At 31.4% G+C, this 56966-nt stretch overlaps 6 protein-coding genes across 15 annotated transcripts; 1 reads left to right on the top strand and 5 right to left on the bottom strand.

Moving 5' to 3' along the window:
• Nucleotides 1-1042: 1042 nt before the first annotated feature.
• On the top strand, nucleotides 1043-20121 carry LOC111297027 (uncharacterized). Of its 10 annotated transcripts, none has more exons than XM_089741001.1 (12): nucleotides 1043-1555; nucleotides 1692-1977; nucleotides 2425-2615; nucleotides 3271-3707; nucleotides 4783-6047; nucleotides 6359-7480; nucleotides 7998-8087; nucleotides 10953-11013; nucleotides 11107-11222; nucleotides 16590-16680; nucleotides 18265-18312; nucleotides 19854-20121. In XM_089741001.1, exons 5-12 carry the CDS (start codon nucleotides 5815-5817, stop codon nucleotides 19929-19931), a joined length of 1839 nt encoding a protein of 612 aa, XP_089597127.1. In that variant the 5' UTR covers nucleotides 1043-1555; nucleotides 1692-1977; nucleotides 2425-2615; nucleotides 3271-3707; nucleotides 4783-5814; the 3' UTR covers nucleotides 19932-20121. The 10 variants fall into 10 exon arrangements, with proteins under 10 accessions (XP_089597127.1, XP_089597126.1, XP_089597129.1 ...); XM_089741000.1 differs by having other exon boundaries at nucleotides 1043-1592; XM_089741003.1 differs by lacking the exon at nucleotides 1692-1977.
• Nucleotides 20122-21109: 988 nt separating this feature from the next.
• On the bottom strand, nucleotides 21110-22859 carry LOC111297735 (uncharacterized). The gene is made up of 3 exons (XM_089741807.1): nucleotides 22623-22859; nucleotides 22308-22564; nucleotides 21110-22196 (listed from the first exon to the last, which is right to left on the bottom strand). The coding sequence occupies exons 1-3, from the start codon at nucleotides 22857-22859 to the stop codon at nucleotides 21110-21112; spliced, it is 1581 nt and encodes a 526-aa protein (XP_089597933.1).
• A 4995-nt stretch (nucleotides 22860-27854) lies between these two features.
• LOC111297734 (uncharacterized) lies at nucleotides 27855-29630 on the bottom strand. The gene has a single exon (XM_022892367.2). It carries the CDS (start codon nucleotides 29628-29630, stop codon nucleotides 27855-27857), a length of 1776 nt encoding a protein of 591 aa, XP_022748102.2.
• A 3802-nt stretch (nucleotides 29631-33432) lies between these two features.
• LOC111297733 (protein AUXIN SIGNALING F-BOX 2-like) lies at nucleotides 33433-35184 on the bottom strand. The gene has a single exon (XM_022892366.2). The coding sequence runs from the start codon at nucleotides 35182-35184 to the stop codon at nucleotides 33433-33435; it is 1752 nt and encodes a 583-aa protein (XP_022748101.2).
• Nucleotides 35185-39887: 4703 nt separating this feature from the next.
• On the bottom strand, nucleotides 39888-40643 carry LOC149515863 (uncharacterized). Its single transcript, XM_089741806.1, has 2 exons — nucleotides 40432-40643; nucleotides 39888-40323 (listed from the first exon to the last, which is right to left on the bottom strand). The coding sequence occupies exons 1-2, from the start codon at nucleotides 40641-40643 to the stop codon at nucleotides 39888-39890; spliced, it is 648 nt and encodes a 215-aa protein (XP_089597932.1).
• A 1312-nt stretch (nucleotides 40644-41955) lies between these two features.
• Nucleotides 41956-45467, bottom strand: LOC111296672 (protein NRT1/ PTR FAMILY 5.1-like). The gene is made up of 4 exons (XM_022891093.2): nucleotides 45241-45467; nucleotides 44834-45051; nucleotides 43643-44199; nucleotides 41956-42995 (listed from the first exon to the last, which is right to left on the bottom strand). The coding sequence occupies exons 1-4, from the start codon at nucleotides 45341-45343 to the stop codon at nucleotides 42122-42124; spliced, it is 1752 nt and encodes a 583-aa protein (XP_022746828.1). The 5' UTR covers nucleotides 45344-45467; the 3' UTR covers nucleotides 41956-42121.
• Between the last annotated feature and the right edge of the window lie 11499 nt (nucleotides 45468-56966).

The following is a 56966-nucleotide window of genomic DNA, read 5'->3' as shown; positions in this document are numbered from 1 at the left end:
CTGTAACATAAAGAAATTTTGTTTTTGTGAGAAAATATTTCAGAAGTGAAAGGGATTGACATGTCATTAAAGTTAAAATAACAATGAATCTTGTCTGGCAGCAGATGGAGATTCACCACAACATAAACTTCCTCAATATGATTGTCAACAGGTGAAAGAAAATACTTTTTCATGAGAAAGTTGTTTGAAAATTCTGCCATTTTTTATCTTTCAAAGACTATGCTCTGTTATAGGTTCCTCATTTTGCTTACTCTCGTAATCCGCACAAGGAGTACAGAACCTGATTCAAAGTTGGATTTGATCTTTGTTTCTTTCTTTTGTGCTTTTAATTAATCAGCCTTATTTTTAATGCTTTTTTGGATGACATCTGACAGATGGGAGTTTTGGTTCAGACAAGAATAATTCAGAACCTGAAAGGAAGCCAAAGCCAATCCGTCCTCCTCGAAAATATCTTCCACCTAGACCAACTCCCTCTACTCCACTACAAAATGTACAGGTATTAGGACATCCCAAATTACAGCCTCTAATTGCATCATTCTTTTGTTGATGGACATGGAGGTCTGATACCATATTTAGAAGCAAATGTTTTCAAATGGTTTCTTTTGGCTCTGAAACTAGCATTTTGAACAATTCCTATGATGACGAGGCTTTTGATTCCTATGGAATAAGAAGTTGTAGTTACTACCCCAATAGCTTTATCTTAGCAACAAGGCCAAGAAAGGGAAAATTCAACTTAATTTAACCACTTTAATGTCGCACAAAAAATTCAGTTTGGCTGAGTTGATTTTTAGTATAACCTTTGTTATGTCATTTATTGAATTGCCTTTGCAAGGATTTCGTAGAGACAGAGAGAACAAAAGGAAAGCAAATTTGACTCTGAAAGGCTGGCTTCTGCAAGGAAAAGGCTTCAAGAAAGTTACGAAGAAGCTGAAAATGGTTTGCTTTCTTCTTTTCTTCCACAATTTATTTAATCTTGAATAACTCACTTCAGCTTCATACTAAATGTTAACTATATCTGGTTTTTGAGTGCTTTTTGAAGCCAGAAAAGCAAGAATGATACAAATGATGGACATTCATGAGCTACCAAAACCCAAGAATGCCTTCTTTTGAAAGAATAAGGGAGGTGGTTCTCCAAGGCACTGGTGATTGGGTGAATGAATTTGGCTTAAAGACATCCCATCTTAGGTCTTCATTTCTATTTTTCTGTTGTGATTATTATATTGGATAGGATACTCTTCATATCTTTTTTATGTTATCTTTCCATGTTCATTCGGGGAGATGTACTGGATTATTTATCAATCATTTGAAATTCTTGAGGGCCATGGACATCGATTACCATTCTATTTAGGGATGTGCAATGATTCTTTTTTTGACATGTTTTACCTTTCCCCCTAACCGAAATGTGTGATGTTGCTTCTTTGTAATATATGTGAGTTATCTTAAAAGATAACTCCTTTTTTTGGAAGTATGTTAGGATCTTTCTTCTTTTTATTTAATGCAGGCTGGCTCTACCTTGAAGAGAAGAATTGACATACTGGGCAAACTCATTATTTAGGTTAATGCATACCATCTACCTTACAGAACATCGTGGGGTGCACAGAGAAGCCTTTTTTTATCATTACAAAAATAAATCTCTGCCATTATGTTTATGTTTTGAATCATTTTGCCTGATTCCTAGCTGGGATCCTCAGGTGGCATGGGAAAATTTTTGGACTTGGTCATGAAAAGAATTATGAGAATGGCATTAGACAGAGGACAGAAAACTATCTAGCTTCCGTATTCAGATTTGGGATTTTTCAATCTAGTTGCTACCAGAAGACAGCTGAGATTATGGTTATTGAGAGTCTGACTGATGTTTTGTTTCATTTTACTGTTCATTTTTGCTGGTTATATGATAAGGCTCTTTAACTTTATTGCTATTTGAAAGAGAGGCCAAGGGGACTCTGTGCAGTTAATGAGATCTATAAAAGCAGTGAGGTTGGTCAATCATATCTAACCTCTATTTGCTGTGGCTCATGCATTGTGGTTGATGACTTCTAACTTTGGTTTTATTCCGGTAGTTGCTTGATTTCAAAAGATGCTTGAATCAAGTTTCTTATTACCTCTTTTAACTGGAGGTTCTTTTTCACTTGTCCTAGTACTTTTGTTCCCTTATGTGCAATTATATTCTTTTTAAAGGTTGCATGTTTTTGCTCTAAGCCATTTCATTTTGTGATACTTTTCTTACTTGAAGCTGAATGCTTAGCAAAACATGACTCTCTTCCCCTCCCACAAACTCCATACATATTCCTCCCCAGAAGCAAAAAGAAAAGAAAAAAAAAAAAAACTAGAACAAAGACCAAACATTACTCTCTCTTTTTCCTTCCCTCTCTTTCTCTAAGATGATGTTTAGTTAACCGTTTTTCTTGTCAATTTTGGTCGCAGGTGGTGGCAATTAAACAGTCATCTGTCTCTTATGTTTGAAGAGAGCAAGATAAGGCTCTTTTTAAGTGGTTTGCATCTCTATTGAATTGCACTTCAGCTTTTGTGCTATGACCACTACTGATGGAAGAAAGTAGCTTTCAGCTTGTTGCACCAGTTGGTTGATGTAACTGATTGAATTCTGCTGTTAATGGGTACACTCACTATAACCTCAAAAGACTTTTTTTTTTAAAATGAATTCTAGATTTGTTTTCATACAACATATTTCTTAAACTGAAGTTGCTTGAGCAAAATTTGTTGGGAAACCTGTAGGTGACACCCATGATTTATAGCTGTTGTAAAATTAAAATGCGTAAAAATGTTGAAAATTTTGAACCTGATTCTGTTGCTACATGAATTCTGGATCTTGTTTTATGTCTCCCTTCTGGTTTTGATGAGTGCAACTTGCACTGAACTGGTGCTTTTGCATAACAAACAAAGTTTTATGTCTTATGACTTTCCTAAGAATTCGAAGTTACTTATATAATATCAAGTACTTATGTTCTTAAACTTTTACCAGAAATATTGCTCAATATTTTTTCCTTTAGTTTTGGTTTTTTCTTTCTTTCTTTCCTATAAAATTACCTTTTGCAGGTCAACTCATTGTTGAGTAAAGTTTTATACTATATTTAAAATTTTCTCCCCTGATTGCTTATTATCCCCGCTTGTAAACCTCCTGGCTAAGTTGGTCCATGGCTGGAGTTTTTCTTACATCCAATCGTGGTATCAATCTTCTTTTCTTGTTGACAAATATATAAGTGTGTGCAAATCTCTTTATTAGTAGCCTGAGTCTCCCATAAAATTTTGCAGGTTTGCTTTATTGACCTCAACACATCTCATTACACATTACCTTTGAATTTTAGAATTCAATAAGGGTTAGCTTTTAAGGATGAGCTTGAAGAGTAAACGTTCAACAATGTAGCTGCAAGGTTTAGTTTCACATCATTTGTTGAGAGCTATAATGTCAATGCTACATGCTTAAGGTCTACAACTAACAACTTGTAATCTTGGTCATTGGAACCACTTGAGTTGAACTATATCTATATGTTTTTAAACCTTATGCATTTTAGCTAAGATTCCTGATATTATGAACTGAATTTTACTTTAGTTCTTGCTTGTTTCGTCTTGTTAAGTCATGATCAGTTTAAATGACAAATAGACGCCCAGGATCCCTCCAACCATTGAACCTTACTGAATTAGTAGTGATCCATCTGAGTTGCTGGATTAGGAGACTTCTGAGATTGCAGGTATTTTAAATATGGCACAAGTTTCTTCCTTGCAGTTTTTCTACGTTTGATTGTGTTCTATCGAACCTTGTTTGTTGCTTTTGATAAAACGGATAAGTTAGCTCAACTGCTTTGAAAGACCTGATGGAACTAGAAAGGTTCAAATTTCCGTTACTTACGTTCTTCAACATGCGGTGACCGTTAATTTTGTATTTGTTGTTAACACATTTGCCCGTAAATTTACTAGATGAATGATAAATCATTGCTTTATTGACATAATATGATGCAGGAATTCAAGACATAGCCCTGCTTCAAATGATTTTTTATTTCACATTTATTTTACCAAAAGAGAAAAAGATAACATGTTTTTAGCTTTCCTAGCCTTAAAATTGCTACTATACTTGTTCCTTGAGTTTTTCTGGGCTTGAAATTGCTAAATCCTTTCTTGTTTCACAATGGAGGGCTGATGATGGATTAAAGCCTGGATACCATAAACAAAGCCACACACAGCTTCCTTTCATTGAAACAGATTCCATAAAATTTCTTGTTTCTTGAAAGCTTATAAAGACCAATGACCATCTTCTTTCTGTTCTGCCTTTAGTTAAGTTGGCTGCAAAAGCAAGACATCTGGCAGATGAATAAAAAATCAGCCATCTGTATGTTGTGTTCAGAAGCTTACAATAATTATGTACAATTTGTGATTAATCACATCGATGATCAATAGGAATAGTTACAGAGGATTAATTGCAAGGTAGTGCTAAGCTGAAGTTGGTGCCTTCTTTTCCTTGGATTGTGATAAAGTGGGAAGAGCATTGTTTGTCATCTTTAAGACGTTATCCCTATATTGAAACAATCACATTTTTTTCAAATCAACCTGCAATGCATGTAGAAAAAAAAAAAGTTTAGAGTTTGATAACCCTGAAATGAATTGTGATATTCTTTCATTGAAATTCCTATGTAATTTGTTTCTAAAGCTGAATGTATACTCATCCCAGGTTTATATTGAATACAACCTTTTGGGTACAAACTTCATTTTTGAAGGTTTTTTTGTCATTATATTATACCTGAATCTATGCTGAACCTATGCTGGTTACAGGATGTAAAGAATGTGACAAGACCGTGAGTGTTTCGAAGTGAATGGAAGACCTGTAAGACAAATTTAAATCCTGGTTTCATGGAGACTGTAAACAGCATTCTAAAGAATGGTGAAAGTAAAATGTCAACAAAGTCTGAAACCAGGGTGCAAAAGGGCTCTACCAAAGTCCAAGCAGTGATGTAGAACTGCTGTCCTGTTTCAGCAAAAATGCACCATGCTGCTTTTTCCAGGGCTATTACCTCTTCAAGTGGCTGCATCAAAGGCCTTGTCGGCAGCCAAAATGGATGTTCTTCTTGCAAAGCTGAAGTTGAAGTCATCAAACTGCTTCACCTACTGCCTTATATCCTCCAAAACCTTTTTTTTTTTTTAGCTTTAGCTTTTTTGCTACTCTTTTCATAGCCAAAGCCTCAGCCATTAGACTAGAATCTGCCCTTACCATCTTTGCCAGACCTATTGGCTCATAGTTATAGTTCCTCATCACCACACCAATGCCAGCCTCATTGGAGTTTGGAGAGAAAATGCACCATCAATTCACTTTAAAATAAGCCATTACATTTGCTTATTGATGGCATATTGCCCGACCTTTGTGCCCTGGCTTCCTAAGAAAGTAACAGGAATTTGAACTTCAAAGTGAATGTGAGACACTAAGACATTAGATTCAAAATTTGTCTTTTCCATGCACAATATTATTCCTTTTATGTATCTTTACTTTTAAACTTAACCATTTAATACATTAAAAAAAAATCGCAATTAAAAATAAAAAAATATTATAGATGCTTAAATTTATTTCATACAATCTTTTAAAAGTAGTTGCATGAAATAATTGGATTAAATTGAATTAAACTCTAGATTATTATTATATTCTTTGGATCAAGTAACATATCAAGGATATTTAATCTGATCAACCTACAAAAAATTTGGCCAGCAATAAAGGAAAACCTTCAAAAATTTATACATGCAAAGAAAAAAAAAGTGCAAAATTCAAAATTAGAGGCCCAAAACCACTTCTTGTACTGAGTACAAAAGCCACCCATGAGCCCACTCTCCGCTGCCCACCGGTTCACCCAGGCACCCAGAACAACAAAGCCCCTTGCCCCTCTGGCCTCTGCCTTCTTCAGATTCTGCCTCAACTTCCATTTGCAACATTTGTGCCAGGTTTCAGCCCTTGAATTTTCTTCAGCCTTTTGTTTCATGGTAAAAGTGCAAAACCCAACATCCCTTTTTGTAATTCTTTGGAAGAAAAAGATGGTCAAGGCTGGAGAAGGGTATGTAAATTTTCAAAGATATATATTTTCTGCGAATTGTTTGTCTTTTCTTTATTTTGTTTAATAAATAGTTCGTTCAAAAATATTGTTGGAATTGAATAGAACAAATATTTGATGACCAGGAAGGTTGATGCACTGAAACCCAAATTGGAATTGGAGCAAACAAGGTTTATGTTTATCAGTGGAAGTAATTTAGTTGTGCTAGGGAAAGACCCGGATTTTTTTTGTTGAATTATATCAGGTGAAATGGTGATAGAGACTTCAATTTCTGGTTCAATTGAAGACGACCTATTTTATGTATATGAACACAGGAAACAAGATTCTTTATGTGATAGGATGCCTGGTAATGTAAATTGGCAGATGTCTCCAAAAGGTGACGGCCCTTCTCAGAGTGGGTGTAAAGAGGCTGAGTATTCATGCCTTCCCTTACCAAGAACTGGTTCTCAACAGTCATCTGTGAGTGTTATGTCTGAAAGTCCTGTGCCTACTTTTGTTTACAGTAGGAGGAAGAAACAGCGAGGCAGCAGTAGCAGTGCTAGCGCTTCTTTCGCCAACTTTTGTGCTGAGGCCCCTGTGAATTCAAAGAGAAGCGTGGATTGTCTTTCTATTGTAAGTTCTGGTCCTCTTTCAGTGGCTGTCATGGAGCCAAATGTAGCTTCTCAAGTTGAAAATGAAAACATTGCTGTTGGAGATCCTCTGACACCTCTTGCATGCAGTAGAGAGCCTCACATTTTAAAGTATGAATTTACTAATGGATGTTCTGGTGTGGATGGCCTCAGTTCTGATGATGTGCATAAAACTGTTATGCAGAAAACTATAGATGTTGACAGCATAAATGATAGTTGCTCATCATCGAAGTCAAATATGGAACTTGCATTAACTTCTATGAAAGGTGAGATGGATGAAAATGGTGAGTGCTCCTCCTCTAGTGTAATAGCTGCTGAAGTTGTGAGTGAAGATCTATGTGAGAAAGATATGTGCTTCCCCATTCTTCGGAACCAGGGTAATTTTGAGGACGTTGGGCCTTCTAGGGCTCCTGTTAATGAGGAAATTGGGACAAGTGGTGGTAGTAGTTGTTCTAGGTCATGCAAAATTTGTGGTCGTTCAGAAACTGCACAAAAGATGCTAATTTGTGATAATTGTGAAGAAGCATACCATGTTCGTTGTTGCAATCCCAGGATAAAGAAAATACCGGTTGATGAGTGGTATTGTATTTTGTGTATGAAAAAGAAGAGAATTATGCTCATGGAGACAACTACAAGAAATTCTTCAAGTATCACTGGTGGAATGGGCAGATGTAGAGTTGTATCATCTAAAGGGGAATTCAGTCCAATAGAATTAATGTTGAGAGATGCTGAGCCTTATAGAACAAGTGTTCGAATTGGCAAGGGTATTCAAGCAGAAGTTCCTGACTGGTCTGGTCCGATTGATAAGTATGTTCCATGAACTGTCTATTTTTAAATTAATTGTGTATATTGAATGCATAAGTTTAGAGGCTTTCTAATTGTGTGCACAGCAAAACATAGATATGAAAGATGCTCCTTTGTTTTTGAGGTTTCATTTATGTTGTATTGTTCCCAAGTTATTTTAACTAGGCTTCCCTTTGTGACAGATGAAAATCTGTCTGAAACAAGGCAGTTAAAATTGTTGTTTGATGCTTTTATATATAAGAAGCTTAAAGGAGAGCAGGCTAATAGGTTTTATTTATTATAAACAGTTATCTTTTTGTAAGAAAGACCCTAGGGATAGGTTCTGTCTTGACCTAGACAAAGGACATGACGTAGAGAGAGGCTACATAAATTCTACAGGAAAAGATATGAAGGAATTTGACTTTGATATCAGGCTAATTGCAATGACCTTGAAGAAACCCAGTGCTAAGTGTTAGCCTTTCTTTATATTACACTGATAGCCTTTCTTTGATGGCTTGTCGTGCTGTCTGTCTAATTACAGATTGGTTGCAAAGATTTTTGTGCAACAATGGCAAAAGGATTACCACTTTTTATCATACAAAAGATTACCAGTATTTTTCTGTGATCATGTGTAAGCCTTTTTCTTTACTTAAGAAAATCTGTCAGAATTTAGATTCCAATTTATGAAATTTAGCTAGGAACTGATACAGTGTTCCCAATAATATAGGGTAGACTAATCTTCTTGTTTCCCTTCAACAGCTGAGATGTTTTATAAGTTCTTACCAAGGCTGAGCACATTGGCATGCTTGGCCTTTTTGAAGGGCTTTTAGTGAGTTAAATGTATATTCTGAATTGAGGAAGTCTGCTTTAGCTATCACTTTGTTTTGGAACCTTGAAGAACTTCATATTTAGTGGGTGAAATAGAATTGATAGTTTTCAGCTTCTAAAAGGGAAAATGTTGTCTTTTTGAGTATGATGTTCTGTTGATTTTTCCCTTTTTGAAGAAAATATTTCCTGTTACTGCCAATTATTAAATTGAAAACTTTCTAAGATGGAATGGGAGCCAGGATAAAGATCTTTTGATGGACAGGAAATGTCTGGAAGTTTAGTCCAAAGGAGACTTCTTAATGATGGGATATTGCATCAAACTAAGCTTGCAAGTTGCTATTCCAAAGTGGATGCATGCTTTGGAGTAAGATAAAGTCAGTTCTTTGGAACAGAGGTGTGTGAAAGAAGCGACGTTGAGGATTTAAAAACAATGGGACTGCCCTCGATGAAGCATCATTATAAACTAGATTAGTAAGTTATACCCCTTGATGTTTCAATAAATTATCCTGAAAGGGAAACTGAAGAAGAAAAGAGATGTGGTTTTTGTGCGAATGGGTTGGAATTTGTTCAGTATTTTTACATGTGAAACCATTTTGTTTTGGGGTTGGTTCTGGCTCTATATTTGGTGGGCTTTCCAACCCTTTGCAATTGTTTATAGGTTGGATGCTTTAATATAGTTAGAGTCCTAGCTAGGAAGCACGGATGGAGACATGTAGTGTGGGTATGACATGGACATGGCAACAAGGTAATTTTAAAAATATAGGGACAAGGGTACGGTAGGACATAGCAATAAAAAATATTTTTATATTCTTTTATATTCATAAAATTTTTATATATTTTTTGTATCCATTAATTTAATTTTTGAATCCATAAAAAATTTTGTTTTTTCCCTCTTTTTTTCTTCCTTCTTTTGTTTCGTTTTCTTTCCTTTCTTTTTTACCTTCCCAGTTCCTACTTCTTCTTCTTCTTCTTTCCTTTTTCCCCTTTTATCCTTCCCCAAAACGCACTGTTTTTGGTGCTTTATAAACAACAATATTTTTTGTTTCATTTTTTCCTTCCGCCCTCTCTCTACCCTCTCTCATCCTCTCATTTCTCTCTACACTCCTCTCGGCAACAACCCACAAACTCAGATTTTGGCAGCTTTTGCTGACCACCTTTCACCAGTGACCATTTTTCACCAAAAAATACCAAAATCTCCTATCATTCTCATCTTTCTTTCTATCCAGTTAAAATTTCAAAAAATAAAAAAATAAAAAAGTCTTGATCTACAAAAAAACCAGTCTCCACCTTTTTTACTGTTTTCTGCTGCCTAAAACACCTAGAACCACCTCCTCTTTCCTTCCTCTAACGTGTCCTGGGGTGTGTGTCACCCTGTCACGACCATTTCCGAACTTTTTTTTATTTTTTTGCCATGTCCCGTATGTATTCCAGCATGTCGGTGACATGTTAATGTCTAACACTAGTACGAGGCTGATACATGGGGGGTTCCACCATGTTCGTGCTCCATAAAGTCCTAGTTGTTTGTGCCCCAGGTGTTGTAGCCCACAGGATAGCCATATTTTCATCTATATTGTGTTACATCCAGCACTAGTTTGGTGTGAGGCATGTTCTTGTCGTATATTATGGTTATGCTGCTAATTGGTTTAAGTTGAATGCTTTAACTGAATTAAATCTTTCATCTGATGCGGGCCCAAATCTATTCCAGAGCTACAACCCAAGTTCTTAAGCAATTTACTGATTATAGAGTTTAGTTAAAAAGTTAGTTAAGTGTGGTTAGTTAAGAATATCGGTATATAATTAGTGGAGTCAGCATTTTGATAAATAGAAATGGGTGTATAGGGGATAGATGAGCATTGTACAAAGGCAAGGAATTTCATAACAGAAAATTACATTCTCTCTTGGTAACAACAAATCTATCTTCTCTCTCTGTTCTCTTCCTCTTCTTCTTTCTTCTTTCTGCTATTTTCTTTGATCGGTTATTATTTAAATTTTTGAGCTGCATCATCATCATTGTTTAAATAACCTTGCAGTAGTCTCATATTTTCCCAATTGAGAAATCCGGTTCCCTTTATGTGCCAAATCATGAGCACTTCTAGTTGGCAAGAATTAATTTTTGGAACAAAATCTTGGGTGAAACAACAATTATTATTGCTGGGTCTTGTCATGTTCTTGGCCTTGTTTATGATTAATCTTTATATCTTGGTCTTGTATGTTGCCTCAAAATTAGTTTGTCTGATTAATCTCCGATTTGTTGTATGAAAAATTCCAGGTTCGGTAATTTAAAGCACTGAATGAAGGTTTGGGAGGGGGTGATCTTGTGAATGCTAGATTACTTAAATGTGAAATTTCCCTTTTTTTGCTTTCTCATTTCTATGATGCACATTTTGATTCATCAATTTGTTGCCTATACGAAGTAAAATCTAGGTACAGATTACTCAAGTGATTGGTTAGTAATGGTGTTTGGTTTATTGTTCAATTTTGTTTCTCTATGCTTTTAACTTTCTTTTGTATTTGGTTACAATTTTCTTTCTCCTCAGACAAAAATTGCATTGAATTTACTTTGTTTCACATTAGAAAAGGTAAGAGATGGAAAAAATTACGTACTATTGTATGCTTTTTTGATCACAAGTCTTGTTGTTGATAAATAGTTTCTTGTTATATGATGCAGTGATGTTGATACAATTGATGAACCACTAGAATTGGATCCTTCAGAATTTACTGATTTCCATGTAAGGCTTCAATTTTTTGTGTTGGTTAGCATTTTCATTTTGTAGATAAGTGAACATTTGGTTTGGAGAGAATTGACACATCTTTCTTTATAGGAACTGAATTGCAACAAGTCATCTAAATTAAGCTCAATAGGGAACTGGCTTCAATGTAGAGGGTTCGTAGATGGTGTAGGAGGCAGTAATGGAACCATCTGTGGAAAGTGGCGCAGGTATAGTCTTCTTGCTTTGATATTTTGCTTTCTTGCTTACTATTTATGTTAGCAGAAGTTGGTATTTGCTAAAACTCTTGACATTTTTGTCTGGGGAATAGTAATCGATTTACTTCTGATTGACTTATAGATGAATTATTGTTAAAAATTGAAATGATATCAGTTCATTATGTCTAAAAGCCTAAATGCTGAACCTAGGGAATCATATCCTCAAGTAAACATGTTATATTATGATAAATATCGATATAGTCGATCCTCTAGTAGCAAATGGAAAAAAAATTGTCAACTTGCCAAGAATAAACTCAAATAGAATTCAAACCAGTATACATGTCACGTATTACCCAACATTTTCATTATTTTATGCTTAATGGTTAGTCTATAATATTGTTTCTAATGTTAAAAATTGAAAATGGAGGAGATGTGAAACCAGAGATAAAAGCAATTTTCTTTGAGTATTTTTTTTATTACAAGGTAATCCTCAAATATATAGAGGAACCAGTATGTACAGAGAAGCCCATAAAATCAGGACACAATCGTCCAAGCATAGAAACAAATAAAAATAACTAATGACTCGAAAAAAAATAAACCCCAACAAATCTGGAAATAGAGTGTCTACTACTTGTTGCTTTGTAGGAACATAGGCCATACAAATCACTCTCATATCAATCTTCTCTTTGATAAAATGCCTATCAACTTCCACATCCTTCGTTCGATCACTTTGCAATGGATTATGAGTAATACTTATAGCTGCCTTATTATCATAAAACAATTTCATACGATATTCAGTTGACATTTTCAACTCTTCCAAAAGTCTCTTTTACCAGAGAAGTTCACAAGTTCCTTGTGCAAGGGCTCTAAATTCTGCTTCTGCATTGTTTCGAGCAACAACATGCTGTTTCTTGCTCTTCCTTGTGACAAGATTACCCCAAACGTTCATAAAATACCCAAAGTGGATCTTCTGTCTTCAATTGATCCTTCCCAGTCTGCATCTGTAAATGCTTCCATGTTCATTCTTCTCAATTAACAACCCGTACTTGGTGTGGTCTTCAAATACCTTAAGATCCAATACACAGCTTCAAGCTACTCTTCAAATGGAGAGTGCATATACTGACTCACTACACTAATTGCAAAGGCTATATCAGTCTTGTATGAAACAAGTAGATCAGCCTTCCAACTAGTCATTGATATCTTCCCCATCTAATGGAATTCCTCCTTTTCTAAACTTCACGTTAGGATCTATAGGTGTATTAGTTGGTTTACAGCCAAGCATACTAGTTTCTTTCAAGAGATCAACAGTATATTTTTTTTTGGGAAATAACAATACCATTCTTGCTCTTTGTAACTTCTATCCCCAGAAAGTATTTTAATTGTCCATGATCCTTAATTTCGAATTCTTCGCCAATAATTTTCTTTAGTCGCTCTATTTCTTCAGTGTCATCACCTATCAACATAAACGATCCAAATAGCCATTTTTCCATGTTGTGAGTGTTTGAAAAGAAAGAGTATGATCAGTTTGTCCTTGGCTAAGTCCATGTCTCCTACTGATCAAACCAAGCCTTTGGCGACTATTTTGAACCATAAAGAGATATCTTCAGTTTACATGCCTCCTTGTTTGTTTCCCCCTTCAAACCCAGGAGGCAAGTCCATTATACTTCTTCATCCAGCTCCCCATTAAGAAAGGCATTCTGTCATCCATTTGGTGTAATGGCCAATCAAAATTAGCAGCTAGTGAAAGTAGTACCCTTAGCATTTAATTTAGCAACTAGAGCAAAGGTTTCAGTGTAATCTACTCCAAAAGTTTGAGTAAATCCCTTCATAACTAGGCAGGCCTTGTCTGTCTCTATTCCACCATTTGAATTATACTGAATAGTAAATGCCCACTTGCATCCAACTGACGTTTTTCCTCTAGGTAACCCCACAATGTTCCAAGTCTTGTTCTTTTTTAATGTTTTCATCTCTTCAAGTACTGCAGCTTTCCATTCTGGGATTTCTAGTGCTTTTTGAATATTTTGTGGGACTTTAGTTTCCTCAATCTTTTTTATCAGGACACAAGACAAAGCTGTATTATGGATAGTTGGAAAGCGAGTGTTGAGTGCATGATCTTACGCCTTTCTTGAGTGCTATGAGTTATGTCTAGATCATCAGGGGGAATATTTATTGGTGATGGTGTTGTAGGCTCAGTATTTTCTGATTTAGAATTTATTTGCACATCATATTCTTGACGATGCAGCTGGGGCACAAAAGTTTGTACTTCATGAGGTAGTGGTTTACATCATGAATAAACACGGAGCTCTGTATTTTGTTGAGGCCTAATCATAGATGAATCTATCTTTGTTTCCAACTTAGTTTTTGTTAGTGACATGGTAGGAATAGTTGATGTTACAGGAAGTGGAATGGGAAAATCTCAAAGCCTATCTTCACCTAGTATCTCCCCTTGAAGAGTCGGTTTTGGGTAAAATGGTTGATTTTCAAAGAATGTGATATCTAATAAGACAAATATTTGTTTTGTGGAAGGACAATAGCTCTTATACCCTTTTTGAGTTGGAAAGTGCCCAATAAATGTACATTTTATAGCTCTAGACTATATTTTCCCGTGATATGGACTTTTGCTGTGAGCAAAAGATGTGCAACCAAAGACTTACGGGGTAAAGAAGTAAACAACTTAGTTTGTGGATCTAATTCAAGTAACATGTTCAATGGTGTTTCGAAGTTGAGAACTCTATTAGGAAGTCTATTTATCAAGTATGAAGCTATTAAAATAGCATCTTCCCAAAAAACTTAGGAACATTATTGGTAAACATGATAGCACGAGCAACTTCAAATGATTTTTTCTTTCTGCAACCCCATTTTGTTGGGAGGTGTTACACAGGAACTTTGCTGAAAACCACAATTTCTTTTAGATAATCACCAAGGCTTGAATTGAAATATTCCCTCTCATTCTCTGTGCAGAAAATTTGTTTTTTAGCTTGAAATTGTGTTTGAACCGTTTTGTGAAATTGCTGAAAAGTTGTCTTAGCATCATGTTTGTCTTTTAACAAGTAAATCCAACAAGCTCGTGTTATTACTATAGTAGTTATGAACCACCTAGTTCTAGTTGTGTTATTTTCCAATGAACGTTCCTAAATATCGCTGTGAACTAAGACAAAGGTTTAGAAATCTAAATGGATGACTTGGATAAAGAACATGAGCGTTTGGCAAGTTGACAAGTTCATAAGAAAAGGAATGGACATCTTTATTCTTAAAAAGAGAAGGAAACAGAGTTTTTAGATATGAAAAACTTGGATGTCCTAACCTATTGTGCCATTATATAAAATTTCACTAGGAATAGGATTCAACACTTAAAGCCAAAGCTTGTTTATTCACTTGTTGAGGATCCTCAAGATAGTACAAGCCTTCATGCTTCTTAGCATTGCCAATCATCTTCGCAAAAAGTAAATACTGAAACTTAAAATATGAAGGATAGAACTTAGCCACACAGTTCAAGTCTTTTGTCAATTTACTAATAGACACTAGATTACATGCTAAGTTAAGAATTTGCAAGACTGAAAATAGTGTAATATTAGAAAGTTTAATGTTTCCTTTTCCAGCAACAGAGGGTAGTGATCCTTCAGTAATACAAATCTTAAGGTTTTCAGGTCATGGATTATATGTTGAAAATAATTCATGGTATCTAATCTTATGGTTTGATGCCCCAGAATCTATAATCCAAGAGTTCTTAGAATCAGACTTTGCACCCTAAACAGAGGTAGTTACCTTTTGTGTAATTGTGCACTTTAGAGTAGGTGCAGTCATTTGGGTACTATTGAGGAGTGTTTGGAGTTGCTGAAGTTTCTTCTTGCTAAAAAACCAAACCTTGAGCGTTATTTTCTTCCAAAGCAACTTGAAAACCCCAGCCTTGTTCTCCTTGCTTGTGTGGTTTCCAATATGCTGGTTTCCCATGAATTTTCCAGCAAGTTTATTTTGTATGATATGGGCTTTGACAATGATCACACCAAGCCCTATCATTCCCACGGTTACCAGGCTGATCTCCAAGTCCAGAAAAATCTTTTTTCTTGGAAACAAGGGTTGAGTTTTGAGAGGGGTCTACAATAGGGGGTTCTTTGGTTCCGAGCATGACTCTCCTTCTACATTCTTCTCTCCTTACTTCAGCAAAAGCCTCTCAAATGCTTGGAACAAGTTTGGGTTCAAGTATTCTGCCTCTAACCTCATCAAGCTCCTTATTAAGACCGTGGAGAAAATCAAAACCCTTTCTTTTTCATGCATCTTCTTGTACTTTTTGCTGTCTTCTACACAATGTAAGTCTGTACCAGAAAGCAAATCCATCTCTTGCCAAAGATTGTTCTTGTTTTTGTAGTAATCAATCATTGAGTTATCCCTCTATTTTATGTTTTTCAAGGCTGACTTAATTTCAAAAAATTGTGATGAGTTTTCAAGATCTGAGTATATCTCCTTCACCGTTTCCCAGATTTCTTTAGCACTTTTGTAGAATAGATAGCTCCTTCCAATCTTAGGCTTCATTGGAATTAACTAACCATGCCAGTACCATGGAGTTTTCAGAAATCCATATTGAATGACTTGGTTCTACTTCCTATGGTTCCTTTGTTGCACCAGTCAGATAGCTGCTTTTGCTTTTCCCTTGAATCACTAGCACCACGGATTGGGAACACTCCCGGAAGTTTGTTCCATTGAGTTTGTGCTGTGTTATTTGCAGGGAATGTGAGTCATTTATAACTGGAACCATTGGAGAAGAGTTTTGAATCGGTTTAGAAGTCACCTTTGATCCACTCTCTCGAGAGGCACCAGTTATGGTTGTTTTGGCCATTAGAAAAGAAAATTATCAGAAGCAAACCTTGCTCTGATGCCATGGAACTAGAGAAAAAACAATGTTCTTTGAGTATTTTTAATTTAAAGATAATCTTTACATATATGGAGGAACTAGTATGAACGGAGAAGCCCACAAAATCAGAACCGAATCATCCAAATATAGAAACAAATAAAATTAACTACTGACTAGAAAAAATAAATCCCAACAAATCAGGAAATAGGTATTGATTTGATAGACATGCTATCAGCAAGGTGGAAATTCAGCATAGCACATTTCTTACCAGCTGTGAATTGGTCAATGCTATACACCTAAGATATTGTAGATAATGATAATTGAGGATAAAGATGATTACATCATTCTCAAGAGCTGGAGGAATTCATTTCAGATTAAGTACTAAGCATCACTTAGATGAGCTTTTGAGCTTTAATACTCCGTTGCTAGTAACTTAAAATGTGCATAAGTTTAAGTTTCTTTCTTTATGTAGTTTTGGTTTTTGTGTTGCTAACGCAAGATTCTTATTTTTTAACTTCTTGTTTTTTTAGGGCTCCTCTTTTTGAAGTCCAAACTGATGACTGGGAGTGCTTCTGCTCTGTCCAGTGGGATCCATCCCATGCTGATTGTTCTGTACCTCAGGTGATAACACTTTTAGCAACTTTATTCTACCCTATTGCATTGTAACCTTCAGGTTATGTTACCTGACTTGGTTTTCAGAATTAATCAACTTAGAATTTGTTATTTTGTATTAATGGGGAATGTCTTCATGCATGAATAATCATTTTAGAGTTTTAATTGGTTCTTTCCAATCTGAAAAACTAGTCTGGGATTCATGTCAATATGTTTCATTTGAAAGCTCAAACTTAAAGGTGGGTCATGTTTGATGTGTTGTCAATTTGTAGCTAACTTAATGCAAATATCTATTTATTACATAGACGTCAATTAAAGACTCAAACTTAACAAAGCAATGCCATCTTTAGTAGCAGAAAGAATCTTGTTTATACTACATTGATCTGTCAGAAACAGAACCTGCAGTGTCATCTTATAAGTGGTAGTTTTACCCGAAGAACAAATTGTCCCCAATGGAAGATTTTATAGCACATTGTCTGCAACCACTTCTGTCCTACCCTCTTCTTACAGGACGTGCTTTCTATTGTATCTGATCATGTATTATAGAAATACCAGTTTTATTTTAGGTTAAATTTCATCTAGGTTCTTAGGTTTTAAGCATAATTCAACTCAAGTTCTTTAGTTTGAAAAATGGACATTTCGCTCTAAATTTTGCAATTAATAGGACAATAAGGTCCTTTTGTCAATTATCTTTTAATTATTCTGTTAAAAGTCTCATTAAAAAATCTTGTTACCCTTAAAAAATCAATATTCCCAAATATTCACATAAAGTAATGATTTATATAAATATATTAAATATATATTTTTTAAAATAAAAAATATATTAATAATATATAAAAAGATTTTTAGGTGCAATATATAAAAACAAAATTCACAATTATAAATAAGCTAATATGCAAATATTTATAATAAAATGAATATATTGAAAATGTAACAATTTTCGACAAGGAACAAATTTAAAAGAAAATGAACATGTAACATATAATAAGAAAAAATGTTTGGTTGAAGAAAAAAAAGAAAAGGTTTGATTAAAATTTTTACATGCGTAATAAATTCATTTTGTTGTTATATATATATATATTTACATATTAGCATATTTATATTGTAAGTTTTGTTTTTATATGTTGCATTTAAAAAATCTTTTTATATTATTAATATATTTTATGTATCTTGAGACAAAACAAAACAAATTTATTGTTATAAAATATTACATTATGTGAGTATTTCAGGATATTGATTTTTCAAGAGTAAAATGGTATTTTAATGAGATTTTTAATGGAATAATTAACCAATAACTGACGGAAGGACCTCATTGTCCTATTAATTGAAAGTTTGGGGCAAAGTGTCCATTTTTTAAACTAATGGACTTAAGTTGAAATATACTTGAAATTTAAGACTTAGATGGAATTTACCCTTTTTTTATTTAAGCCATTATAGAAGATATCTACAATTTTAGTCTGTAATGATAAGGCTAGAAACCCAAGAGAAAAAAATGAATTTCTTGTAATATAAAATTCAATTTTAGTCTGTCATAATTGTTACTAGTTTGACGGCATTCTTTAATCGAACTTGTTTCTGTGTTTATTCCGTCAGGAGCTGGAAACAGATCAAGTTTTGAAGCAACTCAAGTATATTGAGATGGTATGTACCAATGCACTCATTTAGTTATCTTCACTAATTACTGGTTGCAATTTGCCATAGTCTATCTTTGCATATCAAATAATGCGTGGAAGGAGGGTTAAAGAAGCCTTGATTTGTGTTTGCAACTTGGGCTTGGCTCCAGTACTAAGAGTGGTTGAGGTAGAAATCCTCGTTTTGAGGTGTAGTGCTCTTCCATTTAAAAATAACTTAATTCTACATTTAACGCTATACATTCTCAAGGTGGCAAATTTGGTGTAACCAAGAGGAGTTATTTAGTATACCATTCGGCATTTATACATCCCAAAATATTAGGTGCATGGAATTTCAAATTATTGGATGCTCCAAGAGAGAATCGCGAGCCTCCAAATCTAGGTTAGGTGGTTCAAAGGGGCCATAATTCTTTCTCTTTTGACTCTCATAGTTTTCTTTTTGCCAAAAGGATAAGTATAAAATTGAAAGATTTGGTTTAAGATCTATTCAAGTTTAGACTAAAAAATTATATTTGGACTGGTTAAGTAGAATTGATGCCATCATCTGTTAAGTTTCGAGTTTGCTGGTCTTAACTATTATATTCAAGTGGGACCTTTTCATTTATTACTAACTGTTTGTAGGTTGGGTTCTTACAATGATACCAGAGAGCTTAGGTTTTTGTTGCCTAGTTTGTCACGTTGTTCTTTTCATTGTTTGTTGCACTGTATTGTTACCTATGTGGAGGCTCATCTAGTTGACTTGTTATCATTGGGCCTTGAGAGGTATCCAGTTTTGTAATCCCATGTTAGTTAAGTATGAAGTTTGCCGTTGTATTTAAGTTGGGCTTTTTCATTTATTGTTAATTGATTTTAGGTTGAATCATTGACATTTTAAGAAATATGAACCAAAACTAAATAATTTCTGGGATTTCTCAATGGAAAAACAGTGAAAAATCACTCAGGTATCCCTGATTATTTAAAATAATAAATTTTCTGATTTTAGCGTATGGTAAAGATTATGCAGTTTGAACTTGGTCACTCCATAATATGCTCCATTAAACTTGTGAATATTATGCAAGAAAATATTAAATTGTAGAAAGATGCCATTAGACTGATAAATTGAAGAAAATGTATGATGAGATTGTTGAAAAAACGAAAGAAGGTGCTTGGCAGAATATCGATCCTAAGAATTTAATAGTGTTTTAACGTGAAAAGAACTGCAAATCATAAAAATTGTATGAAATTTAACTTTGTTCTTTTTCTCAAAGAAGGAAAAATAAAATATACTCCTGCAACATGTTGAATTGCATTTATTTATAGTGTTTTCAGATAAACAAGGCTTCTAGTGACTGGATGGGTGAAACAGAAATTCAGGGTGGGTTATAAAATGATTTTATTGTACCAAAATTTCTTAGGCAGCTGTTATATAATTGTTTTGTTATTAATTAAATATCTATGAGGTCTGGACTTGCCTTTGGCGTTGAATCAGTGCATTCTTATTCTTGTTTAGAACATTCTATGGATTCAGGATAGTACTCTGAACCCTATGTTCTTGAATCACATCCTGTGCAGTTGAGACCTCGACTATCAGCTAAACGGCGAAAATCAGATCAGAGCTGTAAGGAAGAAATGAGAAATGCACAGAGCTAGGCTGCTTGGCAGGCGATAATTTTTCCGTAGTATATGTACAGCTTACCCTAACAAGATCTTGTACCCTCAAAGTCATTTCAAACCCAAACATCTCAATTTTGCAACTAGATGTCTTCCTTAGTAGTTAACTCGCTTTTGGAGAGAATTATCAAGTATGAGAAGTATTTAGTCATTGGCTTTCATGGTTCAATTCTGTTTCTCTATTGTTTTGGTATTATGTTTTGGCTTGCCACCAAATTCCTGCATTCATTTTTTCTTTTGATCATCAGTTTCTCTGAAACATCCAGCATGAATTGACATTCCGATCATACATCTAATACAATGATATACATCACATGCGCATAATTATACACACCAGTGGAGCTTACCGTCTGAAAGTATTTGGCAAGTTGCTTTCTTTGAGTCCATCCTGCCAAATATTCTTTCTTTTGCTTATGGTAACAATAGTGATGGTTTCAGTGACCCAAACCTTAATTAGTCTCATGGCTTCGGTGTTGGGGTGCCTGAGGATGTTTTATCGAAAGCTGCAATAGCTTGTTGCAGTGAATATGAAGGGCAGCAACCATTTAGTTGGCAACTTTGATTCAATGTGGTTTAGTTTTGTACTAGTAGGTACTAAATCATTAGAACAATCAAAAACCAAAAAAAGAAGGAAAAAAAAATGGTCTCACCAATATCTCCAAGGCACATTGAATGCCTGAAAATGTTCTGTAGCATAAACCATTCATCACCCTTATCTTAAATTGCAATCTTCAAGTATTACAAGTTAAAAAAAAAATCAATGATATAAATCAAATAGACAGACGAATGAAGGAATGGACCAATATATAATTAGATCAAAAATTCAAATTCAATTAAAATGAATCCGATTAGATCAAACTTTAAACTTGTGATCATACATAACTTCACTATCAATAAAGAATTGCTGAAAATGTTTTCAAATCTTTCATTATTCTTTGAACTGTCCTACGCTATCCAAGCCTTTAACTGACAAATTAATTCAATTATAACAAGATACTAATCTAACGAAGTAGTAAAAGGTTTCAGTACAGTTTTGAGCATGATGAAGAGAGGCATATGCAACGCATGCAGTTTCTTCTCTTATCTCTATGCTGCTCTTTTTTATTTAAAAAAATAATAAAAAAAGCACTATTTTTTATTTCTCTTTACCGATACCATTAGCGAAGCAAACAACCACGGTGTGAGAATTGGTCCATCTGTTCCTCAGTGAAAGTATTTTGTCCAAGATATATTTTCTTGAGGGAAGCCAAGTTGCCTGTAGCTAACATCCATTCCAACAAATCACCAGATTTTACACCATCACAGCCACGCATATATAAGTACTTCAAAGTTGTGATGTTATTGACGATTTGCTTTATGCCCTCCGTTGTCACACAGTCGCAATGACTCGCTTCCAAAGACACCAATCGAGGACATCTCTTTGCTATTGCTGCAAGCCCTTTATCATCTATCCCTGTCCAACTTAGACTTAAATCCTCCAAATTCACTTCTGGAAGCTCTGAATTATCTGCCTCAATGATCTTTTTATTCAAGTATTCCCTTAATATCAGTTTTCGAATAAGCTTGCAACTTTTCAAAATGGCTTCAATGCCAGAACTAGTGAATCGGTAACAGTAGCTCAAATCAAGAACCTTTAAGTTGGGGAAAATAAGTCCCAATTGTTTGACCAATTTATTACTAATTCTGCATTGTTTCAGACAAAGATTTTGTACACTATGGTTTTTGAACAATGGAAAATTACTGCCGCCGTCATTAATCTGTCCAACCAGGGCTATTTGCTTCATTCTGATTTCTACTAGTGAAGGACACCTAATTGATAGTAGGAACAATGTTGAGCTTGTTACCTGGCATCGTTTGATTTCTATGTGGGTGAGTTTGTTTACATCTCTGCTTAAAACAAGTTCCATATCCACATCTGCAATATCAGCTTCAACAAGGCCTAACTTAGTGAGCTGGTAGTTAGATAAAACCATAAGCAATCCCGTAACCGTAAATTTCTTGCAAAAATGGAGCACAAATTTGGTTAACCGAAGCTCTGCCTTTGCAACTGCGATAAGAAGCATGTCAGAAACATCCATCCTGGAAAACTCAAGAGAAGTTAAGGCTTTGGCATGGCTAATTGAATTTTCAATAGTGATTGTAGACTCTGAAGAATCCATCTTGATATTTCCAATCGAAAGAGCTTCCAAGTTTGGCCTATTCCGAAGGAGAAAAGCAATGCCCTTTTCTGTCACCCCATTGTTTCTGTAACATCACAAAGTAAAATCTTGTAGAAAAACACAATTTGATGCCAAAGCAACAACAGATCGATCTGAAATATAATGTTCTCCGTAGATGCAAATTTTCTTTAAGAGCCTAAGTTTAGATGCCAGAATTTCAACCCCAAAATCAGTAGGAAACCATGGGGAACAACTGTCATTAGCCAAACAATTATTCGGCAGGAAGTTAAAATTTCTAAGATCGAGTTCTTCTAAATTCGGAAACGAATTTGCTATTACCACAAGATCATTGTCCTGCAAATTACTGTTTCGCATCAAACAGTTGAAAACCTTTAAATTTTTCATCTTCGAATTGGAACCCAACTCTTTGAGACTTTCAGCCTTGAGTCCATCCTGATGGCAAATATCAAGAACTTGAAGACTAATGACTCTGAGCAATCTCAAGAATGACCTCGTCTAAGTCACCTGTAAACGGTTTCAGATCGATATTTTTGAGTTGTTTGAATCTATTGAGTTGTTTAGAAAGCATATCGACTCCAGGGTGAATAACTTGTAAACTGTGTTTGTAAATATTTGAGATTATCAAGAAATCCTTGCAGACTAAAGATACAGCTTCCAAACCATCATGGTCAAGATGACTGAATATAGATTGCCAGCAGTCAATTGGCAAAATTGCACCAGGGTCCATTGGTATGGGCTTCAACTCTGACCAATCTCCTTGTGACTAAGGCTACTAGAGTTATCAAAATTCAAGGATTGGGTTTAGAGATGAAGCACTATTTATACATGCCTCTTTATATGACACATTGTATAAAACCCTAAAAATTTTATGTTAGTGGATATAATAAATTCTCTATTATAAATATATTTTTTAAGAGTAAATAGTACATGTGATCCTAAATTTTAGATCTTATATTATTTTGGTCCCTATACTTTTAAGTGTCTCTTATTAGTTCCCAAACTTTCAATATGTTATATTGAAATAATCTTTTCAAAAATTTTATTTGGTCTAACTTCAAATATTAGTTGACCTGACTTGTCCACATACATGGAAGTCATGTGGATGGAGACATAATTTGAAATTCTGTATTTAATTTTAATTTTAAAAAACTATATTATATATAAAAATTAAAAAAAATCAAAAATTAGAAAAATTTAAACATTATTTATTTTACACTGTAACATATTATCTATTTTTTAAATTTAAGTTTTATTTATTTTAAATTATAAAATTATATATGAAATATAAAAATATATTATATCTAAAAATTAAAAAACAAAAACTGAGTAAAACTGGAAAATTTAAAATTTATTTATTTTAAACTACAAAATGTCATAAAATATATTAAAAATATTATATTTAAAAATAAAAAACCTTATTAAAATATAAAAATTACAAACTTCTTTATTTTAAACTACAAAACTAGATATAATACACAAATACTATGCCTAAGAATTTGAAAATAGAAAGTTCTCTTAAAAATAGAAAGTCTTAAAATTTTATTTATTTGTTTTAAACTATAATATTTGATAAAACATATTAATATATATTATATTTAAAAATAAAAAACTTCTTAAAAATATAAATTTATATAAATTTTAATATTTGTAAATAAGTTACAAATTTATATTATGTTTATAGACAACCTATTTTATATGAGATTTCTAATTAAATGTTCAAAATATTTTAATTAGTTTTTTAGGATAGAATGGGCCTTTGAAATATTTATTGGGCTTTTAAAATTGATTTGAAATAATTGGGCTTTGAATGGACCTATTCAATTGGTGTTTGGGTTTTAAGCCCAATAAACAGTGCAAATAGTTTTTTTCCCTTCTTTTTCGTTTTATTGCTTTAAAAATATAATAACAAATAAATAAAGGAAAGAAAATCAAGAAAAATTTTGAGATCTTGTTCATGGAATTTAATCCTAGAAACCAAGTTTAAAGAAAATGGGAAACGAAATCACAAAATCACAAGTTTAAAGAAAGATTTAAGATTTTATTCGTTGATTGAAATCAAATCAAACTTTAAAAGAAAAAATCCAACCTTGAACAAGATCAGATCTGTTTGCGACAAATTCGATCTCTGTCATTCAATGAATATCCCTAAAATTACTAGTAAAAAATGCTATATAAACCATTCCAACACAGAGTAAAAATAGAGAAATCACATAGTAATTGAGAGAGCAATTTTTCTAACAGTAAGGTTTTTGAAGAATTTTTGAGGAATTTGGGGAAATTGTGAGAGTTTAAATCAGTCAATAAAAAATCTAAAAGGCATAGAAGGTTTGGTTTGGTGTTTTTAGAGGATTTTCTAAAATTTTTAGATTTTTTTTTGGAAATTTCCATATTAAGGTTAATTTTTTTAGCAAAATTTTGACGAAAAATTCACTTTCCATCTTGATTTTTTAGAATCTGATGAAATTTAAACTAATTGAAACCATTGTTTTTCATCAATTCTACATAAAGAAATAAGGAGAAAATAGGTTAGAAAGAGAAGGCAGAGGAATTCTAAGAAGAAAAAAAAAAGAGTTATGACCTTTTTTATACTTGTGCAAAATAGTGCTGTTTTGAATCCTAAAATTTATTTGGGATCCACGCGTTTTGCTGTTTACTTGACTTGACCTACGCACAACCCGATTCATAATTGGTTTCTAATAACCAATTCTTGAGTTGAGCCGAACCAAGCCTCCAACCATTCTATTAAGTTTTTGTTCTTGCAGTTAAGTTGTTTTGTAGTCGAGCTAAGTCGCCATAAATTTTTTTGTTAAAATTTTTTTATTTTCTTTATTTAATTTGTTTGATTTAAATTTTGTTTATTTTAATTATTTTTTTTAGAAAAACAAAGAGATTTTCAACATAAATTTATAAATCTTACTAAATTATCGGAGGATTTTTATGGATTTAATTTTTTTTTTATGAATTTTATCAAACTATCAAAAAATTTCATAATATAATTTTTTTTAATAAAATAAAAATTTTTAATCCTACTAAACTATTGGAGAATTTAAATCTTAAATTAAGTCATACCAAATTATTAGAGGACTTAATAAATTTTTTAGTAAAAATAAAATAAAATTTTCAATCTTACTAAACTATTAAAGAATTTAAAATTTAAATTAAATCTTACTAAATTATTGAAAGATTTAGTGAATTTTCTTAAAGTAAATTTTATAACTAATTTTCAAATAAAATTTCATCAAATTATTGGAGAATGTGCCTCGAAGTAGAACCTTACTAAACTATTAAAAAATTTTATTAATTTTTTTATAAATAAAATATATAAATGAATATAACAACGAAAACTGTATAAAGTGAGTCATTAGTCTCCATAAATATTTTTAAGGTGATAAAATTATATTAAATTATTACCAAATTATTGGAGTAATTTTAAGATTAATTTTTAATAATTAAATTATTTAATAAATTAAAAAGATGTTTTAAGACTTAGATAACTTGAAATCTAACTGATATTATCATTTAGGTAAGTATTGTGATTGTGTTATAATTTTTTTCATATGTAACCGTACTCTCAGATCTGATATAATTTTGTAGACTAAAAATATCATTTAAAAATATCCGAGTCAAATTTGAGATTTTTCTTTAATATGATATGAATTCAGTTAAGTAACGAATCTTACATAAACAAAAAAAATGGTGCCAAATCCCTCAATCTATGTCTAATGATAAATTTATAGATATATCTATTATGACAATATTTAAAAAATAAAAACAAAAAAAATATTTTTAACTATCTCAACTATCATATCGATCACTTTTTTTGATGTCACATCAAATATTTAATGACAACATTAATAAATAAATTACAAGAAAGATCAACTCATTATATACTTAACAATTAAAGAACAACTAGTTATATTTTGAAATTTAAGAGAAAATAATATGTATATTAAAATTTAAAGACTAATACTATTTACTGTATTTTAATAACACATTATGTGTAGAATCTTATTTGAAATAAAATTTTAATTCAATTCATATTAGAAGTTAGATAACTTTAATGTGAATGTACTCTATTTGATGATCCAACAAATATATTCCAACATGATTCAATCCTTAGTAATAAAATTGTTTTTGGGTTTAGTTGAGTTGGTTCGATTCAGGACGGAGTACATACATGGATCTATAGCTTACATAATTATTCAGATTCGGTTCTTTTCAAATATTAAAGTCTCAGATTTTATCTAAACTCATCTAATTAATGGATGGTACAAATCAAGCCAGGTTAGCTTAAATTATATATATTTTTTAAATAAAAAGGGATGTGATTCAAATTTTAAGAATTTATTTGAATGAACAATGATATTGATTTTGATGAGATTGAAAATAATAAAAACAATAAAATCAAGTATTATAACGATGAATTTAAAATCAATAATGGAATATGCATTTGAATGAAAAAGCAATGATTATGATGATGTAAAATATAATGAAAAAAAAATACTGACATTAAATTAAAATTTGTACGTAATAAAATTTATAATATGTATTTTATATTTGAAAAATTAATAAATAATTAAAAATTACTAAAATTTATAGTATTTATTTTGCTTTTATGTTTTGTATTTATGTTTTTGTAATATTGTAATTACTTATTATATATAAATTATTTTGTGTAATTAATTATATGGTATAAATATATTTATTTGCGTAATTAATTATATGGTACAAATTATTCTGTGGATTTAGGATAGTACTCTTAACCCTGTGGTCTTGCATTTGTTTTAGTTTGTTTGGATGGTTTTTTAACATTTCCTGCGTATATGTACAGCTTAATCTTGTACCCTCAAACTCAATACAAACCCAAACATCTCAATTTTGCAATTAGATATCTTCCTTAGCGGTCAACTCGCATTCGATCGTAATGTATTGAAGAGAATCATAAAGTACGAGAAGTATTTAGACATTGGCTTTCATGCTTCAATTCTGTTTCTCTATTGTTTTGGTATCATGTTTTGGCATGCCAGCAAATTTCTGCATTCATTTTTCTGTTTTGGTTATCAGTTTCTCTGAAACATTAGAATGAATTGACATTCTGATAATAATACATAAAAAAGAAAAAAGAATGGTATCACCAATATCTCCAAAAGGCACATTGAATCCCTGAAAATGTTCTTTAGCATACACCATTCATCACCCTTTTGAAATTACAAAAAATTACAATCTTCAAGTATTACAAGTAAAAATAATAATAATAAATTAATTGACAGACCAATCTATGAACGAAACAACATATAACTAGATAAGTTTAATTTAAAATTGAGCCAAACTTATGTATGGGACTTCTTCAAAGCTCCAAATTAAACTTTTAAACCTTGTGATCATACATAACTCTACTGTATTAAAGTATTGCTGAAAATGTTTTTCAAATCTTTTATTAATCTTTGAGCTTTGGTAGTTGTTCCTGACCAGGACATACTGTCCTATGCTATCCAAGCTTCTAACAAACAGATTAATTCAATTATAATAAGATACTCTAATCTTGTAATCTAACAAATTAATTAAAATTTTCAGTACAGTTGTGTTTGATGAAAAGAGGTATATGTGAGCAGCAATCAGCACATGCACCTTTTTTTCCTGTTCCCATGCTATGATCTATTTTATAAAAATTAAAAATAAAAAAAAAAACTCTAAATTTTTTTTTGTTTACGTACCAGTACCATCAGAGAAGTAAACAACCACGGTGCAAGAATTGGTCTATCTGTTCCTCAGTGAAATCATTTTGTCCAAGATATATTTCCTTGAGGGAAGCCAAGTTGCCTGTAGATAACATCCATTCCAACAAATCACAAGATTTTACATGGTCACTGCCACGCATACATAAGATCTTCAAAGTTGTGATGTTTTGAACGATTTGTTTTATGCCCTCCGTTGTCACATTGTTGCAATCACTCACTTCCAAAGACACCAATCGAGGACATCTCTTTGCTATCGCTGCAAGCCCTTCATCATCTATCCGTGAACATATTAGTTTTAAATCCTCCAAATTCACTTCTGGAAGCTCTGAATTATCTGCCTCAATGATCTTTTCTTTCAAGTATTCTACTAGTACCAGTTCTCCAAGAAACTTGCAACTTTTCAAAATAGCTTCAATGCCAATGCTTGTGATTTGGTAACAGTAGCTCAAATCAAGAACAATTAAGTTGGGGAAAACAAGCCCCAATTGTTTGGCCAATTCATCACTGATTTTGCAATATGTGAGACAAAGATTTTGAGCCCTATGGTTTTTGGGCGATGGAAAATTATTGTAGCCATCATCAATCTGTCCATCTATGGCTATCAGCTCCATTCTGATTTCCACTAGTGAAGGACACCTAATTGATAGTAGGAACAATGTTGAGTTTGTCACCTGGCAGTTGCTGATTTCTAGGTGGGTGAGTTTCCTTACATCTGTGCTTAAAAGAAGTTCCATATCCACATCTGAAATATCAGCGTCAACAATGCCTAACTCAGTGAGCTGGTAATTAGATAAAACCATAAGCAATCCCATAACCGTAAATTTCTTGCAAAAATGGAGCACAAATTTGGTTAACCGAAGCTTTGCCTTTGCAACTGCGACAAGAAGCATGTCAGAAACATCCATCCTGGAAAACTCAAGAGAAGTTAAGGCTTTGGCATGGCTGATTGAATTTTCAATAGTGATTGTAGACTGTGAACAATCCATCTTGATACATCCAATCGAAAGAGCTTCCAAGTTTGGCCTAATCCGAAGGAGAAAACCAATGCCATTTTCTGTCACCCCATTGTTTCTGTAACACTTGATAGTAACATCTTGCAGAAAAACACAATTTGATGCCAAAGCAACAACAGATCGATCTGAAATATAATGTTCTCCGTAGATGCAAATTTTCTTTAAGAGCCTAAGTTTAGATGCCAGAATTTCAACCCCAAAATCAGTTGGAAACCATGGGGAACAACTGTCATTAGCCAAACAATAATTCGGCAGGAAGTTAAAATTTCTAAGATCGAGTTCTTCTAAATTCGGAAACGAATTTGCTATTACCACAAGATCATTGTCCTGCAAATTACTGTTTCGCATCAAACAGTTGAAAACCTTTAAATTTTTCATCTTTGGATTCGAACCCAACTCTTTGAGGCTCTCAGTCATGAATTCACCCTCATGCCAAATATCAAGAACTTGAAGACAAATTTCAGTGCGGGAAATCTCAACAATGGCCTTATCTGAATCACCTATAAACTGTTTCAGATTGATCTTATTGATTTGTTTGAATCTCTTGAGTTGTTTGGAAAGCATACCAACTCGAGGGTGAATAACTTGTAAACTGTGTTTGCAAATATTTGAGATTGCCAAGAAATCCTTGCAGACTAAAGATACAGCTTCCAACCCATGATCGTCGAGATGATTGAATATAGATTGCCAGCAGTCAAGTGGCAAAATTTCACCAGCCTCCACTGGTATAGGCTTCAACTCTGACATCTTTAGTTTTACCAATCTCCTTCTCAGTATCCACTAGAGTTATCGAATTCAAGGATTAGTCTGAGAGACTACTATTTTTAAGAAGCACAGGTTCTTATTTATATAACACATGTTGTATATAAAACCCTAAAAATTTCACTGTAAGTGGATATAATAAATTTTTTTATTATAAAATATATTTTTAATAATAAATAATATGAGTAGAATCTTATTAGAAATAGGTTTTCTAATTTAACTCATATTATAACTTTTTTTTTTTGTTTGAACATGCTAATAAATTTGGGTTTATTTGATCACCCGACCCAGATATCCCAACTTGATTCGATACAATATAACAGAGTTATTCATAGTTGAGTTGGGTTTGATACTGGGCTGAGCCCAAACAATAACCAATAACTTAAATAATTACTAAGGTTCGATTCTACTGGAATATTCATGTTTCGATTTTACCCAAACTTGCCTAATTAATTGATAATTGATGGTATGGATCAAGTTAGTCTAAGTTGGCCCCAATAAGGTTTTTCATTTTTAAAATAAAAGTGATGGCTAGATGATCTGGACATGAGAAAAAAAATTACGATATGAAAATGATATAAAAAAAATATAAATATAATATAATTTAAAATTTTGATAAAATTATGTATGAGTTTAATAAAATAAAAAAATAATCCCTCTATCTTATTTTTTTGTCCATCTTTTCTTTTTGAAATGTTTCAAAATTATATCATATTTTTTTTGAATATCTAAAACTCTTACTTTTTTGTATTTAAAATTATTTTTTATGTTTTTTTTTTATTTTTTGACTTTAAAAATCATGTAATTTTAATTTTATAAAAAATATTAAAATTTAATATTAAACATAGTAAAGTTAAAGGTTTTTTCTTAAACTCTATGAAAATCAATATATATCAAATATTTTGAGATGGAGAGTGTATTTTGTATTTTCATATTAATATGAATTGTAATACGTAATTTTCATGTAAAATATTATACTTAACTATATTACACAAAAAGAATGCACGAATTGCTAGAGGACATTCCAAACTTTATGAATAAAAATTACTTAATATTTCATTTTAAATTTAAAATATATCTAAAAATATTACTGTAAAAATTTTAAATATTTTAATTTAAATCAATCTAAATAGATAGATTTAGATGGACCAAGTATGGATTTGGTATTTAGAGATGTCAATTGTATTTAACTCAAAATTTAACTCAATCTAATTTGATTCAACTAATATATATATATATATATATATATATATATATAGATATATATATATATATAATGGATTAATTTACACCATTTTTTTAATTTGTTTTTTTTATCCTTTGAATATATTTAAATCAATAGTTAAAAAAATTATAAATTCTCTCCTCATATATATATATGGATCAGTGTTTCACAAAATGATTGGTATAATGCATCCATGGTCCTTTTGGAAGAAAAATTAGGGAAATTTATTATGCCAAAGTCCTTTTGTAGGTGTTAAACTAATGGAAATAACACCTTCAGTAATGGAAAAATTATTACTAACTTGTTGTAGGCTGGATTCTTACAATGATACTAGAGAGCTTAGGTTGTTTGGTTCCTTTTGCTATTTGTTGCACTGTATTTGTTACCTGTGGAAGGCTCATCTAGTTGACTTGTTATCATTGGGCCTTGAGAGGTATCCTAATCCCATATTAGTTAAGTATGAAATTTGCTATTATCTGATATTCAAGTTGGGTGTTTTCACCTGCTACCAATTGATATCGTGTTGAATCATTGACGCTTAAGAAATATGAACCAAAAATAAACAATTTATTGGATTTCTCAATGGCAAAACAGTGAAAAATTCACTCAAGAAGTGCACCTTTGAAATCCCTGATTATATAATATAAAAATTTTTCTGATTGTAGAGTATGGTGAAGATTATGTAGCTTGAACTTGGTCACTCCATAATAAGCTCCGTTAAACTTGAATATTATGCAAGAAAATATTAAACTGTAGAAAGATGCCATTAGATTGAAAAATTGAAGAAACTGCATAATCAGATTGTTGAAAAAATGAAAGAAGGTGTTTGGCAGAATATCTATCCTAAGAACTTAATAGTGTTTTAACATGAAAAGAGCTGCAAATCATCAAAACTGTATGAAATGCCAAATTTGTTCTTTTTCACAAAGAAGGAGAAATAAAAAGAAACTCCTGCAACATGTTGGATTGCATACATTTATAGTGTTTTCAGAGAAACAAGGCTTCTAGCGACTGGACGGGGGAAACAGAAATTCAGGAAGGGTTGTAAAGTGATTTTATTGTACCAAAATTTCTTGGGCAGCTGTTGTAAAATTGTTTTGTTATTAATTAAATGTCTATGCGGTTTGGACTTGCCTTTGGCCTTGAATCAATGCTTTCTTATTCTTGCACAGGACATTCTATGGATTGAGGATAGTACTCTGAACCCTGTGGTCTTGCATTTGTTTTAGTATCTTTGGAGGGTTTTTAACATTTCACATCCTTTGCAGTTGAGACCTCGACTATCAGCTAAACGGCGAAAATCAGATCAGACCAAGAACTGCAGTTCACAAGACCGTGAGGATGAAATGAGAAATGCACAGATTTAGGCTGCTTGGCAGGTGATAATTTTCCTGAGTATATATGTACAGCTTACCCTTACAAGATCTTGTTCCCTCAAAGTCATTACAAACCCAAAGATCTCAAATTTGCAACTAGATATCTTGCTTAGCAGTTAACTCGCATTCTGTCATATTGTATTGGAGAGAATCATCAAGTATGAGAAGTATTTAGGCATTGGCTTTCATGCTTCAATTCTGTTTATTGTTTTGGTATTATGTTTTGGCTTGCCACCAAATTCCTGGATTCATTTTTTCTTTTGTTTATCAGTTTCTCTGAAACATCCAGCATGAATTAACATTCTGGTCATATGTCTAATACAATGATATACATCACACATGCACATAATTATACAAACCAGTGGAGCTTACTGTCCGGAAGTATTTGGCAAGTTGCTTTCTTTCAGTCCATCCTGCCAAATATGCTATCTTCCGGTTATGGTCACAATAGTGATGGTTTAGTTGATCCAAACCTTAATTTGTCTCATGGCTTCGGTGTTGGGGTGCCTGAGGATGTTTTATTGGAAGCTGCAACAGTTTGTTGCAGTGAATATGAAGGGCAGCGACCATTTAGTTGGCAAGTTTGATTCAATGTGGTTTAGTTTTGTACTAGTACGTACATGTTTTGGTTTATCAATAAATCATTAGAACAATCAAAAACCAAAATAAGAAAGAAAAAAAATGGTCTCGCCAAAATCTCCAAGGCACATTGAATGCCTGAAAATGTTCTTTAGCATAAACCATTCATTACCCATTTCTTAAATTGTTATTTTCATGTATTGCATTACATGTAAAAATAAATAAATCAAATGGACAGAACAATGAATGAATGAACCAACATAGATCAAAAATTCAAATTCAATTAAAATGAATACGATTAGATCAAACTTTAAGCTTGTGATAATACATAACTTCATTATCAATAAAGAATTGCCGAAAATGTTTTCAAATCTTTCATTATTCTTTGAACTGTCCTACGCTATCCAAGCGTTCAACTGACAAATTAATTCAATTATAATAAGATACTAATCTAACAAATTAGTAAAAGATTTCAGTACAGTTTTGAGTATGATCAAGAGATGTATATGCAACGCATGTAGTTTCTTCTCTTACCTCTATGCTGCTCTTTTTTATAAAAATAAAAATTAAAAAAAGCACTATTTTTTTTTTCTCTTTACCAATACCATTAGCGAAGCAAACAACAACGGTGCGAGAATTGGTCCATCTGTTCCTCAGTGAAAGTATTTTGTCCAAGATATATTTTCTTGAGGGAAGCCAAGTTGCCCGTAGATAACATCCATTCCAACAAATCACCAGATTTTACACCATCACAGCCACGCATATATAAGTACTTCAAAGTTGTGATGTTATTGACGATTTGCTTTATGCCCTCCGTTGTCACATAGTCGCAATGACTCACTTCCAAAGACACCAATCGAGGGCATCTCTTTGCTATTGCTGCAAGCCCTTTATCATCTATGCCTGTCCAACTTAGACTTAAATCCTCCAAATTCACTTCTGGAAGCTCTGAATTATCTTCCTCAATGATCTTTTTATTCAAGTATTCTCTTAGTATCAGTTTTCGAATAAGCTTGCAACTTTTCAAAATGGCTTCAATGCCAGTGCTTGTGAATCGGCAACAGTAGCTCAAATCAAGAACCCTTAAGTTGGGGAAAATAAGTCCCAATTGTTTGACCAATTTATCACTAATTCTGCAATGTTTCAGACAAAGATTTTGTACACTATGGTTTTTGAACAATGGAAAATTATTGCCGCCGTCATTAATCTGTCCATCCAGGGCTATTTGTTTCATTCTGATTTCTAATAGTGAAGGACACCTAGTTGATAGTAGGAACAATGTTGAACTTGTTACCTGGCATCGTTTGATTTCTATGTGGGTGAGTTTGCTTACATCTCTGCTTAAAACAAGTTCCATGTCCACATCTGCAATATCAGATTCAACAAGGCCTAACTTAGTGAGCTGGCAGTTAGATAAAACCATAAGTAATCCCGTAACCGTAAATTTCTTGCAAAAATGGAGCACAAATTTGGTTAACCGAAGCTCTGCCTTTGCAACTGCGATAAGAAGCATGTCTGAAACATCCATCCTGGAAAACTCGAGAGAAGTTAAGGCTTTGGCATGGCTAATTGAATTTTCAATAGTGATTGTAGACAGTGGAGAATCCATCTTGATATTTCCAATCGAAAGAGCTTCCAAGTTTGGCCTATTCCGAAGGAGAAAACCAATGCCTTTTTCTGTCACCCCATTGTTTCTGTAACACCACATAGTAAAATCTTGTAGAAAAACACAATTTGATGCTAAAGCAACAACAGATCGATCTGAAATATAATGTTCTCCGTAGATGCAAATTTTCTTTAACAGCTTAAGTTTAGATGCCAGAATTTCAACCCCAGCATCAGTAGGAAACCATGTAGAACAACTGTCATTAGCCAAACACTTGTTCGGCAAGAAGTTAAAAATTTTAAGATCGAGTTCTACCAAATTCGGAAACGAATTAGCTATTACCACAAGATCATTGTCCTGCAAATTACTGTCACGCATCAAACAGTTGAAAACCTTTAAATTTTTCATCTTTGAATTGGAACCCAACTCTTTGAGACTTTCAGCCTTGAGTCCATACCGATGGCAAATATCGAGAACTTGAAGACTAATGTCAGAGCGAGCAATCTCAAGAATGACCTCGTCTAAATCACCTGTAAACGGTTTCAGATCGATACTTTTGAGTTGTTTGAATCTATTGAGTTGTTTAGAAAGCATATCAACTCCAGGGTGAATAACTTGTAAACTGTGTTTGTAAATATTTGAGATTGTCAAGAAATCCTTGCAGGCTAAAGATACAGCTTCCAAACCATCATGGTCAAGATGATTGAATATAGATTGCCAGCAGTCAATCGGCAAAATTTCACCCGCCTCCATTGGTATAGGCTTCAACTCTGACCAATCTCCTTGTGAGTAAGGCTACTAGAGTTATCAAAATTCAAGGATTGGTTTAGGACATTAAGCACCCTTTATACATGCCTATTTATATGACACATAGTATAAAACCCTAAAAATATTATGTTAGAGGATATAGTAATTTTTCTATTATAAATATATATTTTTAAGAGTAATAGCACATGTTATCCTAAACTTTAGGTCTTATATTATTTTGGTCCCTATATTTTTAAATATCTCTTTTTGGTTTCCAAGCTTTCAACATTATATTAAAATAATCTTTTTCAAAAAATTTTTGTTACATCTGACTTTAAAGATTAGTTGACACGATTTGTCTACATATATGGAAAACACGTGGATGATGACATTATTTTAAATTTTAAATTTAAAAAATTATATTATATATTAAAATTAAAAATATATCAAAATTAGAAAATTTTAAACATTATTTATTTTACACTATAATATATTATCTAGTTTTTTAAATTTAAGTTTTATTTATTTTAAATTATAAAGTTATATAAAATATAAAAATATATTATATCTAAAAATTAAAAAACAAGATAGAAAGTTATAAAATTTATTTATTTTAAACTATAAAACTAGATATAATTAATATACAAATATATTATATCTAAAAATTCCAAAATAGAAAAAAAAATTTATAAGTAGAAAATCTGAAAATTTATTTATTTTCAACTATAAATTTTTATAAAGCATATTAAAATTATATTATTTAAAAAATTTTAAAAAAACTTATTCAATAAGAAATTTTGAAATTTATTTATTTTAAATTATAATATTTGTTAAAAAAATATATTATATTTGAAAATAAAAAAATTCTTAAAAATAGAAATTTAAAAAATTATATATTTAAAGTATAATATTTGTAAATAAGTTAAAATATATATTATGTTTAAAAAATAAAAACTAAAAATAAAACATTTTAAAATTTACTTATTTTGAATTATAATATTTCACGAAATATATTAATTTTAAAAAATCATTTGTTTTTTATTTTTTATTTGCATTTTCAATTTTTTCTTTTTATCCATCACAACTGTCACATCAATCACTTTTTATGTTACATCAAATATTTAACGACAAAATTAACAAATAAATTGACGAAAAGATCAACTTATATTAGAAACCAACAAATTATATTTTGAAATTTGAGGACCAAAATTATGTCTTAAAATTTAAAGATTATAGATACCATTTACACTATTTTTAATAACATATTATAGAATCTTATTGAAATAAAATTTTTATTCAATTCATATTAAAGATTAGATAACCTTTGTGTGAATATATTTTATTTGATCATCCTATCCATATATTCCAATATGATTCAATCCATAGTAATAAAGTTGTTCATAGATCTAATTGAGTTGGATTCGATTCAAGATTGAGTATATAGATCTATAGCTTACATAATTATTCCGATTAAATTTTATCTGAATATTAAAGTTTCAATTTTTAACTAAGCTCATCTAATTAATTGATGGTACAAATCAAGCCAGGCTAATTTACATAAGAATTTTTTTTTAAATAAAAAGGGGTCGATGGTTAAGTGATTCAAATTTTAAGGGTTTATTTGGATAGATTAATTTCAATAAAATTAAAAATAATAATGATGGTAATATTAGATATTATGTCGATGAAATTAAATATTGTAGTAATGAGTTTAAAATCAATGATGAAAGATATATTTGAAAGAAAAAACAACGGTTGTATGTTTTGGTTTGCCAGCAAATTCCTGCATTCATTTTTTTGTTTTGGTTATCAGTTTCTAAACATTCAGCTTGAATTGACATTCTGATCATAATACAATGATATACATCACACATGCACATAATTATACACCCCACTGGAGCTTACTGTCTCAAGCGTTTGACAAGTTGCTTCTATCTTGCCAAATATGATACTAAATTTTTTTTTTATAATAACAATAGTGATTGTTAAGTCAACATTGATATGACTTGCTGATAAGTTGAATTTTTAATTTTAATAATTAAAGTTTAAATTTTGGGAACTTCAAGTAGAAAAAAAAAATAGTGATGGTTAGGTAATCCAAACTCAAGCCTCGTTAGAAATGATCACGATTCGATTTGGATTGGATTTATTTTGATATTTTAGATATTACGTAATATTACAAAAATTTAAAATATAATCTGAATTCGAATTGAATTTTTATTTGATTTGAACCGAATCAAATGAAATTTTATTGGTTTGGTTCGATTCTCTTTACCAATTTTTAATTGTTTTAATTTTTATATATTGTTTTAATATAAAATTTTAATATATTTTCAGTAGATTTTGATATAAAATTATTTTTTTTATTTTATAAAAATTTTAAATATATATATAAATTAAAGCAAATATAATTTGGTTCGGTTCTTTTTTTTTATTTTTTTTATTTTTTATATTTCGATTTAAAATTCGATTTGAACTTTATATATATATTTAATATTCAAATTCAATCCAAACTGAATAAAAAAAATTTTGAATCGAGCCAAATATTATAATTTCAAATCGATTTTCAAATTTTTTGATTTTTTTTTTTTTTTTTGTACTTCTAAGCCTCATGGCTTCGAGCATTGGGGTCATGGAAGATATTTTTTTGAAAGCTGTAACAGTTTGATGTGGTTTGGTTTTGTATTAGTACATGTTTTGGTCCAAAACAATAACATCTAAAGATATTAATCGAACTTAACTCAATATAGTGTAACCCGACCTCACTCATGATATGTGGCTTCCTTGTCTATTATATGCAATATCTCTTTCTGTTTAATTAGTGAACTGCAAATTCTCCTCCTTGTATCCATGTTTCATTAGCTAGTTTAAGAAATTTTAGTTCCTATGTTAGATAAGACAAATCCATTGTTAATTACCAGTGGGGTTGTCCTATTGTTCTACTAGTAAATTCAATCATAGAGAGGACCTAAAACTATAAAAGCGGCTTTGCTATGCAAAATTGAAGACTGTTGCTAAGTCATTTCCACTTTTCGTTAAGAGATTATTCTTTTTTTTTTTGTTGAAGATTTTGAGAGTATGGCACTGATAGTTGAATTTCTTTTCTCAAAGTATTAAACTAGAAATCTAACAATTTATAAAATAAAATAATTAATTTGATTTTTTTATTATATTTTGATTAAATTTCAATTAATTTTATTTTAAAATCAAATTAATCAAAAATTGATATTCTTTTAAAATTATTTTCATAATGAATTGAAATTAATTTAATAATCGATTAATTAATCAAATTAAATTAATTCGATTTATTAATTCAGTTAAAACTAAAATTTGAGAACTACCTACCAAAAATTACCAATGAATTAGCAAATCTATATGCAAGAAAGTTAAGGCAGAGGACATGTTTCTGTTGCTCTATAGTTGGTGTCCATGGGAAATGGCAAGGAATCTCTGGCATTTTATGGCTACAAATTCACTTCCAATAGGTGTTGAAGTGATGGGAATCTGCATCAAACAAATGTAATCTAATGCAGAACAGGTCAATAGGATAAAGATCTGCTCTTTCTCTAATCTTTCCCTGCCCACATACAAATTCTTTGCTCTCATTTATCGGATTATATGACTGAAATGATCTGATCTGACTGACTCTCATCCACGCGGCTCTGAGGAGCATTCACGATACCCTGAAATTACCTATCAACCATTAGAACAATTAAAAACCCAAAAAAGAAAAAAGATGATACCAACAATATCTCCAAGGCACATTGAATCCCTAAAAATGTTCTTTAGCATACACCATTCATCACCGTTTTGAAATTACAATAAATTACAATCCTATGCTATCCAAGCTTCTGACAGACAAATTAATTCAATTATAATAAGATACTCTAATATTGTAATTAACAAATTAATTAAAATTTTCAGTACGGTTGTGTTTGATGAAAAAGGCATATGTGAGCAACAATCAGCACGTGTAACTTTTTCTCCCATCCCCGTGATCTATTTTATTAAAAAAAAAAAAAAAACTCTAATTTTTTTTCTTCACGTACCAATACCATTAGAGAAGCAAACAACCACGGTGCAAGAATTTGTCTATCTGTTCCTCAGTGAAATCATTTTGTAAAAGATATGTTTTCTTGAGGGAAGCCAAGTTGCCTGTAGATAACATTCATTCCAACAAATCACCAGATTTTACATGGTCACTGCCGCGCATACATAAGCACTTCAAAGTTGTGATGTTTTGAACGATTTGCTTTATGCCCTCTGTTGTCACATTGTTGCAATCACTTACTTCCAAAGACACCAATCGACGACATCTCTTTGCAACTGCTGCAAGCCCTTCATCATCTATCCGTGAACATGTTAGTTTTAAATCCTCCAAATTCACTTCTGGAAGCTCTGAATTATCTGCCTCAATGATCTTTTCTTTCAAGGATTCTCTTAGTATCAGTTCTCCAAGAAACTTGCAACTTTTCAAAATAGCTTCAATGCCAGTGCTTGTAATTTGGTAACAGTAGCTGAAATCAAGAACCCTTTAGTCGGAGAAAATAAGACCCAATTGTTTGGCTGATTCATCACTGATTTTGCAATATGTGAGACAAAGATTTTGGACCCTATGGTTTTTGGACAATGGAAAATTATTGTAGACATCAAGAATCTGTCCATCCAGGGCTATCAGCTTCATTCTGATTTCTACTAGTTAAGGACACCTAGTTGATAGTAGGAACAATGTTTGAGACTGTCACCTGGCAGTTTTTGATTTGTAGGTGAGTGAGTTTCCCTACATCTGTGCTTAAAAGAAGTTCCATATCCACATCTGCAATATCAGCGTCAGCAATGCCTAACTCAGTGAACTGGTAATTAGATAAAACCATAAGCAATCCCGTAACCGTAAATTTCTTGCAAAAATGTAGCACAAATTTGGTTAAACGAAGCTCTGCCTTTGCAACTGCGATAAGAAGCATGTCAGAAACATCCATCCTGGAAAACTCAAGAGAAGTTAAGGCTTTGACATTGCTGATTGAATTTTCAATAGTGATTGTAGACTGTGAACAATCCATCTTTATACATCCCATCGAAAGAGCTTCCAAGTTTGGCCTATTCCGAAGGAGAAGACCAATTCCATTTTGAGTCATCCCATTGTTTCTGTATCACTTGATAATAACATCTTGCAGAAAAACACAATTTGATGCCAAAGCAGCAACAGATCGATCTGAAAGATAATGTTCTCCGTAGACGTAAATTTTCTTTAACAGCTTAAGCATAGATGCCAGAATTTGAATCCCAAAATCAGTAGGAAAGCATGGAGAAGAACTGTCTTTAGCCAAAGACTCGTCTGGCAAGTAGTTAAAATTTTTAAGATCGAGTTCTGCCAATTTCGGAAACGAATTTGCTATTACGACAAGATCATTGACCTGCAACTTACTGTTTAGCATCAACCAGTTGAAAACCTTTAAATTTTTCATCTTTGAATTCTAACTGAACACTTTGAGACTCTCAATCTTGAATTCATCCTCCCGATGGCAAATATCAAGAACTTGAAGACTAATGTCATAGCGAGCAATCTCGAGAATGGCGACGTCTAAATCACCAGTAAACGGTTTCAGATTGATATTTTTGAGTTGCTTGAATTGGTTGAGTTGCTTAGAAAGCATTCCAACTCCAGGGTGAATAACTGTGTTTGCAAATATTTGAGATTGCCAATAAATCCTTGCAGACTAAAGATACAGCTTCCAACTCATGATCGTCAAGATGATTGAATATAGATTGTCAGCAGTCAATTGGCAAAATTTCACCAGCCTCCATTGTTTTAGGCTTCAACTCTGAATCTCCTTCTTAGTATCCACTAAAGTTACCACTGTTTTTAAGTAGTATAGCTGCCTATTTATAACATCTATATGATATATAAACCCTAAAAATTTCGTTGTAAGTGGATATAATAGTTTTTTTATTATAAATATATTTTAAATAATAAATAATGTGTAGAATCTTATTAGAAATAGGATTTTAATTCAACTCATATTAAAAGTTAAATAATTTTTGTATCAGCGTGTTAATAAATTTGAATTCATTTGATCATTCGACTCATATATTCATCATAATAAAGTCATGAGTCTAGTTGGATCGTATTCGATTAAAGGTTAAGCTTAAATATGGTTCAATAGCTTTCATAATTATTAGTTCAATTTTACTCGAAGATTCAAGTTTTTAAATTTACTTAAACTCGTTTAATTAATTGACAATACAGATTAAATCAGTCTAGATTGATCCAAAATAAGGTTTTTTTCTTAAATAAAAAGTGATCCAAACTTTAAGTCTCATGGCTTCGGCGTTGGCGGGTCCTTGAGGATGTTTTATTGAAAGCTACAGTACTTTGTTGCAGTGAATTTGAAGGGCAGGAAGACAATTAGATGCACCAAGACTTGTCTTGGGGTTGGGCTTTGTACAGAATTTTTTAAGTCGAGTCTTGACCCAAAGCATTATTTTATGAATAAAAATTACTTAATATTTAATTTTTAAATTTAAAAAATATATTAAAATATTACTGTAAAATATATTTAAAATATATATAATGGATAAACTTTCACTCTTTTTCTTGTTTTAGTTTGTCTCTTTTATCTTTTGAATTTATTAAAATTTTTAAAAATATATATAAGTTCGCTCATCATATGTATATATATATATATATATATATATATATATATTGATCAATGCCCCATGAAATGATTGTTAATTACAATGCATCTTTGGTCCTTTTGGAATAAAAATTATGGGAAATTATTTATGCAAAAGTCCTTTTATAGGTGCTAAAGTAATGCAAATAACACTTTCTTCATTAAAATAGAAATTACAAACATTAATTGCTGCACATATTACACAAGGGGTATACCACATGATCATAGTAATACTTTTTCTACCACTCAACATTTTTTTTTATAATTTTTCATACTTGTAATCCTAGTGGAGATATCTCTAAGGCCTTGCTCTCCATTTCAATACAGCACTCATTCACTTCTTTGGTTTCCCTTTTGTATACATATTTGCTTGATGCCCACAGAAATGCCCCTATGTTGAGAGTAGATATGACCAAAAGGAATCCGTAGTAGTAATCCAAATGACAGTCATTCAAATTGTCTCCAATCCAGCTCTTATTCTTACCTTTACCTGTGATTTTATCCACCAATGTTACTAAAAAGCTGTTGAGGAAGTTTCCAACTCCAATTCCACTGGTGAAAAATGTTGTCCCCAGGCTTTGCATGTCTTCTGGTGACTGGTCATAGAAAAATTCTAGTAGCCCAATTGCATTAAACACATCAGCTATCCCCAACAAGACATACTGAGGCAGCAGCCAGAATATGTTCATGGGAACAATTTCTTTAGGCCCTACTATTTGATGCACTCTTATGACATGCATTCTCCGAACCTCCACAGCATATGCGATAGCAATAGCGATAACCTGGATGAAAAATCCAATGCCAAGCCTTTGAAGGAGGGTAATTCCTCTAGGATTGCCAGTTTTACTACGCATGAATGGAACGAAATATCGATCATACATTGGTACTGAGAGGAGCATGGAGAGGGTGACAAAGCTCCCAAGTGATGCTGGTGGGATTTGAAAGCTGGAACCTATGCTCCTATCCAAGGTGGTACCTTGCTTCACAAATAATGTGTTTATTTGAGCCCATATGGTGCTAGGAATTAAGGTCACTAGCCATATTAAAAGCATCCCAAGAACAAGCTTGGTCCCTTCCACTTGAGTTACAGTGCATGGTGGCTTACGTGAGTTGGCATCCTTTACTGCAGCCTTGTCCAAGAATCTGTGAACACAAATGCGAATGACACACCATTTAGTTAAGATGATTTCATAATTATAAACACTAGTCTAATTAATCGGTATTATCCGAGAGGATGGGATCCTAATCATGTTCAAGATTCTAATTAGATGTTGACCTTGAAATATTTAATTTATTGCAATGCAATTGAGGATTCCACCAAACGTGTTTCACAAATCATTTGTCTAGATTTGATGACAACTGCATGTGGTGGGGGAAGATGGGCACACCATTTCACTGTGATGTACACCCCATCCATGAGAAACAACTTGGCCGGCCCCAAAAGATTATGACTATTGATCATTAAAGGTGTCTAAAAGGAGTACCGAAAGCAGTTTCACATGGAAGGAATTTATTAAGCCAATGGCTATCAAATCTTTGGCATAGGAGACTTCCTAGTTATGCACATGAATTTGGAGGTCCCACTTGCACCTGTTTAGCACCAAGGATTTAAAGCACTTTGGAATTTTGTACGAACTCAAATTAACCGTGCCCTTAATAGATTCCATGCCACAATGGTTCAACGAAAAGGGACAGTACTGTCATTCTCATTTTCAACTTTTGTTTATATTATCTTATTACAGTGGAAAATTTGATACTATACTTGTATATGTTGTAGTGGGAAAACTCACCTGAAAATTGGAGTGTAATGAACCTGCCGTTTTCCACTGTTGATATAATGTTGTGGTTCATGCTCATGAAGCTGAGATGGGTTGTTAGGGAGCTGAAGTTTCCGATTTTTGAAGGCGGTAATGGGGACTTGAATCAGGTCCCTTGTAGGGCTTTTAGTCTTCCTTACTTTGTGCCTGTAAATTGGGGTCCCAAGATAAAATACAAGTAGGGAAAACAGAAGACCAACTGTTGGGATCCCATAGCCTAGTCCCCATCCCAAGTTTTCTTGAATGTAGACAAGGCCAAGAGTAGCAAACAAGGCACCCAAGAAAGAGCTAAACATCCACCAATTGAAGAATGAAACCTTGAGCTCTTTTTCATGGGGGTTAAAATCATCAAACTGGTCTGCCCCAAAAGTTGATATGTTGGGTTTTGTCCCCCCTGCTCCTATTGCTATGGTGTATAAAGATGTATAGAAATATGCTATTTGCAAAGTAGAGGCCTTGTTGCAGATTCCATTTGTGCAAGTTGGCTTCAAAGATTTCAGTGAAACTGCTGTTGTGAGCATTATCATTCCCTGTTCACATTTCATCATGATAAATTAAATTACTATGAAAGGGCAAAAAACTCATGTTCACACTCAAAAGAAATAATTATAGTATTATAAATCAACAATATTTCTTCCTCTTATCATCAATGACAGGAACTTTTTTTTCCCATTAGCAATTGAACATTGAACAATTTTCTGTTTTCATCAATGACTACAAATTCATGTCTTTATCATTCGGTTGGGACTCATTTTCTTTGACTTTTAAAAGCTATAACAGAATAGCTCCCCAACATTAAGTGCAAAACAAGACAGGATAGCAACTTCCCTGTGGGTCTAAAGAAAATGAGATATGCTTTGTGGGAGAACAAAGTACTTTTAATTATAATTCATGTCATTTAAGCCAATAAATAAAATCATTGGACCCACTAGAGGCAAAAGATAATGAATCTAATTGGCCTTCTGATAGTATGTATCTAGAAATATGGTCCAAATCCAAATAAATGGTGTGTGACCCCTTTGGTAGATGAAGATGGTGAATAAAAACCTCATCATTTGGAATATATACATTTTGGAATTATGCTACTTGAAGATTGCATTTCAGATCAGGCAGAGTTTTAATCATCACTAATAATATTAGAAATAAATAAAAGCTGATATTTACCATGATATAGATGAGCGATGAGACTGTGAAAGTCCAGAAACGACCCAGGTAAGTATCTGCTATGTATGCTCCAAGAATTGGTGTAATCCACACCGATCCTGACCAGCTATTCACATTTCTGACAGATGAAACTGTATCTTCATGAAGTTGGGTGGTCAAGTAGTTCACTAAATTTGAAGCTATTCCATAGAAAGCCATCCTTTCAAATGCTTCATATCCTGTTAAGAAAATATATAATGACTTATGAAGGAGGCAAAGAGTTCTCCGACGAACTGAAACATAATGAAATATAGAGAACTTATGAAATCTTTTAAGGGTCTGCTTTGAATTTCAAGATAAACTGTCTGCTAGCATGAAAAGAATGAGCAAACAAGTATCGAAAGAAGGAAAAGTGGATAGTTTCATACCAACAAGGAAAGCACAAGCTTTCCATTTTCCAGTTCTATTGGCAAGGACAGGGCGGCCATGAAGATCGACAGTTCCATCTTGGGTGAAACCTTTGGTTTCCATTCGACGAGAGATGTTTTGGGAGAACAATGGAAGGGTGAAAGAAGAGAAGAAGACAAGTTTCAGTGTCTAGCAAACGTTGGTAATCTTTTGCTTTATTGGATTGTAGTGAAAGGCTTTCGCTTACAATTTGACTCGAAAGCCTGCGCTTTATATAGACGAATTAATTTGATATATGACCGTACAAACATGAGGATTATGGTTTTGCCCCCCCCCCCTTTTTTTTTTTTTTTATTTACGTTGAGGTAGCGTGAGGGTTTATAATAGAATGAGAAAAAAATTAAAAAATAATTTAAAATCGTAATGTTTAATTTGATTTAATTTAATTTTTTTAATTTAATTTGGATTGAATTTAAATATTAAATATATATATTCAGATTGGATTTCAAATAAAAATATAAAAAATAAATCGAATCGAATTATATATTTTTATTAATTTTTATATATTTTTTAATTTTTTATAAAATAAAAAGAATTATTTTATATCTAAACTATTTAAATATATTAAAAATCATATTAAAATAATAAAAAAATAAATTTTAAAAATTAATAAACTAAATCAAATCAAATAAGTAGATTTCAATTCGGATCGAATCATATGAAAGTTTAGTTCGGCTTTGGATTGAATTTAAAAAATTTATAATTTTATGAATCATTCATAAAAATCAAATCAAATTTGATCTAATCCAAACTGTTATCACCATATATTTATTTGAATGGGTAGCAAAGTAATTTTGATAAAATTAAAAATAATATTGAAGATGAAATTTACGCTTTTGCATTTTTTACATTTGGAGTTGTGAATTTTTTTTTTTTTTTACATGAGAAAGTGTAGGGGTCAATTTGAATGGATAATGAAATAATTTTGATAAAATTAAAAAAAAAATAGTAATAAAATTGAATATCATACTAATGAGATTAAAATTAATATTAAAAATATTTATTTGGAAACAAACACAATTATAACAATAAAATTAAGTATCGACTTTACCACAAAAACAATCAACTACTATAATTAAAAAATATTTACTAATTTTCAATTTTATACTAAAACATTCAACTGCTTTAAGACCTATAATTCATTGAACCTTTCTCTTTGAATTCCTAAATGCATCATTAGAATGCTATCCAAATGCATCCCGTAATATAGTTGGGGATCAAAACCTTTTTGGTGCAATGAAATCCAAATCAAGTGGGCGGGAATAAATTTTAACCGTTGAGCCAAACCTTAATTATCATAAGATTTATGATAAGAATAAAATTTTTTTGCCTAAGTATAACAAAAGATCTTAAACAAAAATTAAATTATTATTCAGATTCTTATCATTTTATTTCAGTTTTCAAATATTTATTTTCATCAAAACTTAAACATCTATTTTTATCTAATTAAATTTTTAAATATTTATTTTCACTTAATTAAACTTTTCGTTAGATAGAAATTAATATTGATAATTAATCAATTTTTATATAATAAAAACTCAGTTAATGAAAATAGAAGTTAAATAACTTAATTGGTTGTAATAAAATGGTAAAATTTGAATGATTATTTAATTTTGATTTAGAAAATTTTTTATACTTATAGAATTTTTCACAACATGCAATGTAATTAAAAAGGTTATTGTTTCCTTAATTTCGAAAAAAAAAAGTTATTGTTCTTTGAATTAAATAGATTTTGATTAAATTTGATAATTTAAAATATAATATGATAATACGATATAAATATAATATAAAAATAATTTAATTTAAAATTTTAATAATAACTATATACTAACAAAACATAAAAAATATTTAATATTTTTATATAAATGCTTATTATTACACATAAATTTTATCTAAAAAATAATAAAATATATAAATTTTAATATTTTATATAATACAAATTCATAAATTATCAATTTTATTCTCGAATATCAAATGGTAAGTTTTTTAGGCGAAAGAAATGGTCCATAGTGGTCTAGCCTAGCTACGAGTTTTGTACGCATTAATAGGGTTGCTGTACGCCACACCAGGCTAAAGTGGGTGCCTCTCGCACCTCGGCTAAGGGTGTAGGCTGGGTAGGGTTTAGCCACTTTCCGTCGACAAAGGCAATCCAGATCAGTCCCACGAATTCTACGTCATGAGCTTATGTAAGAGACCCACAAATCAAAGCATCCAACCAATGCTGCCATAAGAATCCATTCAAAATAAAAAGAAATTATTTTGTATTATATTTATAAGTGATATATATTTTATTTAATTTTAATTATAAAATATATTTAAAATGATTATATATTACTATAAAAATAATTTTTATATCTTATATATAAAAAAATATTCAAAGTAATAAATAAATGAATAATATATTACAATATTTTAGCTTCAATGGTGAAATTAATCTTAAAATTTCACTGACGAGTGATAGCATAATAATTTCATAATATTGTTTTCCATTCCATTGATGTTTCCTCCTTTTGGAAAGGAAAGCAAGCATTAATGTCTATTCTAAATAATTAAAATTATGTGTCACAAGAAAAAGCTTGTATTTCGTAAAATGATGGAAATACATGAACTTCATCACAAGAAAAAGCTTGCCATTTAGAAAAGTGTTGAAAAGAAACGAGCAAGAACAAAAACATGATGACACAAAAACGAAAGCCTCCCATCACCTGAATTATTGTGCAATAGTAAATTTAAGTGGATAATTATCATTATTTGCATTATTTGTTTAAAGCAAAACATCTTATTAATATTATTATTCATTGTATAGTCTTCGAGAGTGTGCTTTTAATATCGTTTATCTTATATTGCAACTTGGATTTGCTTTAGATCTGGTTTTGCTATCATACAATAATTTCTTTATATATGCATTGGTTTTTTTTTTATTAAATTAAATATCGAATAATTTTTATTGAGCTTAATTATATTAGAATTATTTTAAAAAGTAACATTTTAGGCACCTATAAAAACTATAAGAATACTAGGTTTTTGTGCTAAAAGTGTGTCGTATATTCAATCTTGTTGATATACATATATATACATATTGTAACAGGTTAATGTTAAGAGATAGAGATAGAGATGAGCAACTTATCTCATATACAGTTCATCTTTATGTAAAAGGTCGAATTTTATTCTAGGATTAAATTTGAGGTACAACTACTAGTTAAGAATTTATCTGAAGGAATTGATAACCATTTGAATAAGTCCACAGTTGAATCATCTAAATCTTATCTGAATCCTCTGAAAAGATGCCTCTTCTGTGAGCTGCAGTCTTCAAATCTGGTATGAGTGCTGCTGCTGCAAGTGTTTGATGTGCATGCCATCTTCTGAGCTAGCACCTGCTGAACTTACTGAGTTTGAGTGACTAATAAAAACATGCAACTTCATAATTTAAAAAAAAAAAAAACTTAAATAATGTTTGATATCCATTATTCTATTGGGATATCCACTTCTATAACTATTGCCCTTCAATAATGAAAGTCGTTTACCGGCTTATAAAAAGAAAAAAAAATTACTCCACCCATTGGTTGATCCATTAATCATAGATTTGTGATTCTTGCGCGAGAAAGTTCATGCTCCATGTGAAATAAATATCGTTGTTGATCCTTTAAGCTCGTTATCTTTCAATATTTGAATTCTTTATTTTATTCTTCAATTGTAATTTTTTATGTACTAAAAAAACTTTCCACCTATATATAGCCAATTGGTTGTACATCGTATAGACATGGGAGACCTTGGTCGGCCTCCCGGGGACTGTTTCTTCTACCCTTAATAGCACCGACCGCACTAACTTAGCCTTGGTCAACGACAATAAGGCCTTTCTTTAGTTATTATCACTATGACTATAATTTCCACCACCGACGTTTTCTTGGTACGTTTGAAGAGAGATTGTTCCAAACTATGTCTTGTAAGATCAACAAGTTGTTAATTACTTGGTTTTCTTGTTAGCTCAAACGTGTGTTCAGAGATGGATATATATATATATATATATATATATATATATATATATATATATATATATATATATATCAAGACCATATTTATAGCCATACTAGGAAAGTTTTGATCCTAATTAATTTTATAACGTGTAGATCTATGAAATCTATCGTTAGATATAATTTTTATGAGTCGCTAACAATATTTTTTGTTTAAGTATGATTGGTCACATGATAGAATTTGTCTTATTTAAATAGGAGTCTCAAGATTGACTTAATTGTCTTTAAATAGTATATTTCAATCTACGAAATCAAATTTTAGGTTTTGGAGTACGGTTATACATGAGATTAGTTATAAAATTCCACAACACCAATATAAAAGATAGTATCAATTTAATTTCAAATTATCCAAGCTTTAAATAGATTTATAATTTATCAAAATATTTAATATTGAGAATTAACCCTAAAATTATTCTAATAATTTGGTAACAATTTAAGATAATTCTCTCACCTCAAGAATATTCATAGATAGTAGTATCTCACCCTAAAGAGGCTCTGTCATCGAAGTTATTAATGTGTTTTGCTCAAAAAAATAATTAGTAAAGTCCTTCAATAGTTTGATAGGATTTATGTTGATGTAAATCTCCCAATAGTTTGGTGAGATTTTATTGTAAAAATATTAATAAAATTTTATTTTTGAGAAAAATTCATTAAATCTCTTAATAATTTGGTAAGATTTAATTTAAAATGCAATCCTCCAATAGTTTGGTAGAATAAAATAAAAACTTCATTAAAGAATTATTTTTCTTTTGAAAATTGATTTATAAAATTCTTCAATAATTTGATAAAATTCATAAAATTTAATTCATGAAAAATCCTCCAATAGTTTGGTAGGATTAATGAATTTATTTGAAAAGAAAGTTTTTCATTTTTTTATATTTTTGTTATTTTCCAAAGATAGAATAATAAACTGGGATTTAAAAAAATATTTAATAAATATTAAATTGCTCAATTTTAAAAAAAATCAATAAAGTAAAATAAAATAATTGAAAATAAAGAAAAATAAAATAATAAAACTTAAAAAATAATAATGGTAAAAATAAAAATAAAAAACAAAAATAAAATGAAAAAAGAAAAACTTACGATTGGGTTGGGTTTAACATGCAGGTGCGTGGGTTAGCAGGTTGACGCACGGATCCTGGGTTGGTTGAAATGGTGTCATTTGGCACTGGTATAAAAGCCAACTCCTCAGCCTTTTCTTCAAAAGCTTTCGGTCTTTTCTCTCTAGCCAAATTTCTCTCTGCCTTTTTTCTAAAAAACCTAAGAACAAGCCACTAGAAATCGGTTAATCTGTTGGTTTCTGAAAAATATCACCAGAATCTCACTAAAAAATTTAAAGTCCGTAAAAAAATTCAATGAAAAATTCAAACAAAAAACCTAGTTTTTCAAAAATTTCCAAAAAATTTACATATTTTTCCAAAAATCCAAACTCTATTCCCAGAACTTTGAATCCAAACCCAGAAATCCAAACTTTAAAACATAGAGTCTTTCCTCCTAAAAATCAACTATGTCTTACCTTGTGATCCTGTGTTCAAGTTATAGGCTACTTTGATAGAAATTTTAGGGATCAAATAGAACCAATCCAAACTTAAATCCTAGGGTTGGATTCTATTCAATAGTGATTCAGACCTAAATTTTTGTTGATCTACCTTGATTGAATTAAAAGCCCTTTGTTCTGATTCTGAATTAAAACCCTTGACCATGCAGATTGAATCCCTTTGATTCGATTGATTGATGATTGCAAGTTTAGTTTCCTTATTTCGATCATAGATCAAGAATAATAAAAAAAAAATAATAACAGTAATAATAATAATAATAATAACAACAACAACAACAATAATAATATAATATAATACAATATAATATAATATAATATAATATACTATAATAATACAATAATAGTTATAATATTAATAATAACAACAACAACGACGATAATAATAATAATAATAACAACACATAAAAGTCAATATCGATTAACCCCGAACACAAATGTGTGTCTATAGTTATCTCGATTTACATATCCCTAATAAATAGGGATGATACAAAGACCTAGACATCCACTCTATTCTAGCCTAAAAATGAGAGTCAAATTAGTAAGCAAAAATGATCGAGACTAAGTCGCAAGTCAAAACGGTGATCTAAATCGAGCGAGATCAAACGATCGGGATTGAATTACAAGTTTGAGAAATAATATAGACTGTGCCAAGATTGAACCGCAAGTTTGAAAAAATGATCTGGATCGAGCCGAGATCGAACGACCAAGATTGAACCACAATATGAAAAGTTAACTTGGATCAAGTCTAGATTGAAGCTAGGTGATTGTGGTCGAACCATGATCAAAAGATGATTTGGATATAGCCGAGGTTGAAATGAGTGACCGGGATCAAATTACGAGTCAAAAAAATAATCTAGACTGAGTCGAGATTAAAACAAGTGATGAATGATAATGTATCGATGCAAGTGCATGCCCTATCTATGATACAAATGAAACATCAATTGTGGTATTAAAGTTCCAACAACTTTCTTTCGCATTCTTATTTTTGTATATTTCTCATAAGGAGATTACAAACCATTATTCGTTACTCAGGATAAGCACTTATCTTCATCCCAAGGGAAGCTTTCAAAACAATGATTTTATCACACTTTGAGGATTTTATCTTTGGCTTTCGTCCCTTTTAATTCTCTCAAAGTAATACACAATCTCTTATGACATTACTCAATTATTAATCATTATCCCAATGTCAAAATATGATATGCTAATTATACATTTCTTCTATTCATGGCAAAGCATAAAAAAAGAAAAGACAAATATTAAAAGTGGAACATAAATAGAATAAAATGAATATCATTTATTTGGAGAAGAAGTAAATTATAAATGATGGCAAAAGAACATAATAAAAGCGTACAGGGATGGCTGTTTGGGATAATAATACTCCAAGATAAACAATCAGATAATCATGACAATGAAACTTGGATTTCTTAAAAAACTTAACCATATAACGTCCCCAACACTATAAAGCTATTCGAAATTCACTAATTTTAGTATGCCTCTTAAATAATGCTATATCCTCTTTATCTAAGTCACCTTTACAAATTTTCAGCTTAGATAAATCTCTATTTAGTTCAAGTCACCTTTTCAGATTTTTAACATGAACTTTTTGCTTTTTTTTAGCTCAGGTTGCCCTATCGGGTTTTTAACTTGAACTTTTTTTCTTGGTTTAAGCTGCCATTTCAGGTTTTCAACTTGAACTCATTCTTTTTTTTTTAAGCAAAGTATTTCTTCATGGCATAAAAAATTATGAGATTAGGAAGGACATCTCCATCCATTTCTAACAAAATTAGGGCTCTTATTAAAAAAGCTCTTTTCATAACATATGGTCCTTTCTAATTTGGAGTTTGTTTCTTTCTATCATCATATTGACTCAGGAAAATTCTTTTCAATACCAACTCTCTTTCTCGAAATTGATGAGGTCAGACTTTTTTGTCATAAGCTCCCATCATTTTTTTTTTTATATAATTAGCCATGATAGAGTGCTACTAATCTCTTTTTTTCAATGTAATTCAATTACTCATAGCACTCTTGGATCCATTCAGTTTTTTCTAACCCCACTTTCCTTAGGACCTTCAGAGATAGGATTTTTACTTTTACTAGCAATATGGCTTCCATCCAGTAAACCAAGAAAAATAGAGTTATCCCGATAGAAGTACATACTGACGTTTGATAGGCATGTAAAGCAAAAGGTAATTTCTTATACCAATCATTTTATATTTTAGTTATCTTTTTCAAAATCCTTTTAACGTTCTTATTTGCAGCCTCTATTACTTCATTTATCTTTGAGAGATATGGAGTTGAATTATGATGTTTAATCTTAAATTTGACACATATTTTTTACATCATCTTGTTGTTCAAGTTCTTTGCATTAGCTAAGATGATCTTTTTCAAGAGTTTATATCTGTAAATTATTTTTTTCTTGATGAATGTGCAAATTATTGATCGAGTTATAGTTATAAAAAAAGTTGTTTCGACCCATTTAGTGAAGTAATCAATCATCATAAAAATGAATCTATTCCAATTTGATACCTTTAGGGTGATGAGACCAATGACATCCATTCTTTATATAAAAAATGACCAAGATGGTGCCATAACATGTAAAATAATGGGTAGATCATGAATCTTGTTGACATAAATCTGATATTTGTGACACTTTCGAGCATAATCGATACAGTCTTTTTTCATTGTCAACCAATAATATTCAACTCTCATAATTTATCTTGCCATCATATGCCCATTTGCATGTGTTTCATACATGACGCATGGACATCCTTAATGATCTTCTAGGCCTCAAAGGTACCTACATAGCCCAATAACACTTGATCTCTACTTCTTTTATACAAAACTTCCCCATCTAAGAAAAATTCCATAGCCAATCTCGTTAAGACTCTTTTATCATTTTTTGTTACTTGATCCAAGTATTACTGATCCCTTAGGTATCATATAATGTCATAACACCAGAGATTTTCATTTTTTTTCCTTCTTCAAGTTGGCATAATGCATCGACATATCCTTGAAATCTAACTTGATGGGCTCAATTTTAGTAGTATTACCAATCTGTATCATTGCAGCCAAAGTGGCTAAAGCATCAGTGATCTAAATTTCTTCACTGAGCAAATGTTCAAACTAGATTGTCTTGAATTAGTTGTACAACTCTAAGATGTATTTATGGTATAGGATAAGTTTAAAGTCCCTTGTTTCCCATTCTCCCATCAATTGATAGATAACCAAAGCTAAATCCCTAAACACCTTTAATATTTTAATTTTTCTATCCAAAGCAGTATGTAATTCTATAACACAGGCCTCATATTCAATAATATTATTAGTATAATTAAAGTTTAATCTTGCTGTAACAAGTTAGTAGTGTTCTTCTGAAGATATTAAACTTGCTTTAATCTCATGCCCCATGGCATTAATAGCCCTATCGAAATACATTTTCCATGCATTTTCATCATCATTATCTTCTTGTAATCCTAAAATGGTCATTAAATCTTCATCCGAAAAATCAAGTTTCATATGTTCATAATCTTCAGCATCCTAGTCTGTGAGAAATTCGATGATGGCACTTCTTTTGATCATCTTTTACCTTATATACATTATGTCATACTTCGAAAGCATCACTTATCATCTTGCGATTCTTTCTAATAATGATAGCTTCTCAAAAATATACTTGATTGGGTTTAGTTTAGCTATAAGCCAAGTTGTGTGGTAAAGTATGTACTGCTTGAGTTTTTTAGCCATTTAAGACAAAGCATAACACATCTTCTCTAGTAATGACTATTTAGACTCATACTCCGTAAACTTCTTACTCAAGTAGTAAATAGCTTTTTTCTTCTTATTAAATTTACCCTGCTGTCTCAACACACATATTAACAATTTTTCATGCATTACTATGTATAAAATTAGTGGTTTTCCTAAAATGGGTAGTGCTAATATTAAAAGATTTGACAAGTATTGCTTAACCCTATCAAAAACCTCTTGACATTTCTTATTCCATTTATCGAAATTATTCTTTTAAAAGAGTTTAAAAATGGGATCACATTTAAAAGTAAGCTGAAAAATAAACAAAAAAATGTAGTATAATCTACCTAAGAAACCTCAGACCTCTTTTGGTGTACTTAGTCGAGATAAGTTCTAAATGACTCGAATCTTATGTGGGTCAACTTCTATTCCCCTTTCACTAACTACAAAACCCAATAATTTTCCTAACTTGGCTCTGAACGTATATTTGGATGGATTTAACTTGAGCTGAAACTTCTTTAACCTTTCAAACAATTTTCTCAAGTTAGCTACATAATCTTCTCTTTTTCAAGATTTGGTGATCATATCATCTACGTATACCCCAATTTTTTTATGCATCATGTTATGAAAGAGTGTCACCATAGCCTTTTAATAGGTTACCCTAGCATTTTTCAATCCAAAAGGTATAACCTTATAGCAAAAAATTTCTCACATAGTTACGAATATGGTTTTTTTCATATCATCTGAAGCCATCTTTATTTAATTATAGCTAAAAAATCTATCCATAAAAAAGAACATCACATGCCAAGCCATATTGTCCACCAATGTATTAATATAAGGTAGAGAAAAATTAACTTTTGGCCTAGCCCTGTTCAAATCATGATAATTCATGTATATTCATATTTTTTCATCTTTTTTGGGGACATGTATTATATTAGCCATCCATTTGGGATATTTTGCTACTTGCAAAAAATCACATCAAACTATTTTTTACTTCATCGTTAATCTTCAGTAGTATTTCGGGTTTTATTCTTCTCAACTTTTGTTGAACTGGCTTATATTATGGCTTTAGGTGTAGCCTATGTTTCACTATTTCAGTGCTGAGCTTAGGCATATCTTAGTAAGACCAAGCAAACACATCTATAAATTCTCAAAATAGATCATCTAATCATTGTCTATCAACTGCTAAGAGTGAGGTACCAACCTTGACTTCTTTTTTATTTTAAGTATCTCTTAAATTGATCATCTCAGTAACTCTGTGATGAGGCTCAATAGATTTATTTTCTTACTCAATTAGTCTCATTAAATCTGGAGACAAAGTGTATTATTCATAATATTCTTCAGTGTTGAGTTAATTAGTTTTAATTAAATTTTTAAAATTAAATCTCTGATCATTGTTATGATTATCTTCATATTCATTTGGGGACCTGAAATTAAGTGAAATAGAAAATATTAGCAAAGTATTTTGATGGGAAAATAGAAAAAATGGATAAAATGCATGCTCCTATCTTTTATTGAAATAATTGATAATAAAAGGCCCATATATAAAAGATCATCTCAATGCTTATAGGCATAAGCAATTAGGAATTGTAATTATATTGAAAGCAAACCAAAGATAACAAGCATCTAGATGACACTCAAATTTTTTATCTCATAGTTTGGTAGGTATAGGTAAACCAAAGCTTCTTCCTTTTGGCTATCATCACTTACCATTTGAATGGATAATTCAACAAAAGTTTTTTCCCAATTTCGTTCTCTTTTGTGTTCTCTTCAGTTCTTGGGTACATATATCCTCCAAGAACAAATGTTTCATACAAATAGGGAAAACCATTGGCCTATTTCTTGTCATTCTTCTGTTATCTTGCATTCCTTCTATTTTATAACCCAAACCTAATTTTTTACTGTTGTTTTCAATCATCGGTAGTTTTTTTATCCCTTGCAGACTTTTACTCAAACCAACTCTAATATTCTAACCTTTATTAATCATTTGACTGATCATAATTTTGTTAAATTTTGGTTAGTGTATCTTAAATCCTTCGCTTATTGCATTAAAAAGTTTAAAAGATCAATAAGAGCATTCTAACGACTCTTTTGTAACTTTTATATATGGAGCATTCATTGATTGAGTCACTAATAAATCCTTTTTCTCGGCCACAATAACTATTTGATCTTCTATATTGAATGTGATCTTTTACTGTAAGGAGGAAGGAATAGTACCTGTCATGTGAATCTATGATCTTCCTAATAAGTAACTATAAGATGGAAAAATATCCATGACCTGAAACTTTATATTGAAAATACATGATCCAATTTGCATGGTATCTCAATGTCTTATAACACTTTTCATTTGATCCCATCA

The sequence above is a fragment of the Durio zibethinus genome, chromosome 12 (genome assembly GCF_047325235.1).
Source record: "Durio zibethinus cultivar Kanyao isolate XHJ-2024 chromosome 12, ASM4732523v1, whole genome shotgun sequence".
Classification (NCBI taxonomy): Eukaryota; Viridiplantae; Streptophyta; class Magnoliopsida; order Malvales; family Malvaceae; genus Durio; species Durio zibethinus.
The sequence above is the reverse complement of the archived record's forward strand: the minus strand, read 5'-3'. Positions and strand labels throughout refer to the sequence as shown.

What these genes read in the sequence shown, in the direction of transcription:
- LOC111297734 (XM_022892367.2), bottom strand. Translation starts at nt 29,630, where the DNA reads ATGTCAGAGTTGAAGCCTATACCAGTGGAGGCTGGTGAAATTTTGCCA.
- LOC111296672 (XM_022891093.2), bottom strand. Translation starts at nt 45,343, where the DNA reads ATGGAAACCAAAGGTTTCACCCAAGATGGAACTGTCGATCTTCATGGC. An exon ending in AGCTTGTGCTTTCCTTGTTG is followed by an intron (nt 45,052 to 45,240) that starts GTATGAAACTAT and finishes TTTTCTTAACAG; the next exon opens with GATATGAAGCATTTGAAAGG. An exon ending in CATCGCTCATCTATATCATG is followed by an intron (nt 44,200 to 44,833) that starts GTAAATATCAGC and finishes AAATGTGAACAG; the next exon opens with GGAATGATAATGCTCACAAC.
- LOC111297027 (XM_089741003.1), top strand. Translation starts at nt 5,815, where the DNA reads ATGAGCCCACTCTCCGCTGCCCACCGGTTCACCCAGGCACCCAGAACA. An exon ending in CAGAATTTACTGATTTCCAT is followed by an intron (nt 11,014 to 11,106) that starts GTAAGGCTTCAA and finishes CTTTCTTTATAG; the next exon opens with GAACTGAATTGCAACAAGTC. An exon ending in CTGATTGTTCTGTACCTCAG is followed by an intron (nt 16,681 to 18,264) that starts GTGATAACACTT and finishes TTATTCCGTCAG; the next exon opens with GAGCTGGAAACAGATCAAGT.
- LOC111297733 (XM_022892366.2), bottom strand. Translation starts at nt 35,184, where the DNA reads ATGGAGGCGGGTGAAATTTTGCCGATTGACTGCTGGCAATCTATATTC.
- LOC149515863 (XM_089741806.1), bottom strand. Translation starts at nt 40,643, where the DNA reads ATGAAAAATTTAAAGGTTTTCAACTGGTTGATGCTAAACAGTAAGTTG. An exon ending in CTGGCATCTATGCTTAAGCT is followed by an intron (nt 40,324 to 40,431) that starts GTTAAAGAAAAT and finishes CAAGTGATACAG; the next exon opens with AAACAATGGGATGACTCAAA.
- LOC111297735 (XM_089741807.1), bottom strand. Translation starts at nt 22,859, where the DNA reads ATGGACCCTGGTGCAATTTTGCCAATTGACTGCTGGCAATCTATATTC. An exon ending in TTACAGGTGACTTAGACGAG is followed by an intron (nt 22,565 to 22,622) that starts GTCATTCTTGAG and finishes ATTTGCCATCAG; the next exon opens with GATGGACTCAAGGCTGAAAG. An exon ending in ATTCTGGCATCTAAACTTAG is followed by an intron (nt 22,197 to 22,307) that starts GCTCTTAAAGAA and finishes GTGATGTTACAG; the next exon opens with AAACAATGGGGTGACAGAAA.